The sequence below is a fragment of the Gossypium hirsutum genome, chromosome D08 (assembly GCF_007990345.1).
Source record: "Gossypium hirsutum isolate 1008001.06 chromosome D08, Gossypium_hirsutum_v2.1, whole genome shotgun sequence".
In the NCBI taxonomy this organism is placed as follows: domain Eukaryota; kingdom Viridiplantae; phylum Streptophyta; class Magnoliopsida; order Malvales; family Malvaceae; genus Gossypium; species Gossypium hirsutum.
In genome coordinates, this window is record NC_053444.1 from 44296006 (window position 1) to 44368094 (window position 72089).

Consider the following 72089-nt stretch of genomic DNA (forward strand, 5'->3'; position numbering starts at 1 on the left):
TATAGGAAATTAAGGTTTTAGCGGCGTTTTTAGTGGCATTTAGATGAAAAATGCCGCAAATATTATACATTAGTGGCACTAACGGAAAAATGCCGCAATAGGTAAAGTAGTAGCGGCGTTTATGGGAAAAACGCCGCAAAAGGTCAAGCAGTAGTGGCGTTTATGAGGAAAACGCCGCAAAAAGTCAAGCAGTAGCGGCATTTATGAGAAAAATGCTGCAAAAGGTAAGCAATAGCGGCGTTTTAATCATTTTATTTTAAACAAAACGGCGTCATTTTGCTTTGTTTAGTTTTATCCCCAAATCATATCCACGAAATCCCTTATGTTTTTCCCCTAAAAATTTCCCCGAATCCCTTAATTTTTTCCCCAAATCAAAACTCCCCAAATCCCTTAGATTTTCCCGACCGTCTACTTCATCGCCGTCGACTGTCCCCTATACTGCATCGCCTTTGACACTCCTCTGTCACATCGCCGTCAACACTCCTCTGTCGCATTGCCGTCAACACTCCTTTGCCGCATGACCGTCGACACTCCTCTGCTGCATCGCTGTGTAAGTTTTTCTGTTTAGTTTGTTTGTTAATTTATTCTCATCTTTCAAATTTTAACCCACAGCAACTCATAAACATCTGTTCTGTATAAACAACCCATAAACAATTTTTTCCCGAAACAGCAACCTCATCTGGTAATTTTTCATTTTATTTTATTATTTTTATATCTTTTTTTAAAAATGTCAGATAATTTTCTTTGTTCTGTCTTTTTATACCCAGAAACAATTTTGCCCCGAAATATCTAATTTTTGGGTTAATTTTTATTATTTTTGGGGTTATATCATTAACATTTCTTTTCTTTTCCTTTGTTCTGTCTTTTTTAGAATTGAAATCTTTTAATTTTTTCATGCATTCTACTAGATATTGAGGAACGGATTGGTATATGGATTAATTTGCAGTAAACTATTATAGTAAGATTTTAGTTTCTGTTTGTTTTATACAATCAATTTGGTTAGTATACTATTTTATGCATTGGTATATGACTGTTAGATATCGGTTGAAAACTGTATAACATTTTATAGCTTACATGTAGCTTTGATTTTCATTTGATGGATTCTTTTGGTTCATTGAAAAGTTTGGCTAGCACATAGTCTAGACTTATGTGGTGTTTGATTTGCAAAATTTTTATGACTGCACATAGTCTAGACTTAATCCAAGACCTCACCTTAACCCCACTTTACCATTCTTTTCGTCTAGAAATTAAAAGCTAGACTTTCTCTGCTTATTCAACCGTTACTTAGTGCTTTGATTACTTGTATGGTTACCCTTTTGTTTTGTTTTTTTTTCTCTTTTTAGGCTATTACTTGTATGGTTTACTTGATCATTGTTACTAATTTACCAAATTATCAGCAGCATCCAGTGGAAAGATTATGAATGTCAATCACTGCATGTGCTTCATCCTAACCAATTCTAAGTGCTGCAATTACTGCATGTGCTTCAAGCCAACCCCAATCACTAAGGTTACTTTTGGGTTCAAGAAACAAATGTTTTGGGTTCAAGCCAACCCCAATTATTGCATGTGCATTAAAAATTTTTTAGTTAAATTATTGGGAAGAAAGAGGATAAAAAAATTGATAATAATCAGAACAGCTGAAGTTGAACTAATAGTAAGTAGCTAAGCATGAATGAACAGGCAATCCAAGAATTAAGAAATACTTTTTGATATTATTATGATGACTTTGATATTAAAAATTTTTTAGCAGGAAGAAAAAATATGAAAAATTGCCTAAACAGGAATGAAATCACTTATATTATAGGACATGTGATCCCTGAATTTTTTCCTACTGCTTTTTCCCATGCACATTTTTTCATTATGGTATGTTTACTTAATTTATGCATTTGTTCATTTTTCTAATTATGTACATATTACTGAAATTTTAGTTTTTTTAATATTATTACAGAAAAGGTTATTTCAAATCAATGTTGTTTACTAAATTAATTAATTAATAATTAAACTTCTCCATATTAATTATGAAAAAGAAAAAAAGAGTTTCCGTTAATTTGTGTTTATTCGATTGAAAATAATTTTAAATAAATTTACTAAATAATGAAAAAAATACTATAATAGAATCGTTAAATATTAGTTTTTGTAAAATTATTTTCCCTAAAACTTTACACCAAACAAACAAAAGTTGAATTACCAACATGGTTTAAATTTTTTTTTGTATTAAAGGTCCATTGATTCTAGTGGACTTGAAACCAGAATCAGTTCTATTATTCACTTCCTTTTTAAGCTATACCCTAGATCATTTGGTTGGATTGTTAGGGTTTAAAACTTTATTAATAAAGGTAAATTATAAAAATGATCACTCAATTATGCTCACGTTCATCTTTTGGTTACTTAACTTTACAATTTTTCAATTTAGGTACTATTCTATTTTGATCCCCGCTGTTAAATTGATAATAGTAAGCATTTTTGTAATTGGTATGATAATATATTTAGTCCTCAATACTTATATATTCTATCGATTTGATCCTAATTTTAAATAATTCAATAAATTTAACTCTTTACATTTAAAGTTAATGATTATCATAACTTACATAAACATTTAAACATTTAAACATTTAAAGTTAATGATTATCAGAAGTTACATAAACATTTAAAGAATTAAAAAATGTAATTTCTAACATTTAGAGAATATAAAAAATATATATCATATCATAACTTACATAAAAATTTGGATCATAATATATAAAAATCATAGAAATTAGGGCAACACTATTGTTTTTCCCTACTCTTAATTATTCTTATAAATAAACAACTTACCTGAATTAGTTTACACCCATTAAAATACAATGCATTAAATCTTCAAGGTAAATTTTTTATAGCGAATTTGGAGTATACAAACGTAAAATGTTGTCACTAATATATATTTTTTGATTTGAAGACCGTAATTTATTGTCAACTTTAGACTTCAAGAACTACGAAATGGAGAAAAGTTGGATGGATTTTTCAAGGGTAAGTAACGACTATCGAAATGGAGTACAAACTTTTTAAATTTTGCATTTCAAAATGCAAGCCAAGAGAATATGGTTCTTTGCCCGTGTAAGAAATGTGACAACATCAATTGGTATTTTTGTGAAGTTTTCTACGAACATCTAATTGTTGATGGCTTTTTTCGGGGGTATAAAAAATGGATTTTCCATGGAGAGTGTACACCTCTTAGAACCTCTTCAATGATTAATCCAACTTATCCTCATAATGCTTACCATTAGTTTGTTAGAGAAGATGACATGGAAGGTATGTTACGGGATGCATTTAATATGCACAGTCATGATTTGCAACCGTTTCCACCTGAAATTATTGCATCCGATGATTGTGATATTGGTGGAAATGCTTTTAGCAAAACGATAAGAAGTGCACTTGATGAAGAGCCAAATGTATGTCAAAAAAGGTGACGTTTTGTATAATTGAACTATCTAATATAATAAAAGCTATTTGTGGCAAAGTTTTGATTGTTGAAGAACTTGAGAAAGTACAAGATCGAGCCGCCTTGACTTTATGCAACTTGGAGAAGATCTTTCCACCTTCGTTCTTCATTATTATGGTGCACTTGCTAATCCATCTCCCTCATGAAGCAAAACTTGGTGGACTGATTTTCTATCGATGGATGTATCCTATAGAGAGGTGCTAATTTATTTGCAAAGTTTTCATTCATTCATGAATATACCTTTAATTATAACTTTTTATTATGTTGTATATCGTGTTTAGGTTCCTATACAAATTGAAGTCTTATTGTCATAATAAGCGTTATCTAGAAGGATCAATTGCTGAAGGTTACTTGGTAGAGGAGTGTATGACTTTTTGCTCTAGATATTTAGAAGATGTTGAAACAAGACTAAATTGACCAAGTAGAAATGCTGGGCTCACTAATCATAACTTATCCGAAACTTATCTATTTCAAAGTTATGGGCAACCAATCGGTAAAGTTGAAATTACACACTTAGATGATAGATCTTGGGTACAAGCACATCAGTATGTTCTTTTTCACCACGATTCAATTGAACCATTACACAAGTAACTTTTAGAATTTGATAAATATTCATCTTTTGAATTTGTTTATCTTCTAACCAAGTAATCCATTTTTTAACATAGTGAGTACAAACAAGTCTTGAGATCTCATTCACGCTCCCAAAGATTACAACAGTTAGAGATTCATAAGTTATTCACAGAATCTTTTCATAAATGGTTAAGGAAAATGGTATGCAACTAAAGCTTTCATTGAAAAATAATAATGTTTTCGTATAACATTTATAATTAATCAATTTACTTTCAATTCAATAGGTTTGGAGTGGAAAGGACGTCAATGACAAAGTTAAATGGCTTTCCCAAGGTTCGAATAAAGTAGTAAAAAGATATATTGCCTTACTTATTAATGGATTCAAGTTTCATATAAAATCTCGCGAAAGATTGAGGACTTAAAATTGTGGAATAATTGTTAATTCTTCAATTACAAGTTATGCTAGTGCTAGGGATAGTAATTCTATTGAGGGAAATGTGGAGTATTGTGGACTTCTTACGGACATTATTGAGTTGGATTACTATGGCAAATGGAAGGTTGTCTTATTTCAATGTGATTGGGCTGATATTAATACTGCTCGTGGAATTAAAAAAGATCAATTTGGTTTGACAATGGTGAACTTCTCTCGATTAATTCACACTAGACAACAATTGATAGACGAACCGTATATATTTTATTCTCAAGTCAAACAAGTTTTTTACTTAAAAGATCCAATTGATGAGGGTTGGTACGTTGTACTCCGTAACACCCCTATAGACTTGTTTGCCATGAGCAATAGAAGTAGAGATGACATCGACGAAAGATCAGAAACTTTGCCGTTTCCAGAACAAAACTTAAATGAAACTATCCTAGTACTAGTACACAATTTCAATGGGTTCGCCAGGATATGGATGAAAATATTTACGAATCATGATGTAGTAAGATTTTACGATTATTTAATTATATGTAATATTATAATTTAAATCTTAATCTTGTTAAATATTTCAACTATTTTATATGTACTATTATTTTTGTAATTAGTTACTAATATTTCAACTATTTTATGTGTATTGCAGATAATATGCCTAAAAGAAGATTGTGAGATCTAAGTATTATTCAAAATCCTCCAAATTCAGAAGAAACAAATAATGAACAATAGACTACTATTGGATTTTCGAATGTTCCGAATATAGCTGACGAACATGCAGAAATTCAAAGTAATGTTAACATTAATTTACATGCATGTTGACTTTTATTATTGATTTTTGTTTCAAATTCTTATATTATCATATACCATTTTTTTAGATGAAAGTGGTGGGAGGCATAAAACTCGAGGACGTACGCTATTAAAAGATTTATACGATCTAAATTCTGTCGAGCGTGTCAAAGTAGCTAGAAATAGTCATGGTGAGCCTATTGGATTAGAAGCTCAACTTTTAGCAAGATACTTGGGCATTATAGCACGAAATGCCAATCTGTTGCCAATCAACTATGAGTCATGGCATCATATGCCGGATAGTAACAAAAATCAAGCTCTCGATAATATTAAGGTCATAACATGAATGTAATTTATAATACTTTGGTTTAAGTTTCATTTATATTTACTTTCTAAACTTATGTTATTTGTAAGAGAGATTTGCTTTAGAGGTCTCGGATAATTATGTGAAGAAGGCATTAGGAAAGAAATGGAGAGACCATAAAAGTACTTTAAAGAAGGAATATTTTAAGAAAAATATAAGCCTCGAAGAGAAATTGCGAAATGTCCCCCGGGAATGTTGAGGTACCAATGGAAGATGCAGTTAGATTTTGGAATTTAAAGAAAGGAGAAATATTATGTACTTCCAAACTCTTATAATTATTTTGGTTTATAGTATTTACTATATACGTAATAATAATTTCATAATGTAGGATCATGGGCGAGTTGGAACTACAAGTAGGCAAAAACAAAAATTCACGCACACAGTTGGGTCAAAAAGTTTTGCTTGTGTAGCTGATGACGAGGTATTTTGAATTTATTAATTGTGCCAAATATTAATTACTTTCTACTAAATAATATTTTTCCTACTATATTGTAGGAACTGTCTTCTGGTAAAAAAGTTGGACGCCTTCAGCTTTTTGAAATTACACATTGAAAGAAAGATGGATCTCCTATGACTACTGAAGCTACAAAAATTATGGTATATTTACTTAATAAAATTTGAATTATTTTAAATATTTATCATGTTTAATTATAATGATTTAATTCATCGTTTGCAATGCAAATAATGCTAAGTTATGTAGCATTTGTTTGATTATATATTTCGTTTCTAACTCATTGATTGATAAATTAGGAGAAACTAAATGATAAAAGCTATCGCTTCAAGTGATAGTTCTATTAATTTGGACGATATTGATAAATGAATTATTACTGAAGTTTTGAGTCCTAAAATGTATAGTCGGGTTCAATTTCAAGGATCTTTTGTTAACCCAACCCAATAATTTGGATCCAACTCACAGCAATACATGCCTTCGATGAATCAGGCTCAAGCTGAAGTTTAGAGGTTAAGAGACAAGATGTCTCAGATCCAAGCGAGCACAGTTGAGCAAATTTCTCAACTTAAAGCGGAGGCGACATCGAGAGAGGTAGAGGCTTAAAGAAAATATGATGAATTCTAGCTACAACTTAAAGCGGAGGCAGTAGTGAGGGAAGCAAAGTCAACAAGAAAATATGATGAACTCTAGTTATAGATTCAGAATATGATGAAAATGTTTCAGCAGTCGCAGAATTCGCCATCTTAGATTTTTGTTTTCTTATTGTGAGAATATCTTAATAATATAACTTTTGAATATAATATATTTTGTTATTTCATTTATTAATTTAGATCATATACATATATTTCTTTCATGATAGTATCATTTAGATTTAAAGTTTTTGGTTGAATTCGATGTTATAAGAAATTATGTTGAAAATTCAAGTTCTATATGAATTAAAATGGTTTGGTAAAATCTACTAAAGTTGGTGGCACTTTTCCCGCAAACGCCGCTAAAGAACATGACCTTTAGCAGCATTTTTATGAGAAGCAATGCTAAAGGTCATGTTCTATAGTAGCATTTTTCCACATCAACGTTGCAAAATTTAGTGGCATCAAATTTTTTTTGCAGCGCTTAAAGGCCAAAAAAAATATCGCTAAAAACATGTTTTACTGTAGTGTTAGCAATATGAATTGTCTTAATTGCATAATTGGAAATTAATTATTTAAACAAGTAATCTTGCAAACGACAGGTTGCAAGTTGATAACACATACGTGATTATTTTGTAGATGCATCTACCAAAATCATATAATATCAAAACTATCCACATGGTGGATGAATGGGCCTATATTCATTTCAGAAATGCAAGACATTAAATCTCAACTTTAGCTAGTGAGTTTTTAAGAATCAATTTTCATTGAGAACAAGCAAAAAATGGGAATTTTTTAAATTAAAGAATCTTTTGATTCTTTAATGAATGTCCATATGAATTCTCAATTAATTTTCGCATCATATATGATCCAAAATGGTCTAACTGGTCACGCCAAGTAGTAAATGCATTTGTACCAATAAACTTTTGGTTTACTTTAACATGCATTTCAATTGTACTAATAATGTCAATATAAATTGTGACAAATTGAAAATTTTACTGTCATTCCTTTTACTTTGTATCCACATATAAATGCTATTGTGACATTTACTACTAGAAATGTCTAAATCAATGTGAAGCCTAAATCACTATTTTCCAGGTGTACAACATGTACATAACCAATGACTTTTCATACATAAGTTTTCTCTCTTGCAAGTTCTCATCAGTAATATTTTTCCACGTAATTTTAATTGAGAACTTATTCTGAATACTGTAGAGTTATACTCACAATTTAAAAAAAAAACTTGCAACTTTAGGTGCATCCAACCATAACAAGCTTTAGATAGATTTACCATATTTTATTGCTCGTAAGTAGATCTTTCACAGTCAAATATTTTGATTTCAATCCCTTAATGGGGATGATGACAAAAGAAGGTCACAAAGATAGCCACAGTCAATACAATTTAATAACAAGGGTAATCAATAACTCAATCCTCCTTTTTTTTCATCCTTTCAAATTAGGTATTGATAGAAATGGTGATTCATGTGAAATATAATATTTTCTTCATTCACAATCTCAATATGATATCCATTATAATGAATAGCTTTTAAAACCAATGGATTAACCATCACAATATATTAATATATTAACTCTTTTGGAAGTTTTGACTAATTTTATACTACCAAATATTGGAATAATATTGGTTTATATTTTCTTTTACGTTCACTTCGGGGGATGCGATAGATTTACTACGATGAACTTATAAACGTCCCAAAAAATTCTTTATTTCATAATCACCATCGTAAACATGCGTGGATTCCAAATCAAAATCTATCTATTCATGTTGTCGTGATTAGTCTCCAATTATAATAAATATGATATAATAAACAAATCATAATAAAATATACCTGAAGATTTTTAACATCATTGTCATCACCCTGGCTATTATCACGAGTACTGAGTGGTTAAAAGCTCTAATGATTACCCATAATGCGCAAGCCTCAATTGAAATAGCAGCAACTCTAGGAGGCAATTGACAATAGTAAATTTTGGGATATTTTTGTGACTGATGGAGAAAAACAATTAAAAGAGAATCGTGTTAATAACGTGTTATAAAATAAACAGACAAAGAACAAAGAAAATGGGAGAGCAAAAGAGAGAGCGTATTTTATTGATCAATTAGAATAATTACAAAGTTTCTCCAAAGTCTCTATTTATAAGTATAAGAAGTATAAATGAAGTAGAGATCTACTTCTAATAACTATTAGAATCTAAAGTACATCAAAACTTATCTTGACCTTGATGGGCATCCACTTAATAAGATATTCATAACAATTTTAAATTTTTTAAATTAATTAAATTTATTTAATTATGATTTTTTTGGAAAAAAATTATATTGGAGTCAATTTAAATTTTTACATTCTGTCAAGTATATTATTTTAAATGATTTTATCAAATATATAAAACTTTTTATTAAACAAATTTAAATATTTCTACAAAATTTCCAAATGTTTATTTAATGGAAATTCATCTTTTATTTTTCTTTCTACAAAGCATAAAAAAAAGAAAAGGTCGAAAAAGATAAGACTTTCCTTTTATTTATTTTAGTGGTTTTGTCAGTAGATTATTAGCTATTAAAATTTATAACTGAATCATTTAATTTAATTGAGTTAATTTATTATTATTTTAAATATAATTATAATATATATAACAAATACATATTACTTTTTAATTATTTTATATAAATTAATTAACCAAATTATCCAATCGAACCAATAAATATTAAGACAATTCGATTAAGACCATGAAGGTCGATATGTTCATGTTAGGACCATGACTATTGAGTAATTTTTGTTCATGACCTAATCATTATTGGACTTGGTCAGACACAAAATAAGACAATATGTGTATTTTTATGTATTGGCCTTTTTTATATAGGCCTTACTTTAAAACAAATGGGTTTCATGAAATACATCATTCTTGCTATCAAAAGGAACGGTGCGTGAAGAGTTTGAAGTAGAATTCGACTTGGATTAAAGAGAGAACCCTTTTCTCTCGTTAATTTGTCGCCAGTGACTAGTTTCAAGGAAGGAGTTTTTGATTGGCTTAAGACACTATTGATTGATTATGAAGCACACAGGAAGTCAATTGTTCCATTTCTTGGTATTTGGTATTTATTGTCATTGCCTAGGATTCCTATACATAGGTAGTACTTTGTACATTTGAGGTATTTGTTTTATTATTGTGTAGAGAGTTGTGAATTGATATTCTAGCTAATTGTTCTATTTCTTTTCACACTCAGTCTTAGGAATTAATTGTGAGTGAATTAAACCTTTGTAAGTGATGTTTGGGTAAGTGGTTGTAACTAGTTGGGACTTGTTATTGTCGATGCAAATACATCTTGTTGAAGGGTAGTTTGGGCTTACACCAATAAGTGGTTGAATTAATTGAGGAATAAGAGACCATTCACTGAGCAAGGCTCCGCAGAGTAGGATTATTTTCGAAATATGCAAGGATTATTTTCGAAATATGCAAACAAACAAATGTGTGTATATCTCTTCCTACTTTTGTTATTTTTTTCTATTTTATTTTCTATTCAATTATGTGAATGAACTCGCTATTAAACATTCAAGTGATATTCGTAGCAAACTAACGAGGTTTTTCAAGTGGTATTGGAGCGATCTTTATAATTTGTTTAGAGACGATCTTAAACATTGTTTGTTGTCATGGAAACTATGAGAGAAGGAAGCTCTATCACTCGAGCACCTCTTCTAGTTAACTCCTCAAACTATGCCTATTGGAAAGCCTGGATGAGAGCTTTTATTATGTCAATTGGTGAATAAGCTTAGGAAGCAATCGAGGAAGGATGGAGAAAGCTCGAGGTAACAAGAACTAATGGTGCAAGCAAACCAAAAGAAAAGAATTATTATACTTTTAAAAAAAAGAAGGTAGCTCAAGCAAACTCAAAAGCTCTCTATGTGATTTTTAATAGTGTCGACTTGGACCAATTCAAGATGATCTAAACATGTGAAACTGCTAAGAAGGCATGACCATCTTACAAAATCAACATGAAGGGAATGCTTCTATCAAGATGTCAAAACTCTAAATTTTGACTACCAGGTTTGAGAATTTAAACATGGATGAAGATGAAACTATTTTTTTATTTTTATACAAGCTTATGTGACATATCTAATGAAGTTATTTGTCTTAATAAACGGTTTTTTAAGGTGAAACTTGTCAAGAAATTTTTTTGGTCTCTTATAGAAAAATTTGTTATCAAAGCCATTATAGTTGAAGAAGCTAAGGCCATCACCACCCTTAGGTTAGATAAGTTGATTGATTCATTCAGGACCTTTGAACTGAATCTTGTGGAAGAGAAGCATGACATAATAAACATGCGTGGATTTCAAATCAAAATCTATCTATTCATGTTGTCGTGATTAGTCTCCAATTATAATAAACATGATATAATAAACAAATCATAGTAAAATATACCTAAAGATTTTTAACATCATTGTCATCACCCTGGCTATTATCACGAGTACTGAGTGGTTAAAAGCTCTAATGATTACCCATAATGCGCAAGCTTCAATTGAAATAGAAGCAACCCTAGGAGGCAATTGACAATAGTAAATTTTGGGATATTTTTGTGACTGATGGAGAAAAACAATTAAAAGAGAATCGTGTTAATAACGTGTTATAAAATAAACAGACAAAGAACAAAGAACAAAAAAATGGGAGAGCAAAAGAGAAAGCGTATTTTATTGATCAATTAGAATATTTACAAAATTTCTCCAAAGTCTCTATTTATAAGTATAAGAAGTATAAATGAAGTAGAAATCTACTTCTAATAACTATTAGAATTTAAAGTACATCAAAACTTATCTTGACCTTGATGGACATCCACTTAATAAAATATTCATAACAATTTTAAATTTTTTAATTAATTAAATTTATTTAATTATGATTTTTTTGGAAAAAAACTGTATGGGAGTCAATTTAAATTTTTACATTCTGTCAAACATATTATTTTAAATGATTTTATCAAATATATAAAACTTTTTATTAAACAAATTTAAATATTTCTACAAAATTTCAAAATGTTTATTTAATGGAAATTCATCTTTTATTTTTCTTTCTACAAAGCATAAGAAAAGAAAAGGTCGAAAAAGATAAGACTTTCCTTTTATTTATTTTAGTGGTTTTGTCGGTAGATTATTAGCTATTAAAATTTATAACTGAATCATTTAATTTAATTGAGTTAATTTATTATTATTTTAAATATAATTATAATATATATAACAAATACATATTACTTTTTAATTATTTTATATAAATTAATTAACCAAATTATCCAGTCGAACCAATAAATATTAAGACAATTCGATTAAGACCATGAAGGTCGATATGTTCATGTTAGGACAACGACTATTGAGTAATGTTTGTTCAGTGACCTAACCATTAATGGACTTGGTCAGACACAATATAAGACACTACGTCTATTTTTATGTATTGGCCTTACTTTTAAAACAAATGGGTTTCATGAAATACATCTTTCTTGCTATCAAAAGGAACGGTGCGTGAAGAGTTTGAAGTAGAATTCGACTTGGATTAAAGAGAGAACCCTTTTCTCTCGTTAATTCGTCGCCAATGACTAGTTTCAAGGAAGGATTTTTTGATTGGCTTAAGACTCTATTGATTGATTATGAAGCACACAGGAAGTCAATTGTTCTATTTCTTGGTATTTGGTATTTATTTTCATTGCCTAGGATTCCTATACATAGGTAGTACTTTGTACATTTGAGGTATTTGTTTTATTATTGTGTAGAGAGTTGTGAATTGATATTCTAGCTAATTGTTCTATTTCTTTTCACACTCAGTCTTAGGAATTAATTTTGAGTAAATTAAACCTTTGTAAGTGCGGTTTGGGTAAGTGGTTGTAACTAGTTGGGACTAGTTATTGTCGATGCAAATACATCTTGTTGAAGGGTAGTTTGGGCTTACACCGATAAGTGGTTGAATCAATTGAGGAATAAGAGACCATTCACTGAGCAAGGCTCCGCAGAGTAGGATTATTTTCGAAATATGCAAACAAACAAATATGTGTATATCTCTTCCTACTTTTGTTATTTTTTTCTATTTTATTATCTATTCAATTATGTGAATGAACTCGCTATTAAACATTCAAGTGATATTCGTAGCAAACTAACGAGGTTTTTCAAGTGGTATTGGAGCGATCTTTAAAATTTGTTTAGAAACGATCTTAAACATTATTTGTTGTCATGGAAGTTATGAGAGAAGGAAGCTCTATCACTCGCTCACCTCTTCTAGTTGACTCCTCAAACTATGCCTATTGGAAAGCCTGGATGAGAGCTTTTGTTATGTCAATTGATGGATCAGCTTAGGAAGCAATCGAGGAAGGATGGAGAAAGCTCAAGGTAACAAGAACTAATGGTGCAACCAAACCAAAAGAAAATAATTATTTTACTCTTAAAAAAAAGAAGGTAGCTCAGGCAAACTCAAAAGCTTTCTATGTGATTTTTAATGGAGTCGACTTGGACCAATTCAAGATGATCTCAACATGTGAAACTGCTAAGAAGGCATGACCATCTTACAAAATCAACATGAAGGGAATGCTTCTATCAAGATGTCAAAACTCTAAATTTTGACTACCAGGTTTGAGAATTTAAAAATGGATGAAGAAGAAACTATTTTTTATTTTTATACAAGCTTATGTGACATATCTAATGAAGTTATTTGTCTTAATGAACGATTTTTTAAGGTGAAACTTGTCAAGAAATTTCTTTCATCTCTTATAGAACAATTTGTTATCAAAGCCGTTGTAGTTGAAGAAGCTAAGGATATCACCACCCTTAGGTTAGATAAGTTGATTGATTCATTCAGGACCTTTGAACTAATTCTTAAGGAAGAGAAGCATGACAAGTTAAAAGGTGAAAAGAATTTTGGTTTGCTATCGATGAAATTAGAGAACAAATTGCTTTGCTAACCAAGAACTTTAATAAAGCTTAAAAAACGTTCTCGAGAAAGAAATTTGCAAAAGAAAACAGTGCTAGTAGGTCCAATAGAAAATTTTAACAAAAAGAAGACAATGTTTTGAACAAAAAGAGGGAGATTTAATGTTTCAATGCAAAGGATATGGTCACATTCAATCCAAATGTGCTAGCACCAAAAAGAAACAAAAGCCTCTAGTGGTTACATGGAGTGATGAAGAAGATAAGAGTAAGTAATCAAACTTAGATGAGGAATTAAATAATTATGTGGCCTTCACTGTTTCTATTCAGCCATTTATTTAGACAAAAAATAGATAGTTTGTGAATTCATTGAAAAAGTTGAATGTGACATTGGAACTCTTGAGAAATCATATCTTCAAATGGTAAAAAAAATTGGATATAATGTCCCAAATGAATGATGATCTGAGAGATGAAATGGTTACACTAAAAAAGAAAATAAGAGCTCAAAGTGGAAGTTCAAGAAAAGGAAGAAGCCTTGAAAGTCTCAGAGAATGAACTTGCTGAGGCTAAAGCTGTACTTAAAAATTTAGTGAACAAAGTATAAAACTTGATTAATTCCTTATTGTTGGAAGAGTTGAATCAGATTATAGGGGTCTTGAATATCCTTTGAAAGTAAGCTAATTGACTTTCAGAATCAATTAGTTAAAGCTAATGAGTTACCTCTTGTAAAAACACAAGAAAGAACAAAAGATCCGCTTGGTATTACTGTAGAAGAGCTGGTCACATTAGGCTATAGTGCTATAAACTTCAAAATAATTTATGGAAGTTGAAGACTGGAGTAGTGAATATTCAGAAAGCTGTGCAAACAGCTAAGCAAACATAGCAGAAAAAGAAACAGACTAGTATGAAACAAGTGTGAGTCAAGAAAAGAGATAAGTGTCTATTAGTGGCTACTTCTTTAAAGGTTGCTACTAAAGAGAAATGGTACTTTGATAGTGGATGCTTGCGAGATATGACTGGAAAAAAGGTCTACTTAAAGAACATTGTTCAATGTGATGCAAGAAAAGTCACATTTTGAGATGGTCATAAAGGAAAAATCATTGGTAAGAGATGCATAGATGTGGAGGGACTACAGAAACTAAAAATGTTCACTTATCACTTAAAAACCATTTGTATACCTAAACTAATCCCTTTGGAGACGATCTAACTTATCACTTTATTACTTAATCTGACGTGTATACTTGCACAATTCACATATCATTTTACACACGAAAAGTTTTTGGAACCGTTGTCGCGGATCGACAATTTGGAGTAATTTGGTTTAGTTATTTTACTTAATTTTGTTAGTTTTATTTAACTTAGTTTAATTTAATTTCTATAGGTTTTCCAGCAATGTATGAGAAGAGGCATTCTTGCTAATAAAGAATATCCTTTTGACCCAGAGATCGAAAGAACTTTACGAAAAAGGTTGAAAGAACTGCGAAAAATGGCTAGGAACGAGAATGATCCTGGTCTCAATGATAATCCGAATGATGAAGATGCTAATCCTCTTGTTCGCAATGTGATACCTGGTATGAATGATAATTTGAATTGTCAGGGTGCTAATCCTCATGTTCGTTGGGTGATAGATGACCAAGATAGGTCAATCCAAGAGCATGTTGTGCCAATTTTGGATGACCTAAATCCAGGGATAATCAGACCACAAATATAGGCTCAGCAGTTTGAGCTGAAACCGATAATGTTTCAGATGTTAGAAACTGTAGGACAGTTTGAAGGACTGTCCACTAAAGATCCAAGACTACATTTATGAATTTTTCAAGAGGTTTGAGACGCATTTAGACAACATTGTGTTCATGAAGATGCCCTACGACTTAAACTTTTCCCGTATTCATTAGGAGATCGTGCCAGAGCATGGCTCAATACTTTGTCGTTAGGAACAAACGCAACATGGAATTATCTATGGCAGAGATTTTTGCTACGGTATAATCCACCAAATATGAATGCCAATTTTAGAAATGACATCACATATTTTCAAAAATTAGAGGATGAAACACTATATGAAGCTTGGGAATGATTTAAAGAGTTAATTCCAAAATTTCTGATGCATGGATTTCAACACTAGACTCAGATGGAGATTTTTTACAACGTGTTGAATGCACATGCAAGGATGGTAGTTGACACTTCTGCCAATGATACTTTGTTGGATAAATCTTACAATGAAGCATATGAGATATTGGAACGGATTGCCAACATTGATTATTAATATCCTACCACGCGAATTGGGACTGGTAGAAGAGCTGCTTGCGCCATGGACCTTGATGCAATCACTTCATTAACTGCTCAGGTATCATATTTAAATAATATGATTAAGACAATGAAGAGACCAACTACAGTTCAAAAGATGAAATCAGTCGAGCTAGCATGTGTTTATTATGGTAAAGACCATGTATTTGATGAATACCCATTAAATCCAGCATCTGTGTGCTACATGGGTAATTTCAATTGGAATAATAATCTATATTTCAACACCTATAATCTAGGATGGAAGCAACATCCAAACTTTGGTTGGAAAATCACGGTACGAGGAATTTTAACAATGCTGCAAGACAGAATGCCATCAGTGCACCACTTGTTATTAATCAACCTATGTCGAGGCAAAATGTCTTACAGGTTCAGTCATTATCATCATCACCATCTATCGAAGACTTGTTGAATGAATTTATGGCCAAGAATGATGTCGTAATTGAGAGTCAAACTACATCCCTATGTGCTCTTGAGAATCAAGTGGGGCGGATAGCAAATGCTTTAAATTCGAGGCCACAAAGAGCATTGCCAAGCGATACCGAGAATTTGAGAACACAGGGAATGGAGCAGTGCAAAGCTATCACTCTCAGAAGTGGGACTCATCTGGATGATGTTGTTCAAGATACCACGATAGAGGAGGACGCGAGACTCAACCATGAAAAGAACTCAGAACTGTCTGAAAAGTACACTGCAATTAAAAAGGTAAAACAACAGCCTGTCACAGGAAAATTAGATCATTTTACTGGTAGAAATGTCATAGAAAAACAATATTAGCAACCTAAAGGAAAACCACCTGTACCATTTTCTCAGCAATACCGCAATTGTAAACAAGAGGCCCAGTTCAAAAGATTTTTGGAAGTCTTGAAGCAACTCCATATCAACATATCACTAGTTGAAGCTTCAGAGCAAATGCCTAATTATGTGAAATTTATGAAAGATATATTGTCGAAAAAGCATAGATTGGGAGAATTTGATACTGTTTCTCTTACTGATGGGTGCACAACAATGTTGATGAATAAATTACCTCCAAAGTTAAAGGACCCACGAAGTTTCACTATCCCATGTTTAATTGGAAATGATTATGTTGGTAAGGTGTTATATGATTTAGGAGCAAGTATAAATCCAATGCCTCTATTTATTTTCAGGGTGCTGAGAATTGGGAAGGCAAGACCTACAACAACTAGCTGATCGATCTTATGCAGACGTATTGGTAAGAGTAGATAAGTTTATTTTTCCAAAAAATTTCATTATTTTAGAATGTGAAGCTGACAAAAATGTATCGATTATCCTTGGAATACCTTTTCTTGCTACAGGTATAACTTTAATCAATGTGCAGAAAGGTGAACTGACCATGAGGATGAATGATCAACATGTCATGTTCAATGTATTTAATGCGCTAGAATGTGCTGACTAGGATGAAGAATGTCGTGCCATTGACTTGATAGAAACAATAGTGGAGGAAGAGTTCATGAGATTTTCCCACAACAATTCTGATAGTGGTGAAGATTCATTTGAGCGGAGACCCTTGTGCACTTTGCTAGAGCAAAATAGACCTTTCAATTTTGATGAACAATGCTTGGTTGCTCATGTATATCAGCACGAAGCTATTGATGTTATGGACATGAAAACAAGGGACACATTTAAAGTTAATGGAAAAAGCTTGAAATAGTACTGGGGTGCTCATGTAGAGTGAGACAAACAGTTAATTGATCTTCGAGATGTTTAACTTCAACATCTAGAAAATTCCTTTTATTTTTATTTCCTTTTTCGATTTAAATTTCTCATAGTTATTTCATTTCCTTTGTTTAATAAACTACAAGAGGGGAAGGGGTTGATGACGTAGAGCCCGTTGAGACGAATCCTACAAATGAATAAAATACACCCAAAGCTCCAAAGGAAGAACCAGAGAAAACAAAGTTTGTCAGCGTTGAGACTGATGTGAGGACGAGCTGAACCCGTTATTAAAAAGAAAAGAAAAAAGGCATAATAAAGGGATATGTATGTATTTGAGTATGTATAAGACCAGATGAAAAAAGAAGAAGAGAAATTGAGTTAGTTAAAAAATGGACTAAGTAAATTAGGAGGTACTTGCTATAGTGAAAATTACATGAATACTTAAGGATTTCTCTTTCTTTTAGGGCAATATTTTCTGCACTGCCTTTGCTAAATAAGCTTATGACACTTGATCGAATTTTTAGACATAGAAGATTGCTGAGAACTGAAGTACAAGATACTCTTTAAATGGTCTAACAGTGCAAAGCTGATTATGTTGCTATGGTGATTCTTGCATTCATACATTCATGCATATTTTGCTTAAGGACAAGCAATAACTCAGGTTTTGGGGTTGAATGATATGCGAATTGTGAGCATTAGATTTATACTTGCTTCTAAATCACACAACACCTTACCAACATAATGATTTCCAATTAAACATGGGATAGTGAAACTCCATGGGTTCTTTAACTTTGGAGGTAATTTATTCATTAAGATTTTTGTGCACCCGTCAATGAGAGAAACAGTCTCAAATTCTCCAAATCTGTGCTTCTTCGACAATATATCTTTCATAAATTTCACATAATTGAGCATTTGCTCCAAATCTTCAACTAGTGGTCTATTGATATGGATTTGCTTCAAGACCTCCAAATATCTTTTGAACTTGGCCTCTTGTTTCCAATTGTGGAATCACTGAGGAAATGGTAGAGGTGGTCGTCCTTTAGGTTGCTGATATTGTTTTGCTGTGGCATTTCTACTAGCAAAACGGTTTGATTTTTTTGCAACATGCTGTTATTTTACATTCTCATTTGCAGTGTACTTTTCAAACAGTTCTGAGTTCTTTTCATGGTTGAGTCTTGTGTCCTCATCTACCGTGGTATCGTGAACAACATTATCCAGCTGAGTCCCACTTCTGAGAGTGATAGCTTTGCACTATTCCACTCCTTGTGTTCTCGAATTTTCGATTTCGCTTGGGAATGCTCCTTGTGGCCTCAAATTTAAAGCATTTTCTATCTGCCCCACTTAATCCTCAGGAGCTCGCAGGGACACATTTTGACTCTCAACTATGGCATCATTCTTGGCCATAAATTCTTTCAACATGTATTCGATAGATGGTGATGATGATGACTGACCTTGTTGGACATTTTGTCTTGGCATAGGTTGATTATAACCAAGTGGTGCACTGATAGCATTCTGTCTTGAAACATTGTTAAAATTCCCCATACTGTGATTATTCCAACCAAATTTTGGATGTTGCTTCCACCCTAGATTAAAGGTGTTAGAATATGGATTATTATTCCAATTGAAATTACCCATGTAGCACACAGATGCTGGATTTGATGGACATTCATCAAACACATGGTCTTCACCACAATAAATGCATGCAAACTCGACTGATTTCCTCTCCTTAACTTCAGTTACTCTCTTCATTGTCTTAAATCGTATTAGTTAAATATGATACCTGGGTAGTCAATGAAGTAATTACATCAAGCTTCATTGTATGATTTATCCAACAAAGTACCATTGGCAGAAGTGGCAACTACTATCCTCGTATGTGCATTCAACCCATTGTAAAACATCTCCATCTTAGTTTAGTGTTGAAATCCATGCATCGAACATTTCTGAATTAACTCTTTAAATCATTCCCAAGCTTCATATAGTGTTTCATCCTTTAATTTTTGAAAAGATGTGATGTCATTTCTAAGCTTGGTATTCATATTTGGTGGATTATACCGTAGCAACAATCTATGGAAATGATCATTCGCATGGCGTCTTCAAGAACACCCAGTTGTCTTAATGAGTCACAAACCTCTTGAAGAAGTTGTAAATACAGTCTTGGATCTTTAATGGGCAGTCCACCAAACTGTTCTACTATTTGTAACATCTAAAACATTAAAGGTTTCAGCTCAAACTACCGAGCCTGTATTTGTGGTCTGACTATCCCTGGATTTAAGTCATCCAAAATTGGCACAACATGCTCTCAAATTGGTTTATCTCGATCATCTATCACCCCACAAACATAAGGATTAGCGCCTTAATCATTCTAATTATCATTCATACCAGGTATCACCCTGTGAACATGAGGATTAGCATCTTGATCATTTGGATTATCATTGATACTAGGATCATTCTCGTTCCTAGTAATTTTTCACTGTTATTTCCACCTTCTTCATAAAGTTTTTCCTATCTCTGGGTCAAAAGGATATTCTCTGTTAGTAGGAATGCCTCTTCTTATACACTGCTGGCAAACATATAGAAATTAAATTAAATAAAGTTAAATAAAACTAACAGAATTAAGTAAAATAACCAAACCAAATTACACCAAATTGTCGATCCCAGGAAACGGTGCCAAAAAATTGTCGTGTGTGAAATGATATGTGAATTGGGCAAGTATACACATCGGATCAAGTAATAAAGTGATAAGTGAGATCATCTTCATAGGGATCGGATTAGGTATGGAAATGGTCAAGTTATTATGATAAATTTAGATTAATGTTATAACAAAATAATGATAAGAATGCAGTGGTAAACAAAAGGAATATTAATGTGAACAATATGTGTAAATGATGAATAATTGAAAATGCCATGGCAATGCAAAAGTAAAAATGCAATGGCAATTAAGAAAATGATTATATGAATAATATGTAACTGAACAACTAAACAACTAAAGATGCGATGGGAAAGATACTATAGTAAGGGATAAGGGATATACAATGTTGATATGGAAGGTTAGGATTACTAAGAATCTACCCTTTCTATCAATAATGCCTTAGCAAAGTCATACTCAATCTATTACTCAGAAGAGTTCTAAAGTGGTCTGCTTCTTTCGAGAGCAAAAACCTCAAGTTACATTGCCTGTGTCTATAGGCCTTTAATTTGGTACCCTGCACTGTTTCCTTCTGTATAAACACTGCTCTAAGTCTAGAGTCTACTACAAGTATCTGTTGAGTACTTGCTCATATCATTCAATTTTGGTCTGACTAATCTAACCTTTTCAGAATTAAATTAGTTTATGGGCATGCTGCACAGTCGTCTATGTCTAGGGATCGCACACATGAAATTTAGAAATAAAAAAAATTGAATGAAATAGTAAATCAATTTAGATCTATGCTTCAACCATTAAAGAAAATAAGGTTACATCAAGTAATCCCAACATTATGAGATTTAGCTCATGGGTTGGCAAATAAAACTCAAAACCAAAATATCATTCAATATCTTTTTTAATCAAATTAATTCACGGAGGAACAGATTAAGAAATAACAAAAGAACGTCGGGAAGACAACTTTCGCACGTCCAGTTCACACTCCAATGGCACAGTGTCTTGTGATGGCTGAGAGAGATTGCTTTTGTTTTCCTCTTTCCTTCTCTACTCAATCGCTACCCTCTAGTTCGCCTATGGATCTCCACACTTGTTCGTCTTTTTGGGTTTCCTCCTTTGGCTTTTTATAAGCTTTTTCCCTAGGGTAAATCCAACAACCCAAGATATCTTCTCCTCTTTTTTAGATTTTCTTTTTGGTTTAAAATCCCTTCCTTTAGGGAACGTGGTTATCAGCTCATGATCTCATGATCTTTTTCCTCTTATTTAGGCTAATTTTTTTTAGTACAAGTAGAGTTGGACTGAGATTGGTATACGTTGAGTGTTGACTGGGTCATCTTCTTGTAATTACCACGGCATACATGTTGGCAAACTGTCCAACCTTTTGCCCTGACAAACCTTCACTCCTTTATTTCTTTCTCTACATCCTGCAACTGCCAAACCACCAAACACAACCCTTCCACATGCAATTAAAAGTAATAAATAATAATATTTAAGCATCATCCAAGCTCCTTATGCAACATTCTAAAAATGCTAAAATAATATCCTAAAATGTAACTAAATTTACTTAAGTACAGGCGATTAGCTAGGTGTAAAAGCATGAAATATATCTCTTTTCAAGAATTATCAAAACTTAAGCTTTCATTTACATAAAAGAATATGAGTCACGTATACATAGTCCATCATCCATTCATGATTAAGGTATGTCATACCATGAAAGTCACAAGGGAATAAATCCATAAGCGGATCTAGGATCTATTTTACTTAGGTCATATTTGATGTTCTCTCAGTCCAGTCAGTCTCATCTATGTCTCTATCTTTTGAGAGTCATTCGGTTTGATACCCAAGATATGATATCTCCCCAGTTGGACTTGATGGATGGCATACGAGTCTTTCAATCAATTTGCTAAATTCTTGATAAACTAAGAACTTGTTTAGATTATTTATTAATATAAGTTTTTTTTCTGTATTACGAATTAACCACGTAATACCATATAATATTAGTTAAATGTTAGATAATTAGTGAGCCAATATTTGTTTCCATTTTTCTTTTCGTGTAAAAACCATTAAGGACTATATACAAAGTTATTGATCGATATTTTAGTAACTTTTTTTGAAAAATTACAAGTACATATAGACAAAATCACTACAATAATGGCACTAGATCCCAACACCTAGGTTGTTCCTTTTATTGAGGTTCTTAGTCGTAGTCTCTGTTGGAAAAAACCTGGTTTAAAAATGGTTTTCGTGCACAGTAGAAAATAATAATTTTGAAAACTGACCCAGTTTGTAATCTTTAAAGCAATAAACCCTAGACCAAATTTGCACATATGTTTTCGGATAGTCGAATCCTTATCGTTCTCGACTTTCAACCAAACAATCTTCTCTGTTATTCTCGTACCACAAACTACTTCGAATGTGAGCTTAAACGATTCGAATCAAAACACAGAGCTAGAACTAATTTTTGTTTTCTTTTGGGGTGAAAACAAAAAATCTCTTCTCAAATAGAAACAGAAGAAATTGTTATTTCGGAAAAATAGATTTCATAATTAAGAATAAATTGTTAATCGTGAGGTGATAGATGACCGAGATAGATCATCCACCTAAGTCCCACTTCTGAGAGTGATAGCAATAAGCCTCTTTAAGGATTTAGTTACACATGCTCAAAGTCAAGAAAATAAACATAAAAATACAAAACAAAGTAGCCATGAAAGTAAAGCTGAAGAAAAATGAAAAAGTTGAGACTTTTATGCAAAAAAAACTTAAATAGCATGAAACCAAAGCATTTAACAAAGAAATCTAAAGCAAAATACATAAAATGAACAAGCTTTAACAGATTTGAAATAAAAGAAACTGAAATACATTAAACTAAAGCTTAGAGAGTCTTGAAAGCAAAGTACATGAAATGGAAATGTAAATAAACCTTAGCTACAGTGTTAACTAACTTAACTAACTTAACTAACATCAAGAACAAGAAGTAAATGCAGAAAAATAAATTCTAATCTAAGGTAAAAGAAGAGAATAATAAAAACCTTAGAAAAGTGTAGAGAAAAACTAAAGAAAACATAGAGAAAACTAAACTTAAAACTAAGCTAAATGTGTCTCTCTCCTCCTCAGTAATTTTTGGCCATTTTAAAGGGTGTTCTGATGACTTTTCAATGCCAAAATTACCCCTACACGGGCCTTGTGTGATTAGTGGGTCGGGTAGACAAAGGTTGCCCTTTTTGTCCAAGTTTGTCCCTCTAACAAAGGCAATGTCACGATACTCAGAAGAGGATATCGCAATATCTTGGGCAATATTGAACATGTGGGTCTTCCTTGAAAGGTGGACATCATGATACTCAAGGAAGATGTCGCGGTACCACTAAAGGGTCACTACTCATTTTCAAGTTCCAACACGTCCCTACATCACTTAAAAACACGTTAGACCTCTCTATAACACTATCGGCCAATTTGGGTAAATAAAAATAAACAAAAATGAAAGATTCACTTATTACTCGAAAAACTTTATTTTTCTCAAGAAAAACTCCTTAAGTCTGTTGGAAAAGCCTAATTTGCCCCATCGATTTGTGGCAGGTCATATTCCCCCACACTCAAATCTTTGTTTGTCTTGAAACAAACACACAAAACATGCAAAAAGATGACCCTTAGACTAAATGAAACAATTAAGTTATATAGCTATACAACATCAAATTTGTACATGAATTACTTCACATGCAATTTAAGAATGATATTTAGCTAATTTACCTACTCCTAATTCAAATATTATTAGTTCAAAAAGTTAAAGTGTTAATAGAGATAGAGGAAATGTAAATGAGCATATGCACAAATATGGCCCATTAAAATAAATTATACAGATAGCTCATAGATTTTTAAAAAGAATTGTTCACTTAAGTTCTAAAAAATGCAAGCTATATACAAATTGATGCGTCGATGACTTATTCGGGTCCTAAAGATCTTTTTGGCTTGTAACGTTCTAAGGCTAAGGTTGGTAAAGATTCAAAGAAAGTTCATCTCAAAATGATTCAAGCACTATGAATAGTATAGCACACGACATTGTTCTTAATTCCCTCCAAAATACGCGGGTCACAATATATGAAATCGAATATCATGTGACCCGGCTTAGATATTACAATATCCCTTAATTTTAGACCTTTCTGATTCGATTCTATTTGTGGTATCACGATACTAAGGGTTGGGTAGCACGATACTACTCTATAAATAATTTTTTTGACTTTTGGAATTCATGGGGTATCACGATAGTAAGAGGTGGATATTACAATACCCTAAAGATTTTTGGCCCCTCTTCAAAAATGTTGGAGGAACCGCGGTATCCCCCCTTGGATATCGCGATTCCATTGAACTCATCCCAAAAACACTACAAAATCATCAATTTTCCTTTCAATCCTCAAAAATCAAACCTACCAAGTCTAAAATTAAACTAACACAATTTAAAATTCTAACCTAAATGCAAAAAATAAATACAATCCATGCTCAAAACAACTAATTATTTACAAATCCTTTTTCATTCACCACAGATGGTGAGTTAAAAAGTCAAGTTTAGGCAGTTGGTCACACCACCAAAATGGTGTTTCATCGGTGTCTCCGACATTAGAACTCATTGTTTGTTCAGCATCCGACCAAGGCCTTTTGAGAGTCGTATTTTCTTCCTTATCCTTTTACATTTTTGAATTCTCTTACGTGGCCTGCGAACACCTAGAACAACACACCATTCCATGAATGTTGCAAATTTGTTAGCATGATAATCTTTCGTCTTAATCACTTGGCACTTATACTCTTATGATGATTGCACTTCCTTAAACCTAGACTCGGGCTTGACACAATTAAAAACTTCAGTTTCTCCTTCAATACCCATAATCAATTCACCTCGTCCTACTATGGTGTCCCTGGATATGGCTAAGAAAGGTCTCCCTAAGAGTATCAGGATTTCTAGATACTTCTTAAAGTCAAGCACGGTAAAGTCAACTGGAAAAATGAATTGCCTAACCCTCACTAGCACATCTTTAAGGACTCCTTTGGGTCGTACTAAAGATCGATCGACTAATTGCAGGGTGAGTTATATTTCCTTAAGCTCTCCCAACCCTAACCTCATTTAAATTGACAATGGCATGAGGTTGATACTGGCTCCTAGGTCACACAGGGCCTTCCCGAAACTTACTCCTCCTATCTCAATGGGGATGGTAAAGCTATTAGGATCCTTTAGTTTGGGAGGAACTCTCCTAGACACTACCGCGCTACATTCTTCGTTAAATGTAATTTGCTCTCTTCTCCGTATTCTCCTCCAATGAAACATTACTTCCCTAAGGAACTTAGCATATTTGCGCATCTTCTTAAGAAGTTCTAAAAAGGGGAGATTCACATTCAAGGCTGTAAATATCTTGAAGAAGTCCACAAACTCCTCACCATCTATCTTCTTTTTCTCCTCTAAACGACTCGAAAAGGGCATAGGCTTTGGACTAAGTGCTGGTGGTGGAAAGCGTCTATCCTCTATTTCGACTTGTGTGGGTTCACTCTCAATTTTTTCTTTCTCAGATACCCCTTCTCCATCACTAGGAGTGCAAGTGCTCTAATCATTCTCACCTACTTCTTTCTTCCCATAATTTGGTTGGGTAGGTTCCTTAACCCTAGCGCTGGATCTAAGAGTGATTACCTTCATGTGCTCCTTTATTTCTCTCTTTAGATTAGGTTCGGTAATACTCGGTATGCTAGAGGCTAAATTATTTTGCAACTGTTGCAAAAATTGGTCCAATTGACTCTGATTTGGTGCACATCAGCTTACACTACATTGAAACCTTCATCTAATTTACTCACCCTAATCGACAATAGAGGGTCACTATTATAAGATGGCTTCCTTTCTTGGTCTTGGGGTGCTTTAAAAGGTAATGGAGGTTGGTATGGTGCATTGGGTTTTAGAGGGTTAGCGTCTTAGGACTATCATGCCATCTAGGGTCATAGGTGTTGGAGTAAAGGTTATATCCTCTATTCCTTACATAATTAGCCTCTATATGGTTGCTCTCATTATCTTTCCCTGCATTAAAATTGGTTAGATTTGGTTGGTTTTGGACTTGCGCCTTGGTCGCATTCATCTCCAATTGATTAATCCTCTCAAAGACTTGTTGATACTTATCTTTGCTAGTGACAATTTTTTTTTCCGTTTGTTTGGTTCAATATGTGAACCGTTTAGCCGACCACATGTTAGAGTTCATTTCCATATCCTCGATGAGTTGACAAGCCTTGGCATAAGTCTTTGACATGAAAGCTCCATTGGATGCTCTATCAAGACTAGAACGTAAATTCCCATCAAGTCTATTTTAGAGACTTGAAGTTGCAGCCAATCTTGTAAACCATGGTACGGACAGTTGCACAACATAAATTTCAATTGCTCTCAAGCCTCGTATAATGACTCTACTTCTGATTGTCGAAAATTCGTAATGCCCATTCGAAGTTTCATTGCCTTGCTTGGTGGAAAATATTTTGCCAAAAATTTGCTCGCTAGCTCATCCCAAGTGTTGATTGAATCTACCGACTACGACTCTAGCCACATAAAAGCATCGTCAGTAAGAGAGAAAGGAAATAACCAAAGAAGAATAGCGTCATCGGATACCCCATTATACTTGAAAGTATCACAAATGGTTAGAAACCACCTAAGGTGTTGGTTATGATCCTTACTCATTGACCCTCAGAATTAAAGGTTCAATTGTATCATTTGAATTATTATAAATTTAATTTTGAAGTTGTTAGCATTAATCGTCGGGAGATTAATGCTACCTCGAATTAGGGGTGTTCATTCGGTTAACCGACCGGTTAACCGACCCGAAATAACATTAACCGACCTTTCAAAATCTTTAACCGTTAACCGAACCGAAATTTTTTCAAAAAAATTAACCGAACTAAAATTTTTTCGGTTAATTCTGTCTGTTAACCGAATTAACCAAATTAACCAAATTACCCGAATTAACCGAATTGAATCACTACATAATTAAATTATTTTTAGACTTTTAAACTTTAGTTTTAGTCTTAGTTTTAGAATTTTATTTTTATTTATTAAATTATTTGTAATTTTTCTGATTGGGTTGGGTAATTGGGTTGGCTTGAATACTTGGGTTTAGATTGGTCTGAGGTGAATAGTGGGCCTATTTATATATTATAATTTTATTTATTAATTTTTTCGGTTAAACTGAAAAAATTTGATTAACCGACCGGTTTCGAGCCGAATTAACTGTTAACCAAAAAATCAAAAAATAATTAACCGACCCCCGACCGAAAAAATTCGGTCAAGGTAAGTGCATTGTTCCCCAAGTTGTAAGTGGCTCTAAAACCAGCAAAATCCTTGGTTAAGAATTTGAACACTATTTCAATTTGTGTGTTCACGTCTAGTTTAGCCTCATTTTCCTCTACTTTAGCAAAGAATCCCATAAGCTTAAGAATATGTTCTTTTACTGGAGTGTCAGTTTTCTATTAAGAATTCATCAAATTTGTAATAGCGAATTGTCGAGCCAATGCAACTTGGCCTCCGAGAAAATCCTTCAAACTTGTCATAATCTCTTTGGCAGTATGGAAATTCTTGTGTTGCATTTTCAACACACTACTCATGCTCACTAACATATAACATCGAGCAATTAAGTCAGAATCTCTCCATCGATTTCTCGCTTTGGGCTAAGCTTCAGGAGGGCACGTTTCGTTAAAAACAAATTTATGTTTCTCACAGCCGAGAACTATTAGCAAGTTTCGTTCCCATTCTCGAAAGTTATCCCCATTTAATTTATTCTCAGTAAGAATGCTAATAAAAAAAGTAGGAGACATATTTGAACTGAAAAAGTAAAGATTTAACTAATTACTATCTTTGTATTAAAGAAATATTTTTCATTTTCGTAACATATCAAGATTGCAGTATGATGCATATGTCTTGCATTAAAACCTTGAAAAAAATATTTTTTCATTGCTATGATCATTCTCACACCCATCAACCATGTTTCCTTAGGATCCTATGATTAACTAGTAAGAACATGGGTTACATCCAATCAGTTTGTGAATCTTAATTCTCAAGACTCCACACGAACTAAAAATAGTTTAACGTTTGGCCATCGTCTCTAGCTTAAATATTGTTTATTGGGAAACTATTTAATAAGAGATGATCTTGAGTGTGTAACCATTGACTCAACACCAATCATGAACATGCTTTCATTTGTGAATCATCTAGTGAACCCACATGACAAAGTTTACCTTGGGGTACGGCCAGGGTAGTAATCGGCTCAAAACTTTATCATGCTATCACTTAGGGACCATCAATGGAGGTTGTAGGTCTTGTTCAAGGACATTCTCCCACTCAGTATTTTAAAAACATGCAAGGTTCTTTTTATACCAAATTTCAAGAATGATCATACAGTAGTCCTAATGGCATTGTTACCTAATCTAACTATCATGCGTCCAATATATGCGTGGCATACTATGACAATAATATCCATTTACAAGAATCAATCAATCTTAAAACAAACAATTTTCATTCTCCACAGTTTTTCTTTTCAAGGAAAACTGAAGAAGTCAATATGAACCGAACACCAGGTAGGGTCCCAGGAAATGGAGGTGAGTCAAATTTGACCGCTTAAAAACCAAGCCTTTCCAAGCCAGAGCAAATCTTAGACATGCACCTTCTCATTGCCAGATTTCTCATGGTTATCGAATAACCTAAAGAAGTGAATAGAACAATACAACACATTTACTTTCTCATTACCACACTTCTTATTTTTAATCGATTAACTGTAGATCATCTCATATATATATCACAATTATAACATTACATAATATTACAAACAATTATAAAAACAAATATATAATGAGATAGGTAATTAAAAATAAAATTTTCAAGCAAGGTTTTCATGGTTCTATTTCTAGAAAATAAATGGAAAAATAAAATTATATAATTTTTCACAACAAGACATTCCTTGGGTCTTCTACCGCCACCTTATCTTTTACTCGTCATGGACTCCTTTTGAAAAAATTACATTTAAGTCCTATGTCCGTTTCCGGCTCACAAGAATTCTATGAATTTTAAAAAAAAAATCATACGTGGAAATGATAGTCCACAGTCTATTTCCTAAGAACCACAACCTCAGCAAAAAAATTTATATAACAAATATATAATATCACATTTATTCCCGTATATAACTTCAAACATGCATAAGATCTAAAGAATTCCACTTTCTTTATAATCAAATCATTCAAGAATAAGAGAAATTTATTTTGATTATCTATTTATACTTATAGATAGAACACAACATGGCTCATGATACCAATTGTTGGAAAAATAAGTTTGCAAAACGCAGCAGAAAATAAATTTAAGGAAAAACCAGAGTTTTAATTTTTTTTTTCCAAAACAAGATCTTTTTTGTGATATCTAAAGTAATAAACATTTGATCAAAATGATATCTTTTCGATTCGTCTAGGATAAGCACTTTGACCGATTAGTCTTTTCCGCTATCTTCAAGCTCATGCCTTCCGAGTGTGGGCTCGTTTCGAATAAAAAATTTCATGAAAATTACCATTAGGGTAATTTTGTAATTTCTCTAAAATTTTGGGTCAAGTTGTAAATCATAAAAATATCTTTACAAATTTTCTGGAATAATCTCTTCAAAGAATTTTCTCTCTACAACTTTCTCTTGAATTCAAGTATGTGTAAATAATGACCTAAGACTCTCTTTATATAGGGAGAGTTTAGAGAATTCAACTATGATTTAACTTAATCACTTTAATATTAAATTAATATAATATTTATCTACAAGAGAAACATTAAATTAAATTTAATATTAGGATAATCACTTTAATATTAAATTAATAAAATACTATTAAAATAAGTATTAAATTAAATTTAATATTAAACTATTAAAATAATATTATTTTTCGAATAATTAATCTGGAATCAAATTCTCTAGTAGAGTCCCAGTAGGAGTGTAACTCTTCCACTACTCAACCACCGACAACCAACTGCCGCCGGCCGCCAAGACGTTGCTATAGCAGCCACCGACACCGTCATGTCCAGTGATACAAGTGCGACACCCTTACGGTACCCCCGAGCCGGTTCGGCTGCTACCAATTCGGTCCAAGTCAATGACAACTCAACCAGTCAGGTCTAGCCACCGGTTAGACTGTCAACCCAGTTTCATATATCGGGCTCGATTTGACCAATTTTTGGGTATTGGTCTCGGTTTTGGGCTCTCAAACCCAATTTACAATCTCAGGTCCAATTTTCAATTTCAATTACTCATTGGGCCTATTGTCTGACATGAAAATTAACTTCCGAAATTATCATATTAATTTTAAATGATTTGATTTTTTTTATCTTGATCAAAATTAATTTTTCCAAAAATCACTTAGATTTTCCAAATTAATTTTTCAAGAAAATTATTTAATCAAATTCTCTAATTGAACAATTCTCACAACCACTTAATTTAATTTCACATCGAATAAATCGACTCAATCAAATTATTCCCAAAGTCGTATGGCCACATTCCATATTTATCAACCCATACAATGTCAATGAGAGGATATCGTTAACTCTTTAATTGAGCTATGAATTCCACTATTTCTAGTAAATTCATGCCATACACAAGTCATGTACCCAACATACCAGCTATGGGCTCAATCACCTTTAGAGCATAAGCCTCCATTTATATCAAAGCACTTGAGTTGCATATGCATGGTCAGTGACTAACTCAAGATTTAGGTAAATCACATCATGAACGTCACAAGTGAATTAATTCACAGACGAGTTCAAAATTAATTCATCTTGGAGCCAGTCCAATGTATCATTCTACCAATAAATACATCTATATCTCTACTTGTGGAGTCAACTACTCCGATAGCTAAGACTAGTCATCTCCCCAATTGAAATTATAGACAACATAATAATCCTTCTCAGTATTTGAATCAAATGCTTAGTTTGATTCTTTTTACGAGATTACGGGCTCATTTAGATTATCTATTGAAGTAAGTTGTCTTTCTTGCAATGTAAATGTTCTTTACAATGCCACTTATGTTTAGATTGAACTTTAGACAATTAATGAGCTAATATTTTCTTGTCACAATTTCATTATGCATGAAAAATATAAAAGGTATAAATAAATAAACATAATAGTGAAATGTGAAATTAATTTTATTTATTTTTTCATCATTCAAATAAATAGAAAACAGTTACATGTTTACTATAATATGGACACATTTCCCAACAAATTACCCTTATACTAATGTTGGTCATAGTACTGATTCTAATAGTGTTGATCTCCCTACTTGTAGTTGACCTCATCAACTTGCACTCCTAGGAAATTTTGAGCCGATTGAGCCATAAATTCTTATTCAAGTTCCCTAGACAACACCAATTGTTGTAACACTAAGGTTATATAAGGTGAAAGGCCACTTGAATGAAGGTGGTTCCCACCTTATTGGGTGCAGAGAGCCACTTGGTTTAGTGGTTGGAGAAGTTTTAGGTAATACTAAAGCAAAGTTTTGGTACTTATTCCCTACATATCTCGTTCTTTTTGGATGAATTGGTATTTATACATAGAGAAGGGCCTAGAGTGGATCGATTGTTGCCTTCTTATGGGTTGGTAAGCCTGGGGAGTTGAGATCATTCAATGAGATTGGACTCAATGTAACAGTTATCTTTAATAGCATCACAATGATGACCCTTGAATTTTTGTAAAGACATGGGCTTCATCTCTTACGCGTAGGTGATACCCTAGCATAAGGTATAACAAATTTGTATATAACAGTAAGCAATGTCAAAATCCACATAGACTCGTAATAATTTTATTTCTTTAGTAAAATAGGTAATTAAAAATTAAAAGGGTTTTGAAATTAAAAATTAAAATTGCTAAAAAAAATTCACAAATAAAAATTTGAAAATCAATATGATGAGAATCTAGTCAAAAGAGAAATCTCAATTTTAATTCATGAGTTTGATTATCTAAGATAACTTCAATGTTCTTTAATACATTGGTTATAGTTACCGGCATTGTGCTTATCAACCAATCTTTTCATACCTTTTTTATAAGAAAATGGAAGCTCATTGAGATCATATCCCTTATTAACAAATAACCTTGTAACAAAACACCTAATATTTTATTTATTAATAGCATTAAAAATTAAAGAGGCTTAATTTTAGCCAGCAAACACACACAAGTGAGATTTATTTAAACTAAATTACAAATTTATGCAACTTAAATTGCATACACTCAATCATATTATTCATCACAAGTATTAGAATAATTAAACAATTATGGATTTGAAAATTTCAATTAACAACGCAAATATTCTAAGCTATGAAATTTGAACTCTATATTCAACAAACCTAAATATTTGTAATTAAAAACACAAAAAAATTCTAAATACCAAAGAATAAAGAAATAATAAAAATAAAATATATCTCACAAACTTAAACAATCAAAACTTCAAAATCCCTTTGAATAAAAAAATAGCAACTCATATTAAAAGAAAAACACAAAAAAAGTTGTATACGGCTAGGTCAAATTCTGATACTAAGAACATCTATTTATAGTTTAAAGTAGAAAAAATATAAAATTACATTTCATGAATTAAGGCAACTTTTTTCCCAAGTTTATGACAATTTTCTACTGCAAAATTCAAAGCCATTTTGGGCATTTTATCAACACTTTTAGGCTTTGAGTGTCAATATTCTCTTTTCAACGATATATTATAGACCCAATTTGAAGTCATGCAACTTGAGATATGGTCAAATAATAGAAGCAAAGTCAAGTTGAAATCTTTAAACATGTCTAAATTCAAAAAACTAGCCAAAAGTAATTTCCAAACTTCTTTTTCTTTAGTTCTTTCTTCTATTCCATGAAAAATTAAAATATAAATCAAAGTATAATAATTAAACAGTTTATCACAAAACTAAAAAAAATCACAAATTAATCAAATTTTAAACTACATATCATTCCATCTCTATTATAATAAAACTCTAATTGAGTTAGTGTCACTCATCAGTGTCACTCATCAACCCGATCCCAACTCAGTTGAAAAATTACCAAAAAATCATTCTTTATACAAAGTTATATTATTATGAGAGTATTGTTATCTTTTTATATTTCACAAACTAAGAAAAAATTACTAATAATAAAATTTTAACAAAAAACAACAAGCATATCATCAAATCTTCTTTTTTTGGTTGAGAAAAATGAATGATAATTAATTAAAACTAAAGACGAGTTCGGTACATAATTACCCCCTGAGCATCATCTATAAGTAAATGAGCTATACAATCAGTAGGATCATAACATAAACAAAAAAAAAGTCATTAACAATAAGACTATCTGAGGGAAAAGAAGGCTAAACATTACTCCCCAAAAAAGCAAGTGCGCCTGCACATTTGTTCCTTTCTCAAAAGATGTGCATCAATGGGCTAGAACTCATAGGTTAGAAGATATTAACTAGAAGTCAATCATTCCAAGTATCAAATTAGAGGGGAGGAAGGTTAACGTGGGCGTAAATCGAACCCCATAATTGTGATAAGCATCGACAATCTTAAAATAGATGTTGAATACTCTCAATGGCACTTTTGAAATGGGGCACAGAACTGGGATATTTAATCCACATCGGGACATGAAATGCTTTGTTGGGAGAGCTTTGTGACCATATTTCCAGAGTATAAACTTGATTTTGGGGGGAGCTTAGCTTTCCAAAAAGAGGTCCACAACTGATTGAAACTATTCGATGGATTAGAAATCCGACTGAGAGCTAGGGAGTATACACTAGTAAGGGAGAAACAACAGAAATTAGAAAGTCACAAATAGATGGAATCATCACCGATAGCATGATGATTAACAGGGGTGCTCTGAAATTCCTCCAAACCCCTCAGAAGGTAATTGAATTGAGATGGACATCTATTCTAGGCTTGCTCGAATGTTAAGGATACCTCCCAATAAGTCAAAGGCATTTAGGTTATCTACTTAATAGATCACAAACCTATCCAATAATCATGCCAAGAGCTAACAGATCATTCATTAAGAACAACCCATCTTAAACTTGATTCAATAATTGGACTAACTTTTTGTAGAGATGACCAGATAGGGGAGACCGCCTTTGATCGAAGAGGATCACAAAGTTCTTGAAGATATTTTGCTACCAGTGCTCTGGCCCTGAGCTTATCTTTTCCTGGATAAGACACCAAACTAACTTCACTTGGAAGGTTTGGTTTTTTGGTTTGGCAAGAGGAACCCCTAAACCTCCATCAAATTTGGGCCAAGTAACCTTTTCCCATTTGATAAGACGTCAATCTCTCGAATGCTTCCTACCACCCAACAAAAAATTTCTATTGAGGTGGTCGAGTTGAGAGAAAATACTAGCAGGGAGCAATGAACGTCGCGTAAAGTAATTAGGAATTGTAGCAATCGTAGATTGGATGAGAACTAATTGCCTCACAAGTGAAAGATATTAGGCTTTCCAGGAACTTAATTTGTCTCGAGCCTTATCAATGATGAATTCATAGTCTACCCTAGAGACTTTTTTCAAATACATCGGGAAGCCTAGATATTTTTCGATGTCCATGGATTCTCTCACAGCAAGGGCATTGATTGTGGGAAAAAATCCAGTTTGAAAATGGTTTTCTTGCATAGCAAAAAATAAAATTTTTAAAAATCGAGATGAATTGTAATATTTATAGCAATAAACTCATTACCAAAATGGCACCTGTGTTTTTGACTAGACAGATTCTTGTCGTTCCTGGCTTTCAACCGAATAGCCTTCTTTGTTATTTTCGTACCACGAACTACATCCGGTATGGGCTCGAATGATTCGAATCAAACACATGATCTGTCATAATTTGATATTTCAAATTAGGCTTCCCCATTATACTTAAGGAGCTTGTTTTCAGGTAATTTCATGTATTTTTCGTAGTTTTTAGTAGTTCTTAGGTTTTCAATTGAATAAGTGTAAATGCTTCATTTCACTTGTCTTTGAGACCCAAAATTGGCCAATTGTGTCATTAAGGGGCGTAATGTTCGACTGAGTGTTGTAGGTACTTGTCAAAGGCCCAAAATTGTGCAAAAAAAATCACAAAAAGAAAGGGTATCATGACACTGAAGCATGGGAATCGCAATACCTCTCTCAATCTCGGGATTAAGGCATGATACAGTGATATCACGATATCCTCCTTGGGTATCACAATATCCATGTGAACGGGAAAAATAAAATAATTTTTTTGACTTCAGATTTGTGGTCTCAAAACTACTATTCCAATTTCACTAAAAACAGGCTATTACAACTCTCCCCCCTCAAGGGATTTTCGTCCCTAGAAATATTACCAGAAAAAAGGTTCAGATATTGCTTTCTCATAGCTTCCTCTGGTTCCTATGTAGCTTCTTCTATTCCGTGTCGCTACCAGAGAACTTTTACTAAAGTTATGTTTTTATTTCTCAATTCTTTCACCTCTCGTGCCAGAATTCTGATCAGTTCTTCACTGTACGACATATCAAGCTGAATCTCAACATCCGTCGGCGAGATAACATGTGAAGGGTCAGATCGGTATCGTCACAACATAGACACATGAAAGACATTAAGAATTGTTTCAAGTTCAGACGGTAAAGCTAATCGGTATGCCAAAGGTCCGATTCTTTCAATACGACCCGATAAATCATGGACTCAACTTTCCTTTACGACCAAATCGAAGAATTATTTTCCAGGCAAAACTTTCAAAAATACTCTATTGCCGACTTGGAACTCTATATCTTTACGTTTAAGATCCGCATATGAATTCTGATGATCTAAAGCTACTTTCAAACTATCTCGAATTACTTTCACTTTTTCCTTAGTCTCACGAATCAATTCAACCCCGTGTGTCTTTTTCTCACTGAGCTCAGTCCAATATAACAGAGTTTGACATTTACGACCATACAGAGCCTCATATGGTGCCATCTTTATGCTTGACTGAAAACTATTATTATACGTGCATTCAACTAACAGTATATATTTCTCTCAATTGCTTTCGAACTCTAAAATACAGCAATGAAGCATATCTTCAAGAATCTGAATCACTCTCTTAGACTGACCATCAGTCTGAGGGTGAAATGTAGTGCTAAAATGCAACAACGTACCCAAAGCTTCCTGTAACTTTCTCCAAAACCGCGATGTAAACCGCTGATCTCTATCAGAAATAATGGATACTGGCACCCCATATAATCTGACAATCTTAGAAACATATAACTCAGCTAATCTGTCAACTGAGAAATCTATACGTACCAAAATAAAATGTGTAGAATTCATCAAACGATCAATAATAACTCAAATAACATCTTTCTTTCTCAGAGATAAGGGTAACCCCGATACGAAATCCATAGTAACTCTATCTCATTTTCACTCCGGTATCATCACTGGCTGTAACAGTCCTGAAGGTACCTGATGTTCAGCTTTAACTTGCTGACATATCAAACATCTAGATACAAAATCAGAAATCTCACATTTCAGTCCCGGCCACCAATACATTTGTCTCAAATCATTGTACATTTTATTGCTCCCCGGATGAACAAACAAGCTAGCACTACGAGTTTTGTAGAAGATTTTCTATATAAGCTCTGGATTCTTCGGTACACAAACTCTATCTCTGAATAAAAATAATCATTGGGCCCATTCCAAAAATTTGAATCAGATGTCAACTCACACTGTACTCGTTTAGCTCGCAACTCATTTTCACATTTCTGAGCTTTGCAGATCTACTATAGAAACATTGATTTAGCTTTTAACTCAGCTAAGATCAAGCCATCATCAGACAAAGACAGTTGGGTATTCATCGTTCGCAAAGCAAACAAAGACTTTCTACTTAGAGCATCTGCAACTACGTTTGCTTTTCCCAGATGATAATCAATAATTAACTCATAATCTTTCAACAGTTCGAGCCATCTACGCTGTTTCAGGTTCAGATCTTTTTGTGACATCAGATACTTTACACTCTTTTGATCGGTAAATATGTGACATTTTTCACCAAACAAATGGTGTCACCAAATTTTCAATGCAAACATAATAGCTGCCAACTCTAAGTCATGTGTTGAATAGTTTTTCTTGTGCAGCTTTAACAGTCCAGAGGCATAAGCTATTACTTTTCCTTCTTACATCAAAACACAGCTTAAACCGTTCAATGACACATCACTAAAAATCACAAATTCTTTACCTGATTCAGGCTGAACCAGAACTGGTGCTTCGGTCAATAGTGCTTTCAACTAGTTAAAACTTTACTAACATTTATCAGACCATTCAACGCGTCATCGGTGTAACTATCATTGAGAACCCTTTTACAAATCACTAGTAATAACCAGCTAATCCCAGAAAACTTCTGACTTCAGATACGTTTCTCAGTGGTTTCTAATCAACGACTACTAAAATTTTACTAGGATCAACTTTGATGCCTTCAGTTGATACTATGTGTCCCATATAACCAACTTCTCGGAGCCAAAACTCACATTTTCTAAATTTAGCAAATAGTTGTTTATCTCGCAGAGTTTACAGAACAATTCTCAGGTGTTTGACTTGTTCAGACTTGTCTCGAGAATATATCAGAATATCATCAATAAATACCACAACAAATCTGTCTAAATACGGTTTGAAAATTATGTTAATCAAATCCATAAATACTACAGGTGCGTTAGTTAAACCAAACGGTATCACAAGAAATTCATAGTGTCCGTACCTGGTTCTAAATGCAATTTTCAGCACATTCGATTCTTTGGTCGTAGCTGATAATAGCCAAAATGAAGATTAATTTTCGAGAACACTGTGGCACCTTTCAACTGATCGAATAGATCGTCTATATGAGGTAGTGGATATTTGTTCATGATTGTAACTTTATTGAGTTGACGGTAGTCAATGCATAATCTCATTGATCCGTCTTTTTTTTAAACAAACAGAACCGGTGCACCCCAAGGTGAAAAACCAGGTCAAGCAAAACCCCTGTTTGTCAACTCTTGCAGCTGTGCTTTCAAATCTTTTAATTTGGTAGGAGCCATTCTGTAAGGTGCTATCGGTATCAGTGATGTTCCCGGTACAAGTTCTATAGCAAACTCAATTTCTCTGATTGGTGGTAATCCAGGTAATTCCTCTAGAAATATGTCGAAATACTCGCAAACCACTAGCACTAATTCAAGCTTCGATTCAGACACTTTAGTGTCTAGTACATATGCAAGGTAAGCATTGCAACCTTTTCTTACACATTTCCACACTGACATAGCTGATATAACAATAGGCAACACACTCGGATTATCTGATTCAATACAAAGCGTCACACCATTTTGACATTTCAATACGATAAGATTTCGTCTACAATTTACCACAGCATCATGCAGAGTTAGCCACTCCATGCCCAAAATCACATCGAGTTCATCGAACGGTAATAGCATCAAATTAGCCAGAAAATTGTAACCCTAAGTCATCAATGGACAGTTCTTGCAAACCTTATCAACTAGTACATACTGGCCTAGGGTGTTCGATACATTAACCACGAATTCAATGGACTCAACAGGTAAATTTTTACTAGGCACTAAATTTGTGCAAACATATGAATGAGTCGATCTGGGATCAATCAAAGTAGTTACATTAGTATCATAAAGAGAGAAAGTATCAGTAATAACATCTAGCGCAGAAGCATCCTCGCGTGTGCAAATAGCATATGCCCTAGCTGGTGCTCGTGCCTCAGATCTCACAGCAGAGTCTTTTGTTACACCACAGCTACCACTCACATTTCCAGGATTACAAGGTGGTCTACCTCTCGCAACAGTATTGCTCGACCTCGTGGTCTGAGCTTTCTCTTTCTCGGGTTTCTCTGGGAATTCTCTAAGATAGTACTTAGGTCTAGTGTTTCTAATACTACCCACACTCACTACAGATGTAGCCTAGGGTTTAGGACTAGAGCGCTGGAAACACGAAAATTTATGTGTTTTTAGATGCCCTTTTTAACATAAAATCATGCTATTTCTGTTAAATTCTCATCAAAAAATAATTAAATTTTATAAAATAATTAAATTATTTTAATAATGTGAACATGATGAATTTTAATTAATTTTATAGTTAATTTTTATTAATTTTGACTATTTTCGACAGATTCGCACAAAGGGCAAAAATTGGCTCGGCAGACAATGCTCGAAGAATAAAACCGAGAAGCAATTTGAAGCATCAAGGCAAATTTATTTCTAGCCTAATATGGATCAAAAATGTGTTTTAATTCATAATATAATTAATAGTAATTAATTCCCAATTTAATTTGGGCTAAATAAATTATTATTAATTAATTATAGAAAAAAATGTCTAGTTAAACCTCATTGGTTGAACCAAATCTAGTGAACTAAACCAGCCACCAATTGGGCTGCCCAGAACCGTCCATATGCTGACCCAAATCAGCATTTTAGCTGACTAAATAATCTTGCAAAGAATCCCTCGAAGAAATTTCAACCTTGCATTCAAACCCCTCCAAAAAATGTGGCTTTATGGATTTGCCCCAGGCTATTTTTAGCAAATTTGAATCTCTCAACTTTGCCATGTGTGTGGCCAGCTAAGGAGGTCTCTTTGGCTGATGGAATTTTCTATTTTTAACAGCCACAATCAGCTATAAAATCCACCCCTTGCTGATCATTCAACTCATCCCTCACACTCTCATTCTCTCTTCTCCTCTCTCACTTTCTCTCAACCTTTCCTTTCCATTTTTCCCTCTTGTTCAAGTGTCGATTTCTTCTCTTGGGAAAGAGGCCCTCATCAACCATTTTTTAGCAGCAATTAAAGTGTTCATAAGCCACCTTGATAGTCGAGGACAATGGAGAACAAAGAACGGAGCAATCAGTCAAGCCACGGAGAAACATCGGATTTGCTTCTTCTTCTCTATCTTTTTAAATTTCGTTGTTGTTTTGACAAACATGTTTATGAATATTTATGCTATTGAAATGGTTATTTTAATCAATCTAGCTTAAATTTAATCCGTGTTGGGTTGATTATATTTTTTCTGCTTGAATTATTGAAATTGTGTTTGTGTTGTTATAGGCCTCGGTAAGATGCTTGATTAAGTAAAATCATGCCTAAGTTATTCTTGGAATATTAATTGTTAGATAACTAATGAATTAATTATTAAATCGTATTGAAATTGTAATTAATCGACACAATACTTAATCAGTGCATGTTTATTCTTCTAAGGTAGCTGAAGTTAATTTATCTTTGGCGGTACATATGCCTTGCATAACTTGCAAGATTATTGTGATTAAACTGTTTCAAGGTAGAAATACTATGTTACCTCACTTGATCTTTTATATGCTTGTGAAGATTGATTAATCACTTGGATTGACATTGAAAAACGTTCAAGAGATTGGTTAATTTAATAAGTATGTATGAGCAGTAGTTAGCAAATTACTGAATTGCCCTGAGTTGCCCTTAGTTTTTAATCATTTTTAAACCAAAATATTTTCCATCACAAAAGTGTTTTAACATTAATATCATAAATATTCCTTTTTACAGTCCCTGTGGGTACGATAACTCGACTTTTACTTGTCACTTTATTACTTATTGCGATTGTGTACACTTGCACATTTTCGTCGTTCCAAGTTTTTGGCGCTGTTGCCGGGGACTTTTTTTTTAAAAAAAAAAGCCATTATTTGTGAATCTATTTTTACATTTTGGTTTATTTATTTTCTTGTTTAAATCTTTACTTACTTAATCTTTCTGTGATTATTTCAGGTGTTTATGAGTATTGACCAGATTATCAACTTACTCCCTATGGACCTTGAAATAGAACGAACCTTTCGACAGCGAAAAAGACAAGCGAACTAGAGAAGGACCGAAGAAATAAACTTTGAGAATATGAATCAAGGAAATGAAGAAAACCTTGCTCAAAATCCTATCCTTATTTCTGATTATAGGGATGTCGTGCAATTATTTCACGATTTTAATCCGGGTATTAGGAGAACCGAAATCGAGGCACAACAATTTGAGCTGAAGCTAGTCATTTCCAGATGCTTCAGACTATGGGCCAATTCAGTGGAATGCCTACTAAAGATCCTCATCTTCACTTAAGACTATTTATGGAAGTGAGCGATTCTTTCAAGTTAGACAGAGTACCCGAAGATGCATTACGACAGAAGTTGTTCCCATATTCACTAAGGGACAGAGCTCGTGCCTAGTTGAACTCATTGCCACCGAACTCCATTTCTACATGGCAAGAGTTAGCCGAAGATTCCTCATGAAGTATTTCCCACCGAGCAAGAATGCCAAGTTGAGAAATGAGATCACTGCCTTCCAACAAATGGATGATGAGTCCCTGTATGAGGCATGGGAAAGGTACAAAGAGTTATTACGAAAGTGCCCTCATCATGGAATCCCATATTGCATTCAACTTGAGACATTCTATAATGGTATCAACGCTCACACGAGGATGGTAGTGGACACCTCTGCTAATGGTACTCTCCTTTCTAAGTTTTATAATAAAGTTTACGAAATTATTGAGAGGATTGCCAGCAACAATTATCAATTGCCAACAACATCAGGAAGACGAGTCGCTGGAATACATGAAGTGGACGCTCTCACTTCACTCGCATCTCAGGTATCTTCAATATCCTCAATGCTTAAGAATCTTACCACTAATGGGTCTAACAGTTTTGTAGCCCAACCACCTAACCAATTTGAGAATATAGCCTGTGTGTATTGTGGGGAAGGACATTTGTTTGAAGAATGTCCATCGAACCCCGAATTTGTATATTACATGGGTAACCAAACTAAAACCGAGGGAAGCAAAGACTGCAATCCAACTTTTATAACTCATCATGGCGAAATCACCCAAATTTTTCCTGGAGTAACCAAGGGGCTGGAACCAGTAACACTTACGCCCAACCTAGACCAACTCAGCCGCCTAGTTTCCCCCAACAAGTTTAGAAACCAACCCAAGTGGAACCATCCAATAGCTTAGAGAATCTATTGAAGGCATACATGACGAAAAACAATGCCACTCTAAGGAATTTAGAGAATCAAGTGGGCCAACTTGCCACTGAACTCAGGAACCGACCACAAGGTGCTCTACCTAGTGACACGGAGAATCTGAGAAATCTGGGGAAGGAAAATTGTAAAGCGTTGACATTGAGGAGTGGAAAGATAGTAGAGCCCAACACTGTCGAAGTTGAAAAGGAGCCAGCTGACGTTCAAGATTCAAAAGAAGTTTAACCAAGTGTTGAAATTCCAGTTTCACCAGAACCAGAATATGTAAAACCCGACAAAGTAACCTCAGGACCAGTTAATTTTGATCAACTAACAATGTCGTTAGATGCAGAATTATCACCAAAGATGAATCAACCAGAATCAGTCCCAGTAGTGAAACCACCACTACCCTACCCTCAAAGACTTTAGAAATAGAAGCAAGAGATTCAATTCAAGAAGTTCCTTGAAGTACTCAAGCAACTTCACATTAACATCCTGTTGGTTAAAGCACTTGAGCAAATGTCGAACTACGTCAAGTTCATGAAAGATATCTTGTCTAAGAAATGAAGACGTGGAGAATTTGAGACGGTAGCTCTGACGAAGGAATGCAGCGCATATTTTCAAGACAAACTACCCCCAAATTTGAAGGATCTTGGATGTTTTACCATACCGTACAACATTGGAGCAACATATTGTGGTAAGGCATTATATGACTTCGGTGCAAGTATCAACTTGATGCTTATGTCAATATTTAGGAAGTTGGGGATAGGAGAAGTTAGACCAACTACAGTTACACTTCAACTAGCAGATTATTCCTTAGCACATCCAGAAGGAAAAATCGAGGATGTATTGGTACGTGTAGATAAGTTTATCTTTCTTGCTGACTTTGTATATTTTGAAGCAGACAAAAAAGTACCAATCATCCTAGGAAGGTCGTTCCTAGCAACTAGAAGGACCCTTATTCATGTGCAGAAGGGCGAGCTCACTATGCGTGTTCAAGTTGATCAAGTAACATTTAACGTCTTTAAGTCTATGCGATTTCCTGACACAATGGATGATTACTCTGATTTAAAGGATTTAATAGTGGAGAAGGAACTCAACTGTGTTGAGGACCCACTGGAAAGAATTTTGACATCAAATCCTCCAAATGATGAAGAGGAGGATGAATACTTAGCTTTGCTAGAAGCTAATCAAAAGGGATTTAATCTGCAATCCTGTTTTGAATCTTTAGATTTAAAAAAGGGACTATTATCAACCAAAAGCGTCGATCGAAGAGCCACCTAAATTAGAACTCAAAGTATTACCTTCTCATTTAAAATACATTTATTTAGGTAATGCTTCTACTCTACCTGTGATTGTTTCAATAGAATTGACCACTAAGCAAGAAGAGAAACTTATCTTAGTTCTGAAACAATTCAAGAAGGCCATCGGATGGACCATAGCCGATATTCGCAGCATTAGTCCATCTGTATGCATGCATAAGATTTTCCAGGAAAATGGCAAAAAAGGGATGATCGATGGACAACGGAGACTGAACCCTATCATGAAAGACGTAGTAAAAAAAAGATCATCAAGTGGTTAGATGCGGGTATCATCTATCTCATCTCAAACAGTTCATGGGTAAGCCTGGTCCAGTGCGTGCCAAAAAAAGAGGTATCATGGTCGTAGAGAACAAGAACAACGAGTTGATACCGACTAGAAAATATTTTTTGAAAAATGATTTCTTGAAAATGTTTTACTTTTCTGTAAAATGATTTACTGGAAAATATTTTCTGGTGTTTGAATGAATCTGTGTAAAATGTTTTCTGCTGTTTGATAGATTTCCTGAAAATATTTTCCGGAAAAGTTGTTTTTACATATATTAATATATATTAAGCTAATGATTCCTAAAATGATTCCTAAAATTAAGATTCTAAAATCACTGTAACTGATACATAAAATCAGTCTAAATAATACATGTTTCCATAATAGTTGACTAATTATATTTTCCATATACATCAATAACAAATACTATTAAGGTATAATTGTCTTTTAAATTCTTTTAGTATAGTAAATATGAGCATTATTTTAGTAACCAACAAATAACCATAAAATCCTCTAGAACAGAACATAAGAAATTCATAAAAGTATAACATCAACAGCTTGAGATTTGCTATTGACTAAGATGTAGGCTTTCAAAAAATGCTCAAATCACCTAAACTCAAAATACTGAGTCATCCCAAAACATGCTCATATCACCTAAACTCAAAATACCGAGTCATCCCAAAACATGCTCAATATCTCTACTTCTTTCCACAGACATTACCTTATGCAAAATACAACGCAAAAATTAAGCAAAATACAACGAAAAACCATTCTTAGTGCATAGAAATTAGAATCGTAGAAATCCATCATTCAGATTATAAAACAAAAAAGAAAAAAATCATTATTCAATAATCAATATATCTACTACTTTCCACAAAAAAATCAAAATTATTACCCACAAAGAAAATAATTAACATAAAAAGTCTTTTTACCCTTAAATGCCCGATTCTGGAACTGGGTGCAGGACTGGAGGTGGACCGGTGGAAGTGGATCAGTGGAGGTGGATCGGTGCTCGGTGCAGGTAGCTTGATGCCTTGATTTTGGAATTGGGAAAAAAAGGGAGGAGGGCACAATAGGGTTAGAGATTTGGAAGACTATCGGGCAGTAAAGCAAAAGTTAAAATTAGCAACATTATTACCCAAAAAATCAAAATACAACGCAAAAAAATTATGAACATCAACGAGTAAACAAACAGTTTACCTTAAATACGAATTTGTTGGCGATTCGGGACTAAACAAACCCTTAAATGCTTGATTCTGGAACTGGGTGGAGGGCCGGAGGTAGACCGGAGGTGGACCGGTGGAGGTGGATCGGTGGAGGACGGAGGTAACTTGATGCCTTGATTTTAGATTTGGGAAAAAAAAGGAGGAGGGGAGATAGGGTTAGGGAAGACTGTCGGCAGTAAAACAAAACTTAAAACTTAAAATTAGCAAAACTAGCAGAAAAGATGAGGTAGAGATGATAAGGAGCTGTGGAAATGGTTTCAAGGGTGAATAGATGAGCTGTGGAAAATGTCTTATCGATTTCTAAGGGGTAAGACATTTTTCAGAAATATGCGTTGATTTTACCCGTGTTTTGGAAAATGATTTCCTTAGCAATTCATTTTCCAACAATCAAACACCGTAAAATGTGGAAAACCAATTCCGAAAAATATTTTCCCCCTATCAAACAGACCCTTGGTATCTATTTTCAATAAGGTATCGATTCAGTATCGATAGCAACTAGGGATTTCCATTATTGACCTTAAAACTTTTAAATTTTACAATTCAATTTCATTATATGCTTGAATTTCATAATTAGGTCCTTATAAAGTTAAAATTTTTAATATGTTTAATTATATGCGATTTAATGATAAATGTTTAAGTTTTGCTTAGTAAAGAATATATCGATTATGAAATTTGTCGTAGCATCTTTTACTAGGGCCTGGTAAGGGTGTTACACATCCACTCAAAATTTGAGTATGTCACACTATGAACATCACAAGTGAATAAATCTATAAACAGATTTAGGATCTATTCTTCTTAGGTTCAGTTCAATGCACTGCCAGTCCAATCAGTCACATCTATATCTCTATCTTTTGGGAGTCATCCGCTTCAATGCCCAAGACAAAATATCTCCATTGGACTTGATAGACGACATATTAGGTTTTCAATCGGCTTGCTCATTTCCAATTAGACTAAGGACATATTTAGGTTCGTCTACTAATATAATTTGTCTTTCCCCATTACGATCTGACCACATAATTCTGCTTAGTATTAGTTTAAACAAAGAATATTAATTAATCCATGAATCATTTTATTAACCAATCTGTTCAAAAAAATTCCAAGTGTACATAGATGAATATACTACACTTAGAGCACTAGATCCAACATTGACAACGTCACCCCTCAAATAATTAGGACACTTTGAAGAGAAGATGATCATTGACTCAAAGAAGTTAATGGTTTGACGTCATCCACAAAAAGGAGATGCGAGAACGAGAGGCCACCTTTAGAAGCACGAATAGGAAGCCACTCGTGTTGCTCCACCTCCCTCAAAATCATTATGCTCAAAAATTCCATACAAAGAATAAAGATATAAGAGGAGAGCGGATCTATTTGTCTTATACCCCTAGATGGTTTAAAACTTTGGAGTTTCGTACCATTTAGAAGGACAGAAGTGGTCGTGGTTGATACGCAGCTCAAAATCAAGTTAACCCGACTATCAAGGAAACCAAAGAACGTTAAGACTTTCAGATGAAACTCCACTCTGGTTTGTCATAGGCCTTTTCAAGGTCTAATTTTATTATCATGGAGACCTTCTTCCGTTTTATTCATTTTAAAGAATGAATAATTTCTTGAACGATCACAGCATTATCTGACGTTTGGCAACCCAAGAGGAAATACCTTAAGATGGAGACATTAACTTGTGCAGAATAGGTCGAAGTCTCATGACCATGAATTTTGTGATGATCTTATAAGAAATATTACAGAGGCTAATCGGTCTAAACTGTGTGGTATAGGAAGCCTCTTTAACTTTAGGGATAAGTGGGATAAGGATTTCATTTAAAGCTTCTGGGATCGAAGCTTGCTAGAACACCTCAATCACTAGATTCGTAACTTTATCCTTATCCTCTTGCTAACGTATCTTGAAAAAGAAGGGATGCAACCCATCTGGACCAAAAGCTTTGGTAGGTTTAAAAGACCAAACCGCTTTAGATATCTCCACAGAGGTGATTACCGCACAGAGACCTTGGGTAACAAGATCAGAAAGCTTCTTACTAATAAAGAGTTATCAACAGGGAGGGGAGAGGCCACCGTGGAAGTAGTGAATAGACTGGTTGTAACCCAAGATGGTATTATCAAATCTTTAACTCCTATAACCAAAGTATATTTTGGTTTTTATATAAATTTTTAATAAACATATTTGTTACTTAAATATGTTTCACTTACATTGTAGGTATGTTATAAATCTAGAAAAGCTTATATGGCAATGCAATGAATGAAAATGTAAGTGTGATTTTAAACGTTGAAATCTACACAGAGATTAAGGCTTCTTTTGGATGGGTTGTTGTTTACCTCCGATGAGGTTAAAAACAATGATGACAATGATATTAGTCATTATAGCAATGAGATTGAATATCGTAGTGGTGAGATTAAAATTAGTGATGAGATATGTGTTTGAATTCAAATGTAGCAATAGTGGTAAGGTGAACTTTAATGAGGAGAAAAAATGACTCTTAAGGACATTAAAATAATGTTTGTATTTAAAAGGACTTTATAGCATAAAAAAATTAATAAATAATTAATATTAATATTAATATAGATACATTATTTTATATATTTATTTTAAATATTTTAATTAATATATAATTATATACATTTATTATATTAAATTAATGAAAAATATTGAAAACTTTATATCAAAATAATTAAAAGCTAAAATTATAGCTAATTCAAAAATTAAATACGAACATGTTTAATAAAAATATATAAAGTGAAAGTTATTGAAAGATTTTGAATAAAAAAGTGTAAAACATGAGATCTTAGTGCTCATACTCAAGTTCCAAGAATGGTTCCTTATACACAAAATGGTGAGCTCGATAATGGCAGCACACACTTTCAAAAAAGAAACAAAATGGCGGCACTCACATTTTTGGACAGGTTTATTATAGCAAATAGTTATCATTGCTTGTAAGCAAGCGTTTGTAGTCCAACGGTTAGGATAATCGACTCCCGGCAAACGCAGGTTTTATTAACCAACTCTTTTTTTCTTCCCCGAATTAATTTGACCAAGTTCTGATGCAGCAAAAGACTACAAGCATAGGTTAATAAAAAGTGTTTGTTCACAAACCATTGGGTTGCAGAGGAACAAGATTATTTTTTAGAAACAAGCGTGTTGACCCGCTTCAAACTCTTCGGTTAGCAAAGGACATAGCATGTTACTGGTGTTCTGTTTTTTGCACAAGTCATACTGTTTTCATGCATCCTGATGCAAATAGTGATTCTCGAAATGGCTTAGCAGCAACAATTCATAACTGCTATGATTATGTTGGGTATGTTGCTTGGAAGAAGGGCGATGCTGGTTACGAAGCCTCTTCTGTGATCACAGATGGAGCTGAGCGCTGCTTGAAGCAATTTTGTAAAACAATTGCTGTTGCAGATGAAGTCACGGCCAAGTTGTTATCATCAGAGAACTTCTACTGACTGCAAAACATCTTAATATTCAGCTTTGTGTGCATGTCAAACAAGATAAAAATCTGGCAGGTCTCTTGAAGCATGGAAGAAACGGCTGGCACTGAAGGTACTCATTGTGGATTACAGACATTCGCAAGCTCCTAGCACATTTGAAGGCTTTTTCAGACATCCAAAGAGGGGATTTCCTTTTCAATGCAACTGTTTCATGGGCAAATTTCTGTTCTAACTTTAGATTTGCTTTTCAATGAAAATGTGCCTATAGCCTCTATACTTTTCAAAAATTAGGAATTTAGCCCCTCTACTTTTCAACTTTTAAAATTCAAGTTCAATTGTTAACACTAATAATTTTTTTTGGTTAAGTTTTTTTCTTTGGCTTTTTGAAATAAAAAAATTACTCACTTGGTACCCATTTAATTAAATAGAAAGATGTTGTAATTAACATGAAATTAACAAAAAAATTAACAGTATTAATAGTTGGACCTGAATTTTGAAACCTAAAAAATAGAGGGACTAAATTCTTGAAAATATAAGTACAAGGACTATTGATCAAAGTACAACAAAGGGTGATACAAGGAGGAGGTTGTGGTGCAAATGAGGTCGGTTTACCTTAATAAGCAGAGAGTCGGAAAAGACAAGAGAATAAAGAGACAGTTTTCAGGGTTAAGGAAGCTTGATTGCAAAGAGTAAGTACACAAGGAATGCCCAAGGGGAGAAGGATCATTTTCTCATCATTTGAGAGGGTATTTATAATAAAGGTCCTCTTGTTTGCAAGTATGACGTGAAAGGTAGTTACAGAAGAGGTTGCCATCATAAAATACGTGAAGGATGTGCACATTTGGGCCCATTATGTTATTCCTTCAGGCAATATGAGACTGTTATGCTCAAATGAGTCCCGATGATCCCTGGAATGAGTGTTCACATTGAAAAGCTGGTGACCAAATAAAGGGACTATGTCTCTTTTATCAGTGAGCAGCTCCGCGGATGATGGTTAATTTGAGAGGTTGGACAATCAAAGACGACTCGGCGAATGGAGGGTGAAGGTCGACCCTCAAATGTCAAGCCAGTACGTTTTGAAGGTGCCACATGTCTAGCCTAGGTAGTGGTATGACAAGGACTAAATTCCTATTTTTTGGAACGTACAGAGGCTATAGGCATATTTTAACCTTATTTGATAATTGAATAATCTAATATCACTAACTATTACAATAATTATTTTTAATGTAGACTTGTTATACCCCTTCGGCCTGGGCACATGGTAGCACAGCAAGCCACCTGAGACACACCCACAAACACCCTTTCGCTCATTACTAATCAGCTAGCCACTAGAGGACCAATGACCTAGAAGGTCTGATTCCAGTCGACCTCTCGTTCTCCCTCAAAGGATCCTGGCCAATCATCCCTGCAAGCTAGCTACTCGTTCCTTTCAGAATGGTCTCGTCCATCCATTCATCAAGACACCCACTCTTTTGTAGTGATAATGACTTTTAGGCCACCAAATCTCACCTAAACATAACAACCTTGCATCACAATTCGGAAGGAATGATAGAATGAGTCCCATCTTGAACATCCTCTCATGCACTTCACAATGATGACAACATCTCCAAGCATGGAACCTCCACTATATATATCCCCCAGATCAATGAAGAAAGGATCAAATCTTTAAGTATTCTAGTAACCCTTTTGCCCTCAACATTCTCTTTTGCATCCTCAACTTCCTTGCTCACTTACCTCTTCCGATTCTCCGATCTATAGGGTGAACCAATTTTCCTTAGAACCACCACATCCTCTGCCTTATCTCCTCCCTTGTTGATAGTGATACCTCACATCAATAGAACCATAGAAAATAAATTTCTTTTCTTATCATGTGTATAGTTTTGTCTTCCAAATTATTTTTTTCTTATAAAAAGTAGAATCATTTTTATCAAAGTAGTGCGCAAATTTGTGTACTATAGGTAAAAGTACCAATGAAGCCTTTATACTTAGGGGCGAATTGCATTTCAACCCCACTTCTAAAAAGATGGACAAAATTAGCCCTTATACATTTCAAAACATGTAAATTAGCCCCTCCGTTAAATTTTATCTGTTAAATGATATCGTGGAATGTTAATTTAAATGGTTAATTACTAATTTGGTCCCTAAACTATAGTTAAATATCATTTTGAATTTTTTTAAAAAATTTCTTAGCAATAATTCTAAAAAATTAAATTATTTTTAAAAATAAAAATTCTAAATGAAAAAATTCTAGAAATTCAAAATATATTTATAAAAAATCTAAAAATTTTACAAAAAAAAAATCTTAAAAATTGTTATCAAGCTTTCGAGTTGGAACCCAGAAGTCTTTTTACAAGACTTTCTTCTCTATTTTACAAAACCTAGAAAAATAAAAAAGATTTTCCACGCTTGATTAAGCCGTAAATAAATAAAATCTTGATTGAAGCAAAAAAAAAAATCAACTAAAATTTTTGATTGCTCACATTCAAACTTCTCATGTTTAATGTTTACTTTCTTCTACTTTAGTGAATACCCTTTTTTATTTCTCCTATGCTTTCGTATCTCATGATGGTGTGTAGTCACCATTATAAAATTTTGATTACTCATTTTCGCATCCCTTTTGCTATTATAAAATTTCTCATTTTAAGATTTTATTGTTTAATACCTTAAAAAGCTTTAATCTTTAAGTTATTGGGTTTAACAATTTCTTTTGAATTTTTAATATAAATTTTTGGGTTCTGAAGGACTTTATGGGTTTTAAAATTTTAGAAAATAATGCTTTAAATTTATGGAAAGAAATAAAAAAAATAAGAGTGAAATTTTAATTTAAAAAATAAAACTCTAAAGCCATCAACACATCTCCAGATGTGGAGAAGCAGCGAAAAGAGTTCATTTTCTTCTTCTTCCTCTTCTTCTTCTTCTTCTTCCTCTTCCTCTTCTTCTTCTTCTTCTTCGTCGTCGTCGTCGCCGTCGTCGTTGTGGCCAAAGAGAGATGCAAGCGAAAGATTTTGTTTATTGTAAATGTGTTGCTTCTTTGGTTTGATTGTATTTCAACAATAATAAAACCATGATTTTAATTGAAATGGGTGTTTTTAGAACTGCACTAGAAAGCATCTTCAACAAGTAAGGTTAATGCCTCATGGCATTAGATAGTTATCATCAAATCAAGAATTTTATTGAAAATGTAAATGTTTCCCAATTATTGAAAGAGAGCTCAACTTTTTAAAAATAAAAACACCATGATTCACCAAAAAATAGCTTATTTGAATGTAAGTTTTGGCTTTAATAAATCAGGGTTTGATTTTGTTTTAACATAATTTTAATTTTTAATATTTTTAATAATTTATATTTATTTTTAAGTTTTTTTAAAAAGATAGAATTATTGTTAAGAATTTTTAGAAAAATCAAAATGATATTTTAACTATAGTTCAATGATCAGATTAGTAAGTAACCATTTAACTTAACATTCCATGTCATCATTTAACCGATAAAATTTAACGGAGGAACTAATTTGCACGTTTCAAAATATATAATGGCCAATTTATCTATTTGTCGGTAGAAGAGTTGAAATGCAATCCATCTTTAAGTATAAGAACTTCCATGATACTTTTACCTTATAATATAATGAGGTTGCATTTCACTCTGGTACATTAAAAATTAACCAAAGGAGCTCTATACTTGATAAAAATTTCAATTCTGCTTGTTGGCATTAAGATTCCCTTATGGGAGGCAAAGCTGCAAGTTATGGGGATGCAAGGTACTTATCTCCGTTTTGCAGACTGGAAATGTCAATCTACTCAATTGGACTCTTCGTCCAGTGGCAAATGAAGGAAGATGCAAGTGGAAGCATGTGAACATCCATTAAGTAGCTACCGAATTACATCTCTGCGTTTTTCTTTAAGGCAATCCTACACTGTTTGTGTTCTTTATCTGTGATTCGATATCCAAAAAAAAAAAAGTAGTATTCTTACAAATTCCATTTGTTTATGCCCTCATATGTTGACGTGGAGTTTTACATTGCTCATTTGGATTGGCTTGGAATGATTAGCATTATAATGATTCCTTTTTTCATATTTTACCAAAGGGATAATGACAGAATTGGCCCCTGTGCTTTAATCAATTTTCTAATATGGTATTTCTACTTTTAAAATATCAATATCCATACCTAAACTTTAATGGGTATTTTGAAAGTAAAATTACTACATTAGAACATTTGTGTAAAGTACAAAGTCCAAGGCCGTCATTATCTTACCAAACCCATCGACATTTTGAAAGTAAAAGTACTATATTAGAATTTTTGTTGAAATACAAGGACCAAATCTGTCATTATCTTACCAAATCCATTTACCCAAAATACCCGACCTAATTTATGAGCCAAATATCCCAAATCATTTCATCCTTTTTGGAGAAATTTCACCCTAAATATTTCAATCCCTAATATTTGAAACACACCCAAACAGATAATTGAAACATATCTAAAGAGATACAATTCATGAGCCAAATGTCCCAAATACTTTCATCGTCCTTCACATTTCTCCCAAAATATTTCAACCCACAAAATCTAAAATCTAAACACACACCCAAAGAAATAGATAACCCAAGCGCATCAAAAGAGATAAAAAGTTAAAATATATCATTAGTTTTGTAAATTAGGAACTTAGTACACCTATTTTTTGTATTTCAAAATTTAGTTTCAACTGTTAACACCATTAAAATTATTTTATTAAATTCAAGTTCATTGCAATGTCATTTTTAATTACATGGCTACCAAATGAGTATTTCAAAATGTCACAACAATAAATTTAACAAAAAAAATTCAATAACATTAACAATTGAACCTGAATTTTGATATATGAAAAATATATGGACTAAATTCTTGAAAATAAAAATATAGGGACTAAGTTTCAAATTTGTGGCATATTATATATTTAAATAAAAAATTGCTTAACAGTGTAAAAAACCCTTAAACTTTTCAAAAATACTCAATTAGGTACTTAAATTGACAAAATGTATTAAAAAGACCATTCGATCATTAACTTTAACGATTGACTATTAAACTAGTGGTCTTGTTTTAAAAAATTGAATTAACCCTGTAACATGTCACGTGATAGCACGACACATGACGAAATAAATAACAAAATGCATTAAAAAGATCATTTTTTACAAATTCATTTATTTAGGTCCTCTAATCGTCATCACCTTCTCATCCTTGGACACCTATACTTAATATTTAAAATCCAATGAGATTACTAGTTTACTACTAGTCTACTGCCATAATCATATAATATAATCTCATAAAATTAAATAATTGTTGGTTTTCATTCTTATTATATGATTTATCAATATCATAAAATTATATATAATAAACTAGTTTCTTTATGTATTTATTATTACTTTTTCACAAATAATATTAAATAATGTATTCTAATACTATATAAAATATTCTAAAATATGAAATATTTAAATATTATATTTTAATACTGTACAAATACTATAATTCCTTGCTCCAAAACTTAATATTTCCAAAATAATCAAGAAATTCTTGCTATAATATATATATAACATTTTTTTTATCCTTGTAGTATTGACTTCAATATTTTTATATTTAATTTTTTATAAAATTTATAATGTTTCAATAATATTACGTTAAAAAAGTAAAAATAAAATAACATAAATATATTTTTTTAATTTATATTATTTGGTATATGGCAATGACATTTTGTCGTTATCTTTATTAAAATTAAAGTTAATAAAATTTCCAATTGAGTTTAAATTTTCTGTAGAAAGTGATTTTTTTTTTTTTTTTTTGGTTGCAGCGGCGAAGAATATTGTAGATAGTTTGGGACATGGAAAACGTAAAAGCGTTATTTTTGGTATTTAATTGAAATGCCAACATACTATACCTTAATTTCAGTGATTATGATTGAAGTAATAGATATGTTAACTGTTTTTGGTACTAAATGATGAGAATAAAAATAAAGATAATTTGGTTTAATATTAAAGTTAATGTGAAAATTAGTCATTATTGTTAAAATTTTTATTTTCTTTTAACAGTTGTTGACGTGACACATTAACCTATTGAGTGACTGATATGTAGTATTTTTTTTGTTAACTAAACTTTAAAAGAGGAAAAAAGTTTTAAATTAATTACAGAGAGTGTACAACCCAATTTAACCCGGGCCCAACAAGCAGAGACCAAAAACCCAAACAGCAAACCTAAACTGCTACCCAACCCAAACCCAAACAATAAGCCCAAAACACCTTAGCCCAACAAGCCCAATACAAACCTTAACATTTCTAGAAAAAAAAAGTAACCCTAACCCTAGGTGCGCCGCACCTAGGGTCGTCCACCTGCTCTGCCACCGTCGCAGCCACCTGCAAAAATCAAAAGAAGAAGTGACAAGAAAGAAATAAAATAAAAAAAATACTTTGTAATATTGGCTATAAAAGCCGAATGTCATCTCTGTAACAAGGGATTTTTTTTTGGAGGAAATAAAAAAAATAAATTCAAGCAAAGAAATAGAAGGAAAAAAAGTAAAAAAAAAAAACTAGAAACGTGCAAGGTTTTTATTCTCTTGTTTTCCAATTTTTAAATTTTTTTCTTTTTTCTTTATTTTCCCTTTTTTTTAAAAAATATTTTATAAATATATATCAAAAAATATAAAAAAAATTTACCTTTTTTTGGCCATCATAGACGGCGGTGCCATTGCCAGTGACCGGCGGCCAGCGCAGTGGCGGTCGAACGGACCCCTGCCGGAAATCGGGGCTGTTGAGAGAAAAGGAGAGGGATTTTCAGTTTTTTTATGAAATGGTGTGAAATGATTTTTTTAGAAAAAAATTTGACTTAAATAGGCCACCAAAATGACGCCATTTTGGGCTGGCCTCTCAGGCACCAAAACGACGTCGTTTTGGGGAGGCTGATCCGAATCCGACCCAATAACCGCCAAGGATAACGGAAGGGCTAATTGTGCTTTTAGCCCTTCCTCTTTTTTCATTATTTACAATCAAAATTCTTTCATTTTTTAATTTTTCCCTATAATTTATTTCGTTCTTCAATTTGGTCCTTAGACCGTTTTAAAAGGAAAAATACTTGAAACGGCGCCATTTTGGGAAAGGGAATAATTTCATTCTGATTATAATATGGTCCTTTAATTAATTTGTTTTATTGTTTGTTTATCAATCTGTCTAATATTTTTTAGTGGATATTATTTTTTATTTTTCTTATATTCATTATTTTTTATTTAAGCTCTATTTATTGATTTATTTAAATATTTTGTTATCCTATTATTTTTAATAAACTCAAACCCAATATTAAATACTTTATTTTCCATATTTTGATTCTGTGTATACATATTATTTAGTTTAAATCATTTTTTATTTTATTGTAAGATTTGTTTTTTTTTAATTAGCTTTTTCACTAGCTTTCAAATATTAATGTTAAATATAATGTGTGATGTGAGATTATTGCCCTTATGTGTATTGTATTGCTTATTTGTACTTATCGATTATTTGTCATCTATTAGAGTACTTTTTTTTTGGTTTACGAATTATTACTTCGCATTGCATATTATCATTTCCATCATGCTTTATTTGCTCAAAAATTATGTTTAATTTGGTTTAAGTTTTGAGAATCATTTTATTCAAAAGCTTTCAAGATAACACAATATTCGGTATTTGGGATCTTCGAGAGGATTGAGCCCTAACGTATTGGGTTCCAATTTTTCTCGTTTTATCCAAATAATCGAGAATATTCTTTAATCAAAACACATAAATAAAAAGCTCATTATCGGGAATTCGATACGTTGTGTCCTAACGCATTAGATATGACATGTTGTTTTCTTGAGATGAGGATTTTTTTCTAAAAAATAATAAAGGCAATATTCAATGTTTGGAATTTTGAGAAATTGTGCCCTAACGTATTTGGCTACGATTTCTTCATCTGACTTAAACAATTGAATATCCTTTTAAATTTTATTGCATGAGTTTTTTTAGGATAAGCTCATTTTTGAGGAGGTGAAATATCATGCCCTAACTCATTGGGTGTGACATTTTCTTTCTCCGAAATAAGAGGGTCTTAACGGATAATTTGATTTATACAAGTTTTTTTAATACAAGGATCGTATTTTAAATTCTTTGCACATTTTTTATATTAAGACACTAATTAATCAACAATGTACCAATTTTGGGCGTGCCGAGAGTGCTAACATTTCCTCGTGCGTAACCGACTTCCAAACCCGTTTTCTGAATTTCATAAGACCAAAAATTATCGTTTTAGTAAATTTAAATTTTTATTAAAATGATTTAATTATGAGGTGATCCGATCACACCTAAATAAAAAGGGTTGGTGGCGACTCCATTTTCGTTTTTTTTTTCAAAATTTAAGTCGATCCCCTTTTTCAAAAAATAGTTTCGACATATAGCAAAAAATGCAACATGTCAATTATTTAATGGGTTAATGTGCCACGTCAAATAAAAATTTTAATGGTGGTGAATAATTCGAACAATTATTTTATTTAAAGTAATTAAATTAAAAAAATTAATGTGAGATAGTTTATAATTGAAAATAATCAAAATTGAAGGATAAAATGAGTTTAATTGCAGTCCGTAATTCACGCATAAATACCGTGATTTTAATGCCAATGTAGATTTTTTTTTTGTTACGGTTTGAATATTATGGGAGGTAATATTGAAAAAAATATTCAAATTAGACACAATTATGCTTTTAAAAGAAAATTTTCAGACTCAATCTTGAAATGATAGTAATTATATTTTCTATTATTTAATTAAAAGGATTATTTCCAAAAATATTAAGATATTTAAAACATGATTTATTTAGAATATGAGTAAAACAAATGTAAAAAATATAACTCCACAAAATGTACATGTTTCTTCTTGTATATAATACAAAAAGAAAACACTGATTTAATAGAGTGTTAGTCATCAGTCTGAACTATAAAATCATTTTAAATAATGATTCAATAATAACACCTTGACAAAAAAAATAGCATGAAATCATAATAGAAAAGAAAATAATTTAATTTAATAAATTAAAATATTAAGAAAAAATGATTCAATAAAAAATTAAGAACGAAACTATTTATAAAAACTTTGAATTAAGGCAAAATTACATTGAAATATAAATCATTTTACGTACAAAAACTAATTCAGTAAATTAAGTCACAATCAAGATGTTAATAAAATAGAATATATCTTTGGAAAACCAAAATTTTTATTGTGATTTCGAGTTACAATGGAATAGAAATATATGTTAATTAAAAATTTGGCAAGATTTTCTGTTTTAGTAAGGTTTTTTTTTTATAATTGGCAAGGCTCTTTCCTATTGACTTTGTAGAAAGATTAAATTGAGATATTAATGAACAAAAATACTTGACAATCGTGGAAGGTAATTATTTTAATATTGATAGAAGAAAGATGCAAGCAAACTTCCATAATGTACTCATAGAAATAATCCAAATTTTAAGCCGGACGTGGTTAAGGAAACTCTGAATCGTGATGCTATCACCGATAGTCTGCTTCATTTTAATACTCTGTAGTTGTAATAAGCTGTAATATACTTTTTTATTATTTTAAAAAAATTGGAATTTAAAACCAAATTATTAAAACAGCAATTATCAAATAATATAATAATTAAAACAAACTTATGTGTTAAATCATCAACTTAACCACTTGTGAACATGTACAAATCATAAAAATACCATATATCTGTAAAAATTTAACTATAGAGGGTTCAATATCTATTTTACTTATTAAAATTGGATTCTCAGTTTTAATTTGATATTAATTTTGAATTATAGAATTAATTATCAATCTATTTAGAGTAAGTTAAACAGAATTAGTTATATTGTTGAGGATTCTGTTACGTTGTTAGCAACAATTTATCAACTCTTTAGTTGTGTATAAATTCATTCATCTGTATCAGAAGCTATTTTCTCGGTTGTTGTCCGTTGTGCTCAATGACTATAGTTCATCTCGAAACCTCCACGAATGAAGATGTGTCTCACTGGAATCCAACTCGTTGACCGCCTCCGGACGTACCAACGTCCAAAGTGTGAATACTACAACTAAAAGTATAGATTTGAGACGGTGTCCGCAAGTATATGGGTTAGGTTATAATATAGTTTTTACAACGGAATATGTGAGTATTTCGAGGATCGTACCCAAGGGAAGCAAGTACTAAATTAAAGTTAACCTAAATGCAAATAGAATTAATTAGTAGTTTAAATAAATTATATCACGACAAAACATAAAGGAAAGATTTTTAGGTTTTTATAAATAAAGAAATAAACACTACATAAACAAAAAGGGACTTCGGAAAACTTATTTCTAAACTTAATCAGATGTAGACATGAGTGATTAGCTCGCTTTGGTGATCATAACTAATTCCTGTTTTGGGTTTCTATTCAATCAACTAGTTGCTACCCTAGCAGGATCTCTCGATCTTCCACTAAACTAACGAGTCGGTAAGAAATACTTATCTCTCGACCTCACAGTCCAGACCGATTCAGGGCTAAGGTATTCATGAATAAGCCATACTAATTTTGGGTTAATTCCCACCTAAATGACTTCGTAGAGTCATCAAGCCTAGGGTTTAAGTTCTTCCTCTCCCAAGCAGTTGATCCTCTAAGAAAACCTTACATAACAATTAGTCAATCACACCTCCACTTGCTAATCGTCCACAAGAGGATTAGTTCCTTGTGGAATCCATGAACATAATAAACTTGATAATAAAAAATGTGCATAAAGAATAAATCAAGAATAAAGTTTAGAGAATCCTGATTGTATTTGAATGATGAAGTGTTGAAATCCACTAGTGTTTGATTGCGTTTACAAATCAAGTCTCCCAAAGAACACAAATGAAATAACTAAAAAGAAATCCATAACCTAAAGGAACGGAAACCTGAAAACTAAATTACAAAGAAAAACTTAGAATATGAAAAGTTGTCCCTAAACAAGTGCTAAATGAGCCTATTTATAGAATTAGGGTAGCCTTCGTCCTCAACCCTAGCACCTGATGTTCTCGTGTTTAATTTCCATTGTGCAGACAAAAACACCCCGGACTCATAATTAATCCCATACAACGCGGGTGTTGTGACACCCTAGTGTTTGTGCTACGACATCGAAGGCAGTATGCATAGTTCAGGGGTAACTTTAAGGAAGTGTGATGACACAGCAGACTTGAAATTCTTGTATTTTTCTCCCTATAAAACTCCTCGTGTTGCAACACAACGACCAGGTTTAAGTTCCCACGCCTTTAAACGGTCTTCTGTACACTTACTAAGTACGTTAGCTAGCCTTTAGGCCTCATTCAGCCCTTAAGGTCAATAAAAGACTTAATACACTTTTTATTAAATTTAAACTAAACTAAGAACATAACTAAAACATATTAGAATTGCTCGTATTCAAGATCCTTAAGTATGAAAACTAGTTTAATCTATTACACCGAATTACGCCAGATCACTCATATCAACAGATCGTCATCACCATATATTTTTTATGGAGATGGTGCTTACTGATTTGTGCATTCATTTCCCTAGCATGACACGATCAAGCTTCAAAAGGACACCTTTTTCCAATGGAAGCATCAAGTCATGCTCATCGTCGATGAATACGGGCTTAGTGAATATGTCACTAGAACCTTCACTGATCCCCCTCAATTTGTGCCAGATCAAGAAGGGAAGTCAATTTCTAACCTTGATTTTTCCTCTTATCATTAACAAGACAAACTCTTCGCTTCTTGGCTTTTATCAACTGTCAGTAGCGATGTGTTGTCATGTTTTACAGGCGCAAACACCACTCACGTCGTTTGGAGTAAGGCATGCCTCCAATACCAAGGTTTCTCTCAAGCATACCTTGTATTATTTGAAGAAAGGTCATCTTTCAGTGAAGGAATATCTGGCTAAAATCAAGGGTATTTGTGATCTGCTCGATGCCTTTTTCCATACTGTCTCCAATAATAAACATGTAGATATCATCCTTGTCGGCCTTTCGGTGGAGTTTGAGTATGTTCTAACTGTCATTTCATTTGCATTTGAGCCGTTGCGTTTGGATTACCTTTTCAACATGCTTCTTGAGTGCGAAATTAGACAGAAATAGTTTGCCTCCGAGGTTCCTATTCAGGCGAATCTAGTTCAACAACCTCCTGCTCAATTCACGTCATCTTCTGCTAAACAGAATGTCATCGTGCCTGATTCTCGTACGGCTAGTTGTTCACATCGTGGTGGTCATGGTTCTTACTTTGGTTGCAACCAGAGCGGTCATGGTTGTCCGCAGTGCCAGTTGTGAGTCCAGATATGGCATGTTGCCCAACGATGCTACTACCGATTTGATAAGTCGTTTCAAGGTTTTTCGATGGCGGATAAGGTTTTGATAGGAGGCTATAACCCTATTTCAGAATCTTCTTCTTTTTATGTTGGGTCACAACCATAATCGAGTTTCTCTAGCCCACTAGTTTTTCTAATCGGCTCGATGTTTGAATCCAAACCCCTAGTCTAAGAAAATTAAGTCTCCTACTAGTTGGAACGACGGAAATGTGCAAGTGTATACAATCGCAACAAGTAATAAAGTGACAAGTAAATATCGAGTTATCGTACCCACAAGGACTATACAAGAATTATTTATGAATGCAATTCTAAAAACACTTTGGTGAAGAAAAAATATTTTTATTTGAGGAGGTGATTAAAAACTAGGATTTTAACTAAGTAAAATAAATAAAAATAAAATAAAAGTTCCAATACACGATTTCAAAAGATGATTTTAATTAAGATAACATAATTGTGCTAGATTAATTACATTTCTTAACTTAGAATTATTAAACTCATGTTTATGTTGTTACGAATAAATTCACGGCAACTCGGTAATTTGCTAACTTATGAACATACTTGTCAACCAAAATCAATTTATCACTTGACTATATCTCTGTGTCAATTCAACCGATTAAACAAATTTTACTAAGCAAATGTGTTAATGCACATACATACTTATGAAATTAAAATAATCTCTTGTACATATCTCTATGCCAATTCAAACAATTAATTCAATCTCATAAGCACCTAAAAGATTACGTGAGGTAACAATGTATTTCTACCGTGAAACAATATAATCACAATAATCTTGCAAGTTATGCAAGGCTAACGTATCATTAGATATCGTTGCTAATTTAACCCTCAGCTACCTCAGACGATTAAACATGCACTAATTAAGTATAGTGTCAATTAATTACAATTTAAATCCGGTTAAATAATTAATTCATTATTTACCTTAAAATTGTAATGCAAGAATAACTTAGTCATGGTTTTACTTAATCAAACATCTTACCGAGACCTATAACAACACAAACACAATTTTAATAACTCAAGTAGACAAAATGCAATCAACCTAACACGAATTAAATTTAAGTCATATTAATTAAATTAAACATATCAACATAAAAATATTCATATATATGTTCATCATGACAACAACAAAATTAAAAGGATAGGGAACAAGAATCAAATCTGGTGTTTCTCCAAGGCTTGACTAGCTTCCTCTGCTTCTCCTTCTCCGCTTGTTCTTGTTGAACCAAGGCTTCCACGAACACTTAAATGCTACTCCAAATGCTGGTTGAATGACTCTTTTTCAAGAGGTGAAATCGGCAAAGGAATAGGGGAAGAAAATGAAGAACAATGGAAGGGAATGAAGAAAGAAAAGTGAGAGAGAAGTGAAGAATGAAAGGTTTTGAGATGTGTTTGAAGTAAGCAGCCAAGGGAACTATTTATAGGTTGAGAAGGCTGCTAAAAATAGCCAAAATCAGCAGCCAAAGACTCCCCCCATGGCCGGCCACACATGTGGCATGTTTGAAGATTTCAAACATGCTATTTTTAGGTAGGGGCAAATCTTGAAAGGCATGAATAGTGGAGGGGTTTGAATGCAATTTGAAGGAGTCTTCAAGGGCTATTTTGCAAGCCAAATAATCAGCCAAACAAGCTGATTGGGTCAGTATGTGGGACTGTTTTGGGCTGCCTAGTGCTCGGTTGGATTGGTTTTCTCGGTTCAGCTCAACTGGGCCACTTTTCATAATTAATTAATAATAATTTATTTAACCCAAATTAACTTGGATTAAAATTAAATTAATTATATTATGAATTAATTCACATAATTTGGTCCATCTTAGGCTAAAAAAATTAATTCGCCTTAATGCTTCAAAATTGCTTCTTGGTTTTGCGCTTTTAGTAGTGTCTGTCGAGCCGTTTTTCGCCCTTTGTGCAAATCTATTGAAAATAATCAAAATAAATCAAAATTTGATATAAAATTAATTAAAATTCAACATGTTCGTAATTTGAGTGTAATTTAATTATTTTATAATAATTATATATTTTTTGACAAGAATTTTACCAAAACAGCATGAATTTGAGTTAAAAAGGGCATGGAAAAGTGTGTATATTTTCGTGTTTCCACTCCCCAAACTTAAGTCATTGTTCGTGTCGGGTAATGCACAAATTTGAAAAAGAATTTCTCAGAAACATCTTTGAAAAATGCCTTCAGAATAATATTTTTCCCAAAATTATGATTTTAGTATACTTATGCTCAAGAACAAGAAATTTGATATTTATGCTACTTATGTATACATATCATTCAAATTAATCTCAATTATTCTTATGATAGCAAAAATAGACTAAATGCTTTCTCAATAAAGACATGTTAAATCCCTACCAGTTTTATTTTATTCCCTTATTCAAGATTAAGTTGCAATCATTAAGTTTAACTTATGCCTTCATATGTTAAACATATCAATTTCTCTCCACTAATGTAGGTAGCATAGAAACTTGAATCCATAGGTCTTTAAAAAGGTTGTAATGTGACTAGGCTAGGGATAGGTAAAAGATAGATAAATTTAGGCCAAAAACCCTAGACTCAGCTTCAATTGAACCTTCAGAATAATTACCTTTAATACACCAACTTACTTTGCTTTCACATGCTCTTTTGTACATCTACTTTCTTTCAAGTATATATGTTCTCTCTTTTTTTTTGTTCTTTTTTTTTTCAGGAGCATTTTACTGTATGTACTACAATTTTTTGAGCAATTAATACTTCTTTTCAACTCCCCCAAACTTATTTTCAAAGAACATTTTGAATAGTATTGAGTCTAGTGTTTGGGACAATTTAAAGATAATTAAGAGAAAAGTGGTCGCTAAATTTTGCAAGGGTTCAAATAAAATTAGGCCACTTAGTCTCAAAGTTGGGTTTCAATGGATAAAAATTCATCATGTTTGGCTTGAAAGGCTCAAACGGTCCAAACAAAAGTTGCCTAAATCATTTTCAACATTCCATGCTTCCTAGGATTTCGCCTTAAGAAACAACTAAGTCAATTCTAGACACTTAAACTTTCATGCATGCCTAACTTTCTTAAGGAACTAAAAATTTTATGGTATGATTTGCATGCTTTATTAAAAATACATTTATATCATATTCCAGTTAACATAACAATTATTGAAATATAGAACTTTATTCATACTGAAGTTTAGCATACTTAACAAAATTTTAAATTTTTTAACAAAATATAACTTAATCATAACTAAAAGAAATTTTATTCTGAGAGGAAATTATTTCAATTTTTCAGTCCCCCTACTTAAAATGAACAATGTCCACATTGTTAAAAGTGAATAGATACTATACACCAGGTAGGACTCTAGAAAAGAGGAGGTGGATCAATTTTGACTGTTTAAGTACCAAGCTCTCTCTATATCCAACCCTAGACATGTATATATCTATTGCCACACTTTGTACTTATATATCTATTGTCACACTTTGTACTTTGCAACTTGTTCATTTTTATTTATGATTTCCACCTCTTGTTTTATTATGCGAAAATAAAAATTCCTAATAAAACCTAATTCTAAAACATTAAATAACCTAAGAACGAAAATAAAATAAAGTTAAGATCCCCCATTTTTATTTATTTACAGATCCCTCCGAATTCGACTCCTCTTTTTCTCCATCATCTTTGTTTTTGCATAAATTGCTTCGCTCCCTCTTCGATAGTGGACTCCAAGGTTCAAATATAAAATCTGGAAACTCAGGCACAAAAATAAACATGTCATTGAATATTTTCATAAGAGCGCTTCTCATTGAGTCATCCCGTATTTTTGAATATCTCCAGTAAGCTTATTGCTACCACTACATATGTTGCATGATGTCCATCAACTTTGACAGCTTATCTCCAAGATCTGGGTGAGGCGATTGAGTCCTGAACATTGAAGTTGTGACGTCAGGTCCGGTTACTAGTTCCATTGGTTCTACCTTATCAAGGATTTCAGCTGACTGTATTGGTTCGATCTCTGTGGGATCTTTTTCTTCTTTTGCTTCGAGATCCTCGCTCTCTTCAACTCATTGTTGTATAATAGAGTCTCCGACTATTTGGTAGAGGTCCCAATCTGTGATTGTGCCCTGACTATAACATGTCTTCTTTATGTTTGCAAGAATTTTAGCTTTCAAGCACAAAATTATTATCGTAAAGGGAAAGTAAGCTAGGCCAGAACATCTAGCGGCACAATTCTACATTTCTCTCAAGATGATTTTTCCCACATCCATGGACTTTCTAGTTAAAATCGAGTATAATAAGACCATTCGCTCTAATTAAATAATAGTCTCATGTGAAATAGGCATAAGGTTGAATTGAATGAAATAGAACCATACTTTCGCTAGTGGTGTCAAATATTCTCTACGACAAGTGTGAATTCCTCACTTTGACATAATCCACTTAGAACCTAGAACTGTAAGTTCCTTGATAATTTCTTGTAGATTTTCAAACTCAATATTGCTCGTCAAGGAAGAATATTCGTCGTCTTCGAAATCAGGTAACTCAAAGAATTCATTAATAGCGTTTGAGGTTATTGGTATCTTGATTCCTTGAATAGAAACTTCTGTTAATTCGTTTGAGGTCAAATTTTCATAAAATTCACTAACTAACTCCTCATCTGCACTAGGTCTTTTCTCGCAAAATAACTCCCAATTGAGAGCTTCAGCAATTTGTCGAATGCGTGCAATGAAATCAATATAATTGCTTTCTTTCAACGTAAATCCTTTTTTCTGGGTTCATCTGTTGATTCTTGAAAACGCTTTCATATCTCACTTTGGCTTCTTCACAATGGAATTTATTTTGTGATTCATCAATTTAAGCTGAGGCACGAGTTCTTTTGCATTGCGTGATTAACTTGATCATAAGATAAAACAAAGATTTTCTCAAAAAATTAATTAGTATAAAATATTAATAATTCAATAAATTGAAAAATTAAATAATTAAATAAAATTAAAATTTAGGAGAAAAGTTTATCTTACCACCTTTTTATAAAGATTAAGAACTCAAAGAAAATAAATATAAAGCAAAAGACGTCGGTTTAGGGATGGTTGTAGGGTGTCTTGATGGTGTGGTGCAATAAGCAAGGGTGTTGGTGCGAGTAGCAAGGCAGCAGCAGCATGCTAGGGAGCAGCGTTGCGCTAGGCGTGGCTTGGAGCGATGGAGGTAGCAGTAATGTACGGATCTTTGCGTGAGCAGCAGGGCATGCATGTGCTGTGCGGATGCTGGAGAATGGGTAGCACTCAGGTGCGTCGAGCAGGCTTGGCGAGCTGCTAGGCGCACGAGCTATTGGGGAGGCTGCTGGAGCTGGACGTGCGGGCAAGTGCAGCGACAAGGAGGAGGTTGTTGGGTTGTTGGCGCACATGGTGTGCGTTGAGGTTGCTGGTGCCGAATGTGGGTGTTGGCGAGGCTAGGTTGAGGTGATGTAAAAAAGTGGAATAGGTGGGTGAAATTTATGAAGGGAGTAGGAGTTTGATTAGAATTCTTAAAACAAATTAATAATTAAAATATTCTAAGTTCTAATTTTATATAGAGTTACCAACAATTAATAATTAATATAATACATATTAAGTTATTATTTGCTATTAATTTATTGAACAACTATAAAATATGACCAAATTTAAACTAATCCTAATTCTATGCAAAGTTGATAATAATTAATATATATTATAATAAATATAATTATATACTAATTATTACCATCTTATTTATTAAATTAAATTAAAAACATTTATTCTAGATGCCTTTGAAAATATTTGCAACAAGAGACATCTAATTTTTTAATATTTACAAAAAGAGCAACCAAAATTTGAAAATAGTTCAATTAAGTACCTAGACTTAAAGAAAATTTGAAATTGAGTTGCAACTTAAAACTTGGATCAAAATTGACCCTTTTATTTGAAAACTAAAAATTTATTTTGTCATTTAGAGAATAATTTCTCGGAAGATTATGTTAAAATCAATTCCCAGGAAAAATTGGAGGGGTCACAAGCGGTCCCGCTTAAGTTCTAATCTCCTAGACAGAATTTATTTAAACATACTAATCCTGAAAATATACTCTAAATAATTTATTTAAAAAGAAAAACAAGAAAAATTAAATATATAATAAAATGAATGAGATTTGATCCCTATTAGTTTTATCTTCCCAGTAATATTTTAAGCGCTGAGCATTGATTTGAAAATTACCTCCCTTACTTTGAAGTTCAAAAACTCCGTATGGATAGACTTGGTGAATCGTAAATGGACCGGACCAACGTGATTTGAACTTACCTGGAAAGAACTTTAATCTGGAATTGAATAACAAGACTTGCTGACCTGCTTCAAATTCTTGAACTCGAATGTGCTTTTCATGCCATCTCTTAAGTATTTCCTTGAGTAATTTAGCATTCTCGCATGAGAACATTTGAAATTCTTCTAACTCATTGAGTTGAAGCATCCGTTTCTCTTTAGCAAGCTTAAGATCCAAGTTGAGTTGTTGGAGAGTCCAGTAAGCTTTGTGCTCTAACTCCAAGGGCAGATGACAAGCTTTCCCAAGACCAACATATAGGGTGACATCCCTAAAGGTGTCTTGTATGTTGTCCTGTAGGCCCATAAAGCATCATCCAGTCTTTTGGACCAATCTTATCGATTTAGGCAAACTACCTTCTTGAGTATGCCTTTGATCTCTTTGTTTGCCAGTTTAGCTTGCCCATTTGTCTGCAGATGGTAAGATGTGGCAATCTTCTGCTTCACTCCATGTTTGTCGAGTAACCATCCTTCATCACTGATGATAGCTCTTGGGGTTCCAAACCTTGTGAACACATGCTTCTGCAAAAACTTCATCACAATCTTAGCATCGTTCGTTGGATATGCCTTGGCCTCAACCCACTTAGACGCATAGCCTACTGCTACTAATATGTACTTGTGACCAAAAGATGGAGGAAAAGGACTGAGAAAGTCAATACCCCAAGCATCGAATAATTTTACCTCAATGATGTTTGTTCGGGGCATCTCATTTATGTTGGTGATGTTTCCAACCCTTTGACATTGATCACAACTCTTTACGTAAGCATATACGTCTTTGAATAGTGTTGGCCAAAAGAATCCAAATTGCAATACCTTGGTCGCAGTACGTGTACCTCTGAAGTGTCCCCCACTCGGAGTTGAGTGGCAATGATATAGAATCTTATGTACTTCATCTTCTGCCACGCATCTCCTAATCATTTAATCTGCACACTTTTAAACAAGTATGACTCTTCCCAGAAATAGTACATCACACCGTGAAGAAACTTTTTCTTTTGATGATACGTCTTATCAATCGACATCAAACCACAAGCTAAATAGTTAGCAATATCAGCAAACGAAGGGGTATTACGGACCTGATTTACCTTCAGTATGTGTTCATCTGGAAATGTCTCCTGAATTGATATAAGTGGAGAATTCCCTTCTTGCGGCTCCAATCTGGACAAGTGGTCTGTTACTTGATTTTCTACTCCCTTTTGATCTTGAATTTCTAGATCAAACTGTTGAAGTAGAAGTACCTATCAAATAAGTCTCGGCTTAGAGTCTTTCTTGGCATGTAAATACTTAATTACTGAATGATCCGTATAGACAGTCACTTTGGTACCTACAAGATAAGATCGAAACTTGTCAAAAGTAAACACAATAACAAGTAACTCTTTCTCTGTTATCGTATAATTCAACTGAGCTCCCGTTAGAGTTCGACTTGTATAGTAGATGGGATGAAAAACTTTATTCCCTTGCTAGCCCATGACAGCTCCAATCGCGAAGTCACTTGCATCACACATCAATTCAAATTGCAAATCCCAGTCTGGTGTGACAATTATGGGTGCCGAAACTAACCGACTCTTCAAATCTTTGAAAGCTCTTAAGCACTCCTCATCAAATTTGAATGCTGTGTCCTCCAATAATTTGTATAAAAGTTTAGCAATTTTGGAAAAGTCCTTGATAAATCTTCAATAGAAACAGGGGTGGCCCAGAAAACTCCTAACACTCTTTACAGATGTTGGAGGTGGGAGTTTCTCAATAATGTCTACCTTTGCTTTATCTAGCTCGGTTCCATGTATTGTTATCCGATGCCCTAGAACAATACATTCTCGTACCATGAAATGACATTTTTCCTAGTTGAGTACGAGGGTTTGTTTCTTCTCATCGCCTTAGTACCTTGGCTAGATTGGCTAGGCAATCATCATATGTATCTCTGAATACTGAAAAATCATCCATAAAGACTTCCAAGTATTTCTCAACCATGCCAGTAAAAATAGACATCATACATCTTTGAAATGTAGCAAGTGCATTAATAAATCAAATCGCATGCGTCTAAATGAAAATGTACCATATGGGCAGGTGAATGTTATCTTATGTTGGTCTTCTAGTGCTACTGATAGTCTCACCTTACGAGTCTATCTAGCATTTGGTCCAAAAATGACAAAGGAAACAATCTTTCCTAGTCGCCTTGTTCAGCTTCTGGTAATCGATGCAAATTCTCTATCACGTAACCATTCTAGTTGGTATCAACTCATTATTCTCATTCTTAACGACCGTAATACCTCCTTTCTTTGGCACGCACTGGACTAGACTTACCCACGAACTATCTGAGATGGAGTAAATTATACTCGCATCTAACCACTTGATGATTTCTTTCTTTATATCATCCTTCATGATGGGGTTCGGTCTTCGTTGTCCATCAATCGTCCTTTTTCACCATCTTCCAAGATGATCTTGTGCATGCATACAAACGGACTAATACCACGAATATCGGCTATGGTCCATTCGATAGCCTTCTTGAATTGTTTCAATACTAGAATGAGTCTCTCTTCTTGCTCAACGGTTAATTCCGCTGAAACAATAACAAGTAAAGTAGAAGCGTTACCTAAATAAACATATTTTAAATGTGAGAGAAGTACCTTCAGTTCTAATTTAGGTGGCTCCTCAATTGGCACTTTTGGTTGGGCATAATCTCTATTCTCTAATTTCAAAGATTCAAAGTGAGATTGCGTATTAAATCCTCTTTGATTAGCTTCTATCAAAGCTAAGTATTCATCCTCCACTTCATCACTTGGAGGGTCTGATGTCAAAATTTGCTCTAACGGGTCCTCAACAAAGTTAAGTTCCCTTTCCATGATTAATCCCTCTAAATCAAACACTGTAGAACAATCATCAATTGTGACAGGAAATCTCATAGACTTAAAAACATTAAATGTTACCTAATCGTCCTGAACACGCATAATAAGCTTAACCTTCTGCATATCAATAAGGGTCCTTCCAGTTGCTAGGAAAGGCCTTCTTAAGATGATTGGCACTTCTTTGTCTACTTTAAAGTCTAGAATAATAAAGTCAGCAAGAAAAATAAATTTATCTGCACGTACCAATACGTCATCGATTTTTCCTTTTATCGATCTGCTAATTGAAGTGTAGCCGTGGTAGGTCTAACTTCACCTATCCCCAACTTCCTAAATATTGACATGGACATCAAGTTGATACTCGCACCCAAATAACATAGTGCCTTACCACAATATGTTGTTCCAGTGTTGCAAGGTATGGTAAAACATCTAGGATCCTTCAACTTCGGGGATAGTTTCTCTTGAAGATATGCATTGCATTCCTTCGTCAGGGCTACTGTCTCAAATTCTCCTAGTCTTCATTTTTCAGACAGGATATCCTTCATGAATTTGATGTAGTTCGGCATTTGTTCAAGTGCTTCAAACAACGGGCTGTTGATATGAAGTTGCTTGACTACGTCTAGGAACTTCTTGAATTGAACTTCGTGCTTCTACTTCTAAAGTCTTTGAGGGTAGTGTGGTGGAGGCTTTTTTATTGGAACTGGTTAATTTATCTTCTGTGGCAATTCTGCATCTAACGAAGTTGTTAGTTTATCAGAATTAGCTAGTTCAGAAGTTCCTTATTAGATTTTACAGATTCAGGTTCCGGTGAAACTAAAATTTTAACACTCGGTTGAACTTCCTCTAAGTCTTGAGCATTAGCTATCTCCTCTTCAACTTCGATGGTGTTGGGCTCTAATGTCAATTCGCTCCTCAATGTTAATGCTTTACAATGCTCCTTCCCAAGATTCCTCGAATTCTCCATATCACTAGGTAAAGCACCTTGTGGTCAGTTTCTGAGTTAAATTGCAAGCTGGCCCATTTGGTTTTCCAGGTTTTTCAATGTAGCTGATTGGCTTTAGATTAAGGCATCATTCTTGGTTATGTATGCCTTCAACAAGTTTTCTATGCCATTGGATGGTATAACTTAAGGTTGTTTCTGAACTTGTTGGGTAAAAATAGGTGGTTGGGCCAGTCTAGGTTGGGCGTATGTGTTACTGGGTCCAACCTATTGGTTACTCCAGGAAAAATTAGGGTGGTTTCACCATGATGGGTTATAGGAATTGGATTGCAATCCTTGCCTTCCTCGATTTTGGTTTTGGTTACCCATGTAATACATGGATTCTGGGTTCGATGAACATTCTTTGAACAAATATTCTTCCCCACAATAGACACAGGCTATATTTTCAAATTGATTGGGTGGCTGAGCTGCAAAACTATTAAAATTTTTAAGCATTGAAGAAATCGAAGATACTTGAGATGGAAGTGGAATGAGAGCGTCTACTTCATATATTCCAACGACTCATTTTTCTAACGCCGATCAATTGGTTGGCCATTGATAATTGTTGTTGGCAATCCTCTCAATGATTTCATAAGCCTCGTTATAAGACTTAGAAAGGAGAGCACCATTAACAGTAGCGTCCACTACCATCCTCGTGTGAGCATTGAGGCCATTATAAAACGTCTCAAGTTGGATACAATGTGGGATTCCGTGATGAGGGCATTTCTGTAATAATTCTTTGTACCTTTCCCATGCCTCATACAAGCACTCATCATCCATTTGTTGGAAAGCAGTGATCTCGTTCCTCAACTTAATGTTCTTGCTAGGCAGGAAATACTTCATGAGGAATCCTTCTGCTAACTCTTGCCATATTGAAATTGAATTTGGTGGCAATGAATTCAACTAGGCTCGAGCTCTGTCCCTTAGCGAATATGGGAACAACTTCAATCGTAGTGCATCTTTAGGTACTCCGGCTAATTTGAAAGAATCGTTCACCTCTATGAACAGTCTTCAATGCAGGTGAGGATCTTTGGTAGGCATTCCACTAAATTGGTCCATTGTCTGAAGCATCTAGAACATGACTAGTTTCAGCTTGAACTGTTGTGCCTCGATTTCGGGTCTCCTAATACCAAGATTAAGATCATTAAACACTGGCACGACATACTGTCTTAGAACTCTATCCCTAT

At 33.3% G+C, this 72089-nt stretch overlaps 1 protein-coding gene and 4 non-coding genes across 5 annotated transcripts; 2 read left to right on the top strand and 3 right to left on the bottom strand.

Annotated features, from left to right (window-relative positions):
• Positions 1-15624: 15624 nt before the first annotated feature.
• Positions 15625-15731, bottom strand: LOC121220601 (small nucleolar RNA R71). Its single transcript, XR_005917821.1, has one exon. It is a non-coding gene; the product is annotated as a small nucleolar RNA R71 (small nucleolar RNA).
• Positions 15732-19517: 3786 nt separating this feature from the next.
• On the top strand, positions 19518-19624 carry LOC121220501 (small nucleolar RNA R71). The gene has a single exon (XR_005917706.1). It is a non-coding gene; the product is annotated as a small nucleolar RNA R71 (small nucleolar RNA).
• Positions 19625-25345: 5721 nt separating this feature from the next.
• Positions 25346-25909, bottom strand: LOC121220337 (uncharacterized). Its single transcript, XM_041100025.1, has 2 exons — positions 25834-25909; positions 25346-25791 (listed from the first exon to the last, which is right to left on the bottom strand). Exons 1-2 carry the CDS (start codon positions 25907-25909, stop codon positions 25346-25348), a joined length of 522 nt encoding a protein of 173 aa, XP_040955959.1.
• A 15591-nt stretch (positions 25910-41500) lies between these two features.
• LOC121220690 (small nucleolar RNA R71) lies at positions 41501-41607 on the bottom strand. The gene has a single exon (XR_005917907.1). It is a non-coding gene; the product is annotated as a small nucleolar RNA R71 (small nucleolar RNA).
• Positions 41608-71608: 30001 nt separating this feature from the next.
• Positions 71609-71715, top strand: LOC121220658 (small nucleolar RNA R71). Its single transcript, XR_005917877.1, has one exon. It is a non-coding gene; the product is annotated as a small nucleolar RNA R71 (small nucleolar RNA).
• The last annotated feature ends 374 nt before the right edge of the window (positions 71716-72089 follow it).

Bases quoted from the DNA above. Each gene is read 5' to 3' on its own strand.
- LOC121220337 (XM_041100025.1), bottom strand. From the start codon at position 25,909: ATGAAGGTAATCACTCTTAGATCCAGCGCTAGGGTTAAGGAACCTACC. The intron at 25,792-25,833 runs GTGAGAATGATT...GTGATGGAGAAG, and splicing joins TTATGGGAAGAAAGAAGTAG to GGGTATCTGAGAAAGAAAAA.